The sequence below is a fragment of the Panicum virgatum genome, chromosome 6K (assembly GCF_016808335.1).
Source record: "Panicum virgatum strain AP13 chromosome 6K, P.virgatum_v5, whole genome shotgun sequence".
NCBI lineage: Eukaryota > Viridiplantae > Streptophyta > Magnoliopsida > Poales > Poaceae > Panicum > Panicum virgatum.
In genome coordinates this window covers 9,068,434-9,140,522 of record NC_053141.1, presented here as the reverse complement: position 1 = coordinate 9,140,522, position 72,089 = coordinate 9,068,434, and the positions used below count along the sequence as shown (strand labels likewise).

At 45.9% G+C, this 72,089-nt stretch overlaps 3 protein-coding genes across 3 annotated transcripts; 2 read left to right on the top strand and 1 right to left on the bottom strand.

Moving 5' to 3' along the window:
- The first annotated feature begins 1,391 nt into the window (after positions 1-1,391).
- On the top strand, positions 1,392-5,851 carry LOC120713204 (zinc finger BED domain-containing protein RICESLEEPER 2-like). Its single transcript, XM_039999209.1, has 6 exons — positions 1,392-1,763; positions 2,563-2,673; positions 2,795-2,890; positions 3,021-3,178; positions 3,681-3,751; positions 3,842-5,851. Exons 1-6 carry the CDS (start codon positions 1,392-1,394, stop codon positions 5,845-5,847), a joined length of 2,814 nt encoding a protein of 937 aa, XP_039855143.1. The 3' UTR covers positions 5,848-5,851.
- A 2,990-nt stretch (positions 5,852-8,841) lies between these two features.
- LOC120713203 (probable indole-3-pyruvate monooxygenase YUCCA5) lies at positions 8,842-10,682 on the bottom strand. Its single transcript, XM_039999208.1, has 2 exons — positions 10,536-10,682; positions 8,842-10,399 (listed from the first exon to the last, which is right to left on the bottom strand). The coding sequence occupies exons 1-2, from the start codon at positions 10,680-10,682 to the stop codon at positions 8,870-8,872; spliced, it is 1,677 nt and encodes a 558-aa protein (XP_039855142.1). The 3' UTR covers positions 8,842-8,869.
- Positions 10,683-62,752: 52,070 nt separating this feature from the next.
- Positions 62,753-70,432, top strand: LOC120711611 (ubiquitin-60S ribosomal protein L40-like). The gene is made up of 3 exons (XM_039997202.1): positions 62,753-63,183; positions 66,628-66,891; positions 69,811-70,432. Exons 2-3 carry the CDS (start codon positions 66,628-66,630, stop codon positions 70,057-70,059), a joined length of 513 nt encoding a protein of 170 aa, XP_039853136.1. The 5' UTR covers positions 62,753-63,183; the 3' UTR covers positions 70,060-70,432.
- The last annotated feature ends 1,657 nt before the right edge of the window (positions 70,433-72,089 follow it).

Here is a 72,089-nt window from a genome sequence, read left to right as displayed (position 1 = left end):
ATTATGTTGATTGCACCACCATATTTGTTATAGTTGGTTCATGCAAATATTAGATTAGAGTTAATTTAAATATATATAGAATTTGGGGCTAAAATAATGAAAGTAAGGAATTACTTTAGTTGCTTTTCTGTAAAATAACCACCAGCCAAAAGCCTTGCGTGTCTAGGTATGTGGGCTAAGTTATACCCACGGGTCGGGTAAGTCTTGCTGAGTATTAGTTGCTCAGGGTTTGTTGCCACCATATTTTATTTCAGGGCACCCTGACGTCAATTTCTGCCCCTGCTGCGTCAAATTTATCCGCAGAGATGCAGAGGGGTGGGAAGTGGTGGATAGAGACCCTTGGATTAGGGATTTGGCGGGTTGCACACTTAAGGGCAGGGTGTGCAGCCCCCAGTTTTGTTTCGACCGGTCTGACCGGTCAGTGGACCGGTCTGACCGGTGGTTGCTTAGGCCAGGTAGCACCGGTCTGACCGGTGAGATGTACCGGTCTGGCCGGTGGTCTTAGAACTGAACCAGTGAATTAATGTAGTTGTATGTTTTCTTTTTCATTTGAGCTCGGCTACGCTATGAAAAATTTGTAAATTATGTAATTTATGTAAATTACGTGAGCTTGCGTTTTGAACTAAATTTGTAAAACTCTCGTTATCGGTTGTCATCCTTGTATATTTTCAAGTATTTTGTCATGCTTCTACCATCTGCGCCCGCCTTCGCGTGGGACTTCCGGTGTTGTTTCGATCGGGCCGTGGGTTGAGAAATGATCGCCAAATTAAACCATTAAGCTAATGTGCCCGATGTGTTCAAATGACGGCCATTACGCTTAATTTGGAATTTTAATTTGGCGGTTCCATCACAATGTAGGTGTGGCTACTCGTGCTTCGGTGCGGGAAGAGTACGGGCTTGCATAGTTGCATTGCCCGCCGATCGCAACGGGAACCGGTCAACCGTATGGAGGAGTTCCGTACGGTCGATTTTCCGACCGTTCGTTTTTTCCTATTTTAGTAAATTTTTTGTCGTTTTCTGATTTCAAGAAATTTTTTCAAGAAAAAAATTTGAGAAAAAAAACAGAAAATTTTGACGAGAAAAAAATTTAAGATGGAAAATCAAAGAAAAAAATTGGAGAGCAGAAAACTTTTTGAAAAACAATTAGGAAACAGAGAACCTTCAAGAGAAAAAAATCGAAAAACAATTGTACGAACAAATTAAAAAAATTTCAATCGAAAAAATTTTACATAAAAAAATTAAAAAATCTCACGAAACAAATTTTACATTCAGAAAATAAATAACTCGAATACAAAATGTTTTGAATAAAAAAATAAAAAAGGGAAAAAATAAAAAATAAAAAAAACTCAGGTAAAATACTTGTATCAGAAAAAAAAGACAAAAAACTAGTGATGGCGACGGCGGATCCGCCGCGCGCCACCGGAGCGGCGCGGATCCGCCGTCGCCAGCCGCCGCGCGCCGCTCCCCCGCTACCGCCACCGCAGATCCGGCGTCGCCGGCTCGCCTCGCGTCGCTCCCCAGCTGCCGCCGCCGCGGATCCGCCGTCACTTCCTCCGCCGCGCGCCGTTCGCACGCCCCGTCGCCGCGTCCCCGCCCGGGCACGCCGCTCCACTGCAGAGCCGCCGTACCGCCGGCCCGCGGCGCCGCTCCCCCACTCTGCCACCGCGGCCCCGCCCGGGAGCACCGCTCCGGCGCGGATTCGACGCCGCTTCAGAGCCGGCCGTCGTGCCGCCGGAGGGAGTCAGGAGGGGCGGCGCGCGGAGGTTGGGGAGGCCGCGGCGGGGGCTGCCGGGCCCAGGCGGCGTGCGGCGGGGACGGCCGAGCCCAGGCGGCGGGCGGCGGGGAGGAGAAGTGAAGAGAAGAAAAAAGGAAGAGGAGAAGGAGCAGCGAGTGATTGGGAAAAAAAAGAAACAGGGAAGGAGTCGTCGGATCACTTTTGTGGTAGGCGAGTTTGTGGAGTCGACCGTGAGTTTAGAAACTCACGGTTGACTGTAGAATCAGCTTCGTGGATCACAACGCGCGTACACGTTTATAGGATAGGAGGCGGCTGCTCCGTCAGAAGCGTACTCGGAATCTGGTGTGTGCTGCGTTCAGGACTAAATCTTATGTTTCATGTCAGTCTGCCAAGGGTCCGGGTCGACCCACTTGTGAAGTCGATCCTCTCCTCATTTTAGCCCATGGGCCGAAGCGGTTCGACCCTAACCAGAAGAGGGACGGTAGGGTTGAGATCCGATCGATCCCAATCGACCCTAGGGTCGACCCGACGGCGCCCTCCTCCCGCGACAGCGCCGCCCCTCCTCCTCCCTCACGAGTCACGACAACAGCGCTCCGCCGGCCGTCACAGGGGGCGGCGGCACGGCCTGCAGGCGGCCCGCGGCGGGGGCGCCAGGGGGCAGCGCACGTTGGGCGCAGCTGCCACGCGGAGGCGGCCACGCGTGCAGGGTCCCGCAGCGCGGCGAGCTCCGCCCTGAGATCCCGAGGCGGGTGTGTGCAGAGTCCCGCGGTCGGGTGAGAGGAGGGGAGGGGGCCGTGCGTGCCCCTGCCTTGTGGATCCACCAATAGCCGTCGCCCGCCGCCGACCTCAGCTTCCTCTTGCCCTCGCTCTCGCCGGAGAAGCCCAGGACCAGGGGCTCCCCGTCCCCGTCCCACTCCCGCCTCTCCAAGCGCGTCAAGGTGGGTGGCCCCCGGCTCCCCGTTCCGCGCCACTCCGATCCCCCTCGTCGCTTACCAATTACCATGAGCTTGTCAGATGCGATGTGGTTTCAATTTCACCTGCTGCTGCCTGCGTGTTCAGATGCAGACGCATGGCTGCGTGCAGCTGGCGGAGGAGGCGGACAAGGAGCACAAGAAGGTGGCCGACAAGATCGCCGAGCGCGCCGAGGTGGTGAAGGTACCTCCGATCTCGTCCGTTTCATCTGCTGTTTTGTCGTAGTTGTAATTGATAGTTGATACTGATGTCATCATCGGTCACTTGTTGGTCCCAATAATTCTGAATTTCTGATGTTTTCTGTGAATCGCAGAACTCGTACAAGAAGTTCGTGGCTGAGGTGCAGGCATCTACATCTACACCATTGGTATTGCCTCCGGACCATTCAGCCCTGACTCCATCACCTCGCCGCCACAACGAGAATCCTCAAAGCTTGGATCCCACCCCTCTGCCATCGCAAGATGATCCATGGTGAGATATCCTTTGATTCGTATGCTCTTTCTTTTCCTATAGCCATCTTCTGCTCGTTGTTCTTTTCCTATAGCCATTTCTGAAGCTCCTCAGTGAATGTTGTGAAGTGGGTTGACCTTGTTTTGCTGCGTGCTATATTTGTAATGGCCTGTTCTCCCTTGAAATCAGTAGTTCCATTCCTGAATACAGTTTGCTATTCGTGTTCAAATCATCTGAAAGTGAATAGTGGCTATTCCAAATAGGATTTGTTTCAACAATATTTCTGTGAATGACAGTTCAGATGGCTTATTCATTTTTTTCAAGTTTATTTTCCCTACTTTCTGTGACCTGCATGCTTCCTACTTCCTAGAATCCTGCATGCTTTGTTTGCGTACTTGTTGCTGATATCTTTTTAGTGCTGAAATTGCTCCATGATTTTAGTACTGCAATTGTATATTTTCCCATTTTTTGTGCTGCTCTTTTTTTATTGCACTAACGATGTTTTATTGCTACTATCCCACAGCGAAATCCCTACTCTTGCGACCGAATATCGTGTGGTCGACAGAAGCCCAACTGGCACAAGCACTAATGATGGTGAGTACTATGTGCTTAAATATAAACTGCTTGCACAACGGGCTTGTGAATTTGTGATAGACATGAACATGTTGTGTCTTTTATTGATAGGTTTCGATGAACATATTGACATGTGTGATGTTGAGGCTGACAATAGCCATGGCCAGTCTGAGGGGATCAATCCATCAATCCAAGCAGCAATTGATAGGGCAACCAAAAATTTCAGATCCGCTTGCTGGAAAGAATTTGAACCAATAATTGAAGATGTGGTGGTTGTGCAAGGCAGGTGCAAACATTGTGATACTCTGATGGCTGCCAAACGTGGTGCAGGCACAAGTTCTCTTCTAACCCACTTGAGAAGATGTAAGAAACGGAGCAGGGCTCTCAGAATAGTGCAGGACTTGAGTTCTACATTGAGGTCTCCTTGTGGCACTAGTTTGAAGGATTGGAGCTATGACCCAGATGTATCACGGAGTTTGCTTATGCGGATGATATCATTACATGAGATTCCCTTCCTCTTTACAGAATATGATGGATTTAGAAGTTTTGTGGCAAGTCTCAACCCATTGTTCAAAGTGCCATGCAGAACTACAGTTAGGAATGGTTGCATTAAAGCCTTTCATGAGAAGAAGGTTGCACTCAAAGAAACATTGAAGAATGCAGGATGTAGGTTCTCGTTGACTACGGATATGTGGACAAGCAACCAAACACTTGGGTACATTGTTGTAACTTGTCACTTCATTGATATGGACTGGAGGTTGCAAAAAAGGATAATCAAGTTTATCGATGTGAAAACACCCCACACTGGAAATGAGCTTCTGAACAATATTCAAAACTGCATTCAAGATTGGTCAATAGAAGATAAATTATTTGCAATAACACTTGACAATGCTGCAGCAAATGGTACAATGATGGACTTGTTGAAGCATAATCTGGTGGACAAGAAATTGATACCAGCAGAAGGGAAGTTGCTTCACCACCGGTGTGCGGGGCATGTCATCAATCTCATTGTCAAGGATGGGCTCAAAGTTGTGGAATCTGTTGTTGAAAACATTCGTGAAAGTGTAAAGTATATTCGTTCTTCACAATCGCGTAAACAAATGTTCAAGGAAATAATTGCAGCAGAACGGATTACATGCAAGAAGAAGCCTGGTCTTGACATTACCACAAGATGGAACTCAACGCTGTTGATGCTGAAAACAGCTCTGAAGTACAAAGTTGCTTTTGAGAAGTTAAAAAGTGAGGATCAAAAGTACACATATGCTCCATCCGAAGAGGAATGGGAGAAGGCTGAGGTTCTCTGTAGGCTGCTGAAGGTCTTTAAGGATGCAACAAATGTCATATCTGGTACCAAATATCCCACCTCCAATCTCTATTTCCATCTGATGTGGAAAATCAAGTTAGCTTTGCAACAAGAGTACTCAGGTAAAATTGCTGAAATTGTCACAGTGTTAGAAGCAATGAGGTCAAAATTCAACAAATACTGGAATAAGTCATATATAGTGTTTTGTGTACCCGTTGTGTTTGATCCTAGGTTTAAGCTAAAATTCATTGACTTCCTTTTCAAGGAATCATTTCCAAAGAAAGCCAAGCAAAGATTTGAAAGGGTTGAGAGTCTAGTCCGTCAGTTGTTTCAATCATATTCTTCTCAAGGAAAGGAGTCCAATGCAGCTGAACAAGGTGCTGCGCAAAGTGCTGAGCAGGCAGTGCCTTCCATGAAGAATGATCCATGGGCTGTTTGGGATCAACAGCTTAGTAGTGATCTTCAATCCCATATGACCACGGAGCTTGATAGGTATTTGGAGGAGAACCCAATACCACGTTCTCAAGAATTTGACATTTTAAAGTGGTGGATGGGTAATGCAACCAAGTATCCAATTCTAGCCTGCATAGCAAGGGATCTGCTAGCCATCCCAGCTTCTTCTGTAGCTGCGGAATCTGCTTTTAGCACTAGTGAACGAATAATCAGTGACTTCCGTAGCAGCTTGACGCCTGAGGCTGTTGAAGCACTGATTTGCACCCAGGACTGGTACCGGGCAGAAGGTAAATCAACAGAGTTTTCTATGGCGTCCATCAATGACTTCATAATGGGCGAGATGGTAACTGAACTGCAATAAGGTAAGCTGTGCATTGCTTTAGAGTGGGAGAGATCCACTTCAAAATTATTTATATCAATGTGGAATGTGTAAACCTATGTCGTGTTAGACATGAATTAGTAACCTTTTCCTTTTTCAACCTCTCTGAACTGCAATAATGTATTAGATTGTTCGTTCATCTCAAGAGCATGAGCAGTGCAAGTAATCTGATTTTGTTGACTTCTTTTTTTTTTAACCTTTGTGCAGTTGCTTGGTAACCATGGCTGGCTTGAGAAGCGAGTTCCTGGGAAGGCTTTCTTTGAGGCCGTCGCTTAAGTTGCCCAGACTCTACAGCAGGAATGCCATTCCAGATGTTTTGTTTTTAGTCTATCTTAATCTGCTTTGTGGAACTTCAATTCCAAGTGTTTGTGTGGAATTAAACTTACCTATCTTGTTAAACATCGTTATGTATGGGATTCCAAGTGTCATGTAGTTTTATTGTTCCCGTAACGGTGTGGTAGTATTGTCATCCTTGTTAAAAAAACCAAATTACCAGCTAAAAGCAAAAACATACACGTGTGTGGTTGGTTCGACCCTAGGTGCCCCGTGGGGCAGTTGGGCTTTAATAACGTGAGGGGCGGTTCGATCTGTGAACCTCTTTCTACTCAGACGGAGCAGAGGGTTGCCAACAGGGGCGCTCCGATCCGGACCCCTTGCAGGGTGAGTTTCATGCTTGTTGCATTATTCAGAATTTGGACCTTTTAGTTATTTCATGGCATGATACGGGGTGAAAAAACGGTAATTCAATATGCAGAACAGGTTGCGTTGAATGTGCCTTCCAAAGTAATGCAGAGCCTTGAGCCTCGCATAGCCGCGGGACCACCCCCTGCTCCCGCGCTCTTACCTTTTGTTTCGCGGCCTGGCGTAAATCCAATTCTACAGCAGGGGCGGAGCTATATACATCACAATGGGTGCCCACGCATCCACACCAGAATAAAAATTTAGTGTTAATCATCATTTTTTACTATGTAAATAATAGAGCTCGCAGCAAATCCATGAACAGAGCGCACCCCCTCAATTCAGTTTTAGCTTCGCCCCTTGTGTACGCGAGATTATTATATAAATACTAACAACTAAAGATCGCTTTGTATGGGTTCTATTCTGGTAGACTATGGAGTACTTTTGTCCAAATACACGTGCCATTGGAAGAAGAGATGAGGAGAGAGGGAATCTGATAGTGGGACCCATGGGAGGGGGACGCTGGTCGTGCGCGTATCGACCGCTCCGTCTCGAGGCCATCATTAGTTTTATGTTATCTCAGTGGTAAAACCGCCCTTACTAATCCTTTGCCAGCAACTGCAAGGCTATTCATTACGTTTAGCTTTTTCCTCATTAAAAGATCCTCTAATAGGTGCAAACTCCAGCCCTACTAATGGATGTAAAAACTTTTTGACTAATGGTAGTTAGTGTATGTATCATCATCTCAAGCTGGCAAGCGCTCAAAACTGCAGCAGCACGCTTGATATATTAGCAGCTGGACGACCAATTGGTTGGGTAGGCTTTGCTTTTAATATTATATAAATAGTAACGACTAAAATTTGTTTTATATGGGTTCTATTCTTGTGGACTATGTAGTGCTTTTGTCCAAATACGCGTGCCATTAGACGAAGAGAGAAGAGAGGGAATCTGATAGTGGCGCCGTAGAAACAAACGTGATGGCCGGAAGGTCTGCATGGCAATAAATTGCCAGATGGTGAAAGCAAATTAAGAATAAACAGTTCGAGCACATGCAATTCGGGCACAATAACCAGCTGTCTTTGTGGGGTTCCTGAGAATTCAGACCATATCTTCTTTGATTGCCATATGGCCCGTTTTGTTTGGATCTCTTTTAAGGAAGCTTTGGGTTGGGAGAGGGTCCCAAACTCAATGCAGGAACTCTTAGAGAGCTGGTTACCTTTGAACTCTCCTCAATATAAATTCAAACTCTTTGGTTTTGCTATCATTTTTTGGGGGCTTTGGACCGTCAGGAACAAGATGGCGATCGAAAAAGTTTTTGTAAGGGACCCGACTAATATACTTTACAAAATCTTAACATACATGCAGAAGTGGCGGGTGTTGCTAAAAGCTGGGGAGCGGGAACGACTTGATGGTCTGGCAGACAAGCTGCGCGTGTGGATCCAATACTTCGTCAAGAAGAGGGGGGAGGACGATGGCGTCTTCGGGGATTAGCGCTTTCTCTGTTCTGCACCTTTTTTTTCTAGCTTTTCTCGGTGGGGAGATGCAGGCTTTTGCTAAAGCCGGTTCTTGTAGCTTCGTTTACTCGTTTTGTTCCGAACTCTAGACTTTCCATCAGTGTGTCTGCTAGTCGCCTTTTGAGCTACGTTGTAAGCTGGAATCCCCAGCCGTCAGAGTTGCGTCTGTATCAAAACCTTTATGGCTTTCTATAAAAGCCGGGTAAAACCTCTCGAAAAAAAAGCATATGCAATTAGGAGGGGTAATGGTCAACATACTAGCTGCTTGGAGCTCACACTTTGTTTAGTTGTGCACACAACAATCTTTTTGACCAATAATCGTAGCATATTTGGATACTCTCACTAAAGTTTAGTCTCTATCATATCACATCGAATGTTCAGACACTAATTATGAGTATTAAATATAAGCTAATTATAAATATAATTGCATAACTAGATGCAAATTTACAAGACGAATCCATTAAATCCAGCCCCTTGGCAAGCTGCCTCCTAATCCTTTCCCTGCAAGGCGGTACCACTTTTCATTAAAAGGTGCCGAGATCTCCAAATCTGATGACAATCAGCAAGAATCCATTGGATTTTTCCAATGCGATTCTATTTTCCGGAGGGCTCGTAAGGGAAATTCACATAGGAAAACTAATCCTATGAATCGCTTCAAGATTCGTCCAATCCTCACAAAAAGGTCTACTGTTTGCTCCAAACACGAATGAAATGAAAACAAAACAGAAAGGCTATTACAGTATAAAAGCTACGCTCTTTCCGTTCCTACTATCTCGACAGGGACATCCCTGCCGATGGGAGGCTATCAGAATTCAGAAGACGACGTGGACACCCCTCCTCTCGCGGTGGCCGGCGGGCTCGGTCCCCTCCCTCTCCCTCCATGCGCCGGCGATTTCCTCCGCGACGCGCACGGCGTCCTTGGACGCGCCGCCGAAACTGCGGCGCGAGAAGCCAACGGCGTAGAGCCCGCACTGTCCGTCCCAGCCGCAGGGGAAGGCGGTCGCGGGGTACCCGCTGATCCGGCCTCCTTGCCACTCGGCTTGCGGCAAGTTGCTGCGCCGCCCGGTGGCGAGCACGACGGCGTCGATGTCGAGGGCTCGCCCGTCCACCAACTCGACCTTGCCGCCGCAGAAGCGGGCGACGGCGGGGACCACGGCGATGTCGCCGGCGCGGATGCCTTCGAGCGCGCCGCAGTCGAACACCGGGGTGCGGACGCAGGTGCCGGTGCGCTCCAGCGGCCCGGCGGCGGGGCGGCGGAGGCCAAGCTTGGCGAGGTCGCCGAGGGCGAGCCGAGCTGCGACGGCCAGCATCTTGTCCGCGGCCCAGAGCGGGATCCACCACCGATCGAGGAGCATGCTGGCGAGCTCCAGCGTGGGTGTCCCGAACACCTCGAGGGGCAGGACGTGCACGGCGTCCCGCGCCACCACGGCGGGGCGGGCGCCGTACGTGCCGCAGAGGTCGCGCGCGACATCCATGGCGCTGTTCCCGCTGCCGACGACGAGCACGCGCTTCCCGCGGTAGGCCTCGCCGGACTTGCAGTCGCCGACGTGGGTGACCTCGCCGGCGAAGCCGCCCAGGCCCGGGATCTTCGGGACGACGCGCTCGGCGTTCTCCCCGGTGGCGACGACGAGGCAGCGGGCGATGTACTCCGTGTCGCCGACGGCGGGGTCTGCGGCGCGCACGCTCACGCGCCGCAGACCGGAGGTGTTGTCGTAGTGGGCCGACACCACGGTGGTGTTGAACACCGGCCTGATCTCGAACTTGGCGGCGTAGCCCTCGAGGTACTTGATGTACTGGAGGCCGGTGATGTACTCCGGGTAGTCGTCGGGGAACTCCATGAGCGGAAGCTCGCAGAACCTCTTGGGTAGGTGCTCGTTGGTACGCTCATGCCAGAGCGGGGCGATGCGGTCGCCACGCTCGAGGACGACGGCGGGGACGCTCTTGTCGCGCAGGCACGCGGCCGCGGCGAGCCCCGAGGGCCCGGCGCCGACGATGACGCACACCTGCCCCGCGTTGCCGGCGGGCTCCAGGCGCGCGCCGTTCTCGCCCAGGTTGTCCTGCCCCACGGGCAACCCCGGGAGGCCGGTAAGGCGGACGCGTACCTGGCGTCCTCGTTCCGCTTCCATCTGCAGCTGGCTGACGGTGACGTGGACGAGGCCGAGCTTGGCCGCGGCGGCCTGCGCGGCGGCGTTGCCCTTGGCGCTGGTAACGAGGAGGCGCGCGTTGGCGGCGGAGAGCTGCAGCTCGAACCCCTCCTGCGTGTCGCCCGGGCTGACCATCTCCACCTCGGCGCCCGCCCTGCGCAACGCCATGCGCAACAACCGCCTGAACATGAAATCTGACTGCGGGGGATAAAAAAAAAACATGTCGAGATCCACATTCCACAACAACAACGACGAAGTAATCTGCAGAGATGTCTAGATCCATGGCACCAACACGAAGTAATCTGCTGGTAATCGGTGGGTGCTCTGTGCTTACCTGGTAGGTGTCATCAGTGACGAGCGCGGCAACGTCCCCTGGGCGGAGGACGTCGGCGAGCTGCGCTGCGACGGCACGGTAGAGCGCGCCGATGTTGCCCATGACGACGACGGGCGTGCCCATGGGCGTGGGCGCCTCCGATGCCATGGGGACAATTAAGATCACAAGAGCGGAGCGCGCGCTGGATGAGACTATGAGCTGCCAGGGGCCGAGCGGAGCCGCAAAGTGTGTGTGTCGGGGGTGTGTGTGTGTGTTGGGGGGGGAGGGGAGGTTTTATAGAGGCCGGGCGGTGGTGGGCTGAGGGCCAACAAGTCGGCCGCGCCTCTGCGTTGGACGTCCTTGGACGGGAAAATGGGGTGCAGGAGCGGGCTGCAGCCCCTCCTGGCCGTTGGCCCGATGCCCATAGGAGTCCGAAATCTGGCCCAATTTAGTCTGACTCCAGCACGATCCGGGTCCGATTATTATTAGGCCCCGGGCGGCACGAGCACTATAGCCGGGCCGTGCCTGGGCCTCACTGTCAGCCCATGGACGCGTCCAGCCACGGCTCGAAAAAAGACGGCCCGATCGGCCCGATGGGTAGCACGATAGGCCTGCTTAAATACTATGTTATCCATTATCAAATTCTATTTAAATATTTTCGGGCCGTCGAACTGCCGGCCAAACGAGCCGGCCCGGCCCGATTAAATCAATTTCGGGCCGTGCCTGGGCCGGCACTTCAGCCCATAGGCAGGCACGACACGGCTGTTAATATTTTCGTGCTTAAGCGAGTCGTTCCTAAACGAACCGTGCTTAGATGGGCCCGTGCCGGGCCGGGCCGGGCCGCCCGTTTGGCCACCTATACCCTCCTGGATTGCTGCCACTTGGTTCTTCGTGGGATCTATGGGACAACGTGGGAGAGCCATCTTGGCTCGGCTTAGGATGGTGGTTTTCTATATTTGCGCTCTTGTTGGCTCAGGCTCGCTCGGCTCAGAGCTAGTATTATAATAAACTACTAACTGACTTATATCTATATGGATGAGAGAGGAACTAGAGAAGTGGATGGGCGCCCGCTGCAGCCGACGCGGAAAGGATGCGTGCGCGCCTATTGGGTGAGCAGCTCTCAGGGCATTTAATAGCGGTGGGCCTTGCCACCATGCCGTGCGCTCTACCGCCAGCAGCGGGCGGTAGCGGGCGAATTTATTAGATTTGCTCTCAGACGCGCTGCTCGCCTCCTCGTTCCCCTTGTCAGAACTCGCTCGGCTTATTAGGAATTATAGGATGTCGATGTCTGATTTCTTGCGAATATAATCCGCACACATTCATAAGCTGGCTGTGATTGTCAGTCAGGTTTTTTGAAATTACTCCATCTACCAATTCAAAAATCTGCAATGTAGTAACAATGATGTTTCCATGCATGCAATCAAAATGGATTAAAGCATTAAGAAGTTCCGGAGTCCGGCTCTAGCACTGCAAAATGAACAACTGTGTTTTAAGAATCAGTTGCATTTGCATTGGTGCACGGTCCTCCCCGGCGTCGGCCTCCATGGCGGGGCGCTAGCCCTGACCACGATGATGGCTACGGCGGCTAGGGCACGAGGCTGGCGCAGCTCGGTCTCAAGTCTGGCGGCGGTGTCATTTCGGCACGCCCAGACCTGACGCGTGTGTATCTGTTGGGTCAAGGCTTGGACTCGTTGCACGCGTGGCTCGGCTCCCAATCCTAGCAGGCACAACGTAAGCTCGAGCCGGCTGACTGCAGGAGGAATTAGGCACTCCCACGGTGTCCCGTCGGATCACAAGAAGAGCTGTCTGTGATTGCTGTCCTTCTTTCATCGATCCTGCGCGCACGAAGGCTGGGAGGAGCAGTAGAGAAGCTCTTGTCCAAAAAATTAAGCCGCTAGGCTGCGGGTACCAGTTAATTAGTTATTCTTTTTCTACGGCCTACAATTTTGAACAGTGAGATGATAGAAAAAAATTTCAATGCGAAATATGGTACTGATCTTAATAACAACATCTTGTTTTAAGGCACGCTGAGATCCACAAGGATCAACGGGGCAATAATACCCCTGAAAGCAAAGTAAGACTAGCATACGAACACTATGAACTTATAATTGAAACATATATATTCCATAGTTTACACAGCATAAGGGTGAGTTTTTGCTCCTGTAATCACAGACTCTGACAAAAAAAAAATGCAAGAGCCTTTTACTATAAAGTAAAAAAAATATGTACCATTCGATACTAATAATGATTGCAAACAGCCACTTGATTGTGGCGCCAAATGTGCTCTTGGTTATCTCCTTTTACTTAACCAGTATTGTGGAGGCACATGCGCACTTGGTTGTCTCCTTTTATTTAATCAGTCTTGTGGAGCCACATGCGAACGGGTAGTGGAGAAATCCGCCCTCATGGACAGTGTCTAGTGTCAAAAGGTCAAAAGAGAAAAGCCAGAAAGAATTTCAAAACTGTTCATCGCCCATGACGAAAGAGGAAGCTAAAAAAGAAGCTCGGAAGGTCAGAACAGAGCAATTGTGAGGAGCCATGCTTGGAATTAATTCTTTTCGGCACATTGCGCTACATTATTTTCATCAGTTTCACGTTCAAACAAAATAAAATAAATCTATCAGTTGCACTGTCCCAAATACATTCGTAAGACAAGCAATCCATATTGTCAAGCCAGGTTCACGATCCAAGCAAATTTAAAACGTTGACAAAGCCCTTTCCTTCTTTATTCTTTCGTGTTTACACCCATCAAGGAGTCCACTTCGCCGGCCTCCCGGTGGAGTCCATCCAAACAACGACCCATCCGACGCGGCCTTCTCCGCCGCCAACAACGACCCGTCCAACGTGGCACGACACGACCGGGGTCGTGCCGCGCCATCCGACTTCAGTTCAGCGTGCAGTCCACCATCAATAATTCCACAGCAATTAGCTTTGACCTGCCATTCCCTTTGATCCTGAGTTAACTCTAATGACGATCGAGCAATAGCTTTGTCTTCACACTATACAGCTTCTGTTCCAGCAAAGTTCGGCCTCTACTCTGTTTCAGCAAAGGATAATCCATTCAGCCTATTGCCTGGCTCGCAATATTGATTGTTTGTCTTATGAATGTATTTGGGACAATGCAACTGACAGATTTTTTTTTGCGGCCATGAAACTGATAAAAGCTCTGCGCAGTGTGCCAAAAATAATTTCAAGCAAGCACGACTCCGCACAATTGCTTTGTTCTGACCTTCCGAGTGTCTCTTTTAGTTTCCTCTTTGGTCATGGGCAAACGACCATCAGTACGACCCTTTGGAAATTCTTTCCGAGTGTCTTTCTTTTTTGCCTTTTTGACACATCACATGCACCTGAAAACCAATTCCACACCTTGCCACCAATTTCACATGACATGATCGCTGCGGCGGATCCTTGACGCCGGCTGAGCCTGCAGATGCCTTTACGGCTGCGAATTTGCATTTTGTTTTTGTCTCCTTCATTCCTGCAGACCCCACCAATTGGTACGGTCGTCCAGCTGCTAAAATATAACAATCCTAGTTTTGGGCGCGTGATGCCAGATTACTTATCATTTGTCAAAAAGCTTGATGCGTGCACAACTAAACAAAAGTGTGTGAGCTCCGAGCAGCTAGTATGTTGACCATCACCCTGCGCTAATTGTATAGTATGCCGGAAAAGTTGATGCTTGATTAGCTTTCACCGTCTGTACCCATCCCGTTGTCTTACATCCTGCAGTAGTCTTGCACTGTCCATGACCTTGACCTTGATAGGGGGTTTTAACGAGGGAAAAGCTAAACGTAATGAAAAGAGATATCGATCGCCTTGCATACCACTGCACTGAGATAAACAAAACAGACTCCACACCCGGCCGTTCTGCATAATTAACTTACTGAAAATCGCTCTCTTTCTCCTTGAGAGGAAAAGGATCTTTCTCTTTTCGCCCTGTATCTTCTCATGAAATAACCAAAAGGTCCAGATTCTGAATCCAACCAGCACGAAACATACGATTTAGTCCTGAATAATGCAGCAGGCTAGACATAATTAACCAAAAGACCCCAAGGTCTTCTATGCTGAAGATCAAGATTTTACGGTGTGGCAAAACAGATCAGAGAAACTAGGCGGCACCCAAAACACACGTGGTTCGCATCGAATATTAGGAGGGATGCCAAAATTGAGCACTAGTAGAGTCCATGACATCCGTACTATCTCCTATGCACTTTTGGTCCATTTCTGGGCCCTGTTTGGTTGTGTAGCACAACTACGACACACGATTTTCGAGAAAAGAATCTTCAATGCATGGAGTATTAAACGAAGTTTATTTGCAAAACCTTTTCACGGATGTGTGTAATTTTTCGAGATTAATCTAATGACGGTAATTAATCGATGATTGGATACAGTGATGCTACAGTAACCATCCTCTAATCGTGCGGTCAGAGGCCTCATTAGATTCGTCTCGCGAAGTAGCGCAGGGTTCTGGAGTTAGTTTTGTAAATTGCCTTTATTTAGTATTCCTAATTATTAGTTAAAATTTTTATGCTACTCATACTACCGCAAACCAAACAGGGCCCTGAATCCGCCCCCACGGCCCCAGGCCCACGGAGGCGACGGTGGCGCAGCTATTCGTTGAGTGCCCCTAAAAAAACTATTCATTGAGTCCTCCACAGTTCACGTGTCGTTTTTCGTTGAGTCCTCGTGGCGCGGCGTGCGCGCCAGCTCGATTCGAGGCTTGCTCTGGCCTTCCTGAGCAGGGGCGCCGCGGCGTGCGGCGCGGTGGGCGAGTTATTGTTGCATGCACGTTGCAACAGGTAGAAAAAAAAAAGAAAAATCAGCACCGTGACCACCGTCTTATTAAAAAAATTGTACAAATATAATTAAATTTAAGTCATTTTTATAGAACTTGTATTGCTAAATCAAGTCACAACAATAAATGTGATATTTTACATAATTTTTTTAATAAGACGAGTGCTCAAAGTTAGATTGAAAAAGTCAAACGACTAATAATTTAAAACAAGGGAGTAGATTAGTATTTAGTGCCAGCCCGAATCACATGAGGGATGACGACAAAAGGACCAGCATTCCTACACACATGCATGATGGATACATAAAACGATAAAAAGGATGTTCTTTTTTGTTTTGACAACATGTTCCAGTAACAAGCACTCACATTAGATCTTAGAAAAGTATCGAAAGGAACAATTGTAGCACTTACTCCTAAGAGATGAACCTTAAACATGTCAGGTCGGCCATTAAGTGCCAATTCAACGCCGAGGATCCGAGGCTAATTTATCGAGGCTGCGACTGTCAACCACAGGCCACATCATGTGCCTAGTTTGATCATGCTTTCGGATCAACCGCGCTGACAATAATCGACCACGCACAATCTAACCATGCATTTAAAGCATTTCCTCACGGGCCTCCTAGTGTAGGCCCAGTCACTGCCACGGAACCGTAAAAAGGCCCAGAACAGGTAGCCCGCGGGCCGTAGTGCAGCTGTTTATAGTTCCTCTTTGAGTTTTATTTTTATTTTTATATTATTTATTTTTCGATTTATCAAAAATATATATCAATTTTTTTTTGCAAAATTGTCACCAAGCCGCCGGTTCATTTGGCGGTAAGTACCTACCGCCGGACCAACCGGCGGTAAGGCCCCCCATTAATCCGGCCCGGCTCCTCAAGCGCCGCCGCCCACGCTCGCTCTCCCGCGCTGGCCGCCGCCCGCGCTCGCCCACCCGCGCTCGCTGCCCCGCGCCGCCACCCGCCAAGCGCCGCGGGCCGCCCGCTTCGCCGCCTGGTCAGGCCCCCGCGCGCCGTGGGTTGGCCGGCCGGCGCTCCCCCGGCCGAGCGGTCGCCACCCTTCGCTCGCGCGTCCGGCCGTGCGCGCTGTCAGGTATATTTTACGATTTAGTTTTGTTAAAAATAATTAGTAGTTTAGTATTAGTAATATTAGTGATTTAGATATAGTTTTAGATGTAGAAATAGTTGTAATAAATATTAGTGATCTAGAAATAATTATTTTTAATATAAAATCGTAGAATAGGAAATTGAAAATATTAGTTTACATACGAATATAATTTCATATATAAATTTAATGAGTTCAAACAGACATATTAGTTTCATAAAAATATTATTAATTGATATTATATTACAAAGAAAACCTACGAATATATGTCAGTAACAGAAATTGTAGAGAAACAATTAAGATATATGTAAAAATAGGAGAAATATTTATTAGCGTTGATTAAATTCTAAGGATGAGTAATTATTGTCATAAATATTGGCAGGCATGTCAGATGAGGAGAAGTTAGATATGGTCCTGAAGGGGTAGATTTGTCAGAGTTTAGCTTGATCATAAAAAAAGTACCCCGAGCTAGAGAGAGGACTTGGATTTCAATATCCAATTGGCTATTTAAAGCTTTCGGTCTTAGTCGAGATGAACATGAGATCTCTGTCATGGCAGTGGTCAGTCGAAAGGAACTAGTATTTTGGGAGCTATTGCCGCTTGAAGGGACGCAAAACTGGAGGAACTATGTCAATATAAGTAGTAGCCGAGGCTTACCGCTTGTGTTGTTTGTTCAAGCATTCGAGAAGATTAGTTTTAGAACTGAAGCGGGCGGGGATCATGAAGGGCAGGGAGATATAGTATCGGAAGAAACCGAGACGATGCATGAACCTCATGAAGAAGGTGGTGAACTCGAGATTTTAGAAGATCATAGACATGCTGCACACGAACCTCGTCAAGCAACAGGTCAGGCTGATGAAGGGGAAAACATTCCAGAGATAGTTGAAGAGTTTCAGAGGGAGGGTGAACAACAGCACAATGCAATGAATGATGACTCCTCGGATGATGATGATGATGATGATGATGACGACGAAGATTATCATGTCCCACACAACTGGTCCGGGTATGATTTTTCAAAATTAAGTGTAAATGAAGGTGAAGCGGTCTCTTGGGAGTACAGGCAAAATGAGGTATGCATCGGTTCGGTATATGCCAATAGTGACAACATGAAGGAAGCTATAAAACATTGGTCATCTCTCTCTTTGCAAAGACAGTTCAAAGTTGTCAAAAGCAGTCCGAGAACATATGACGTGCGTTGTGTGAGAAGCGAATGTCCTTTCAGGGTGTATGCTTCTATGAGCAAGTGGCAGGATTTCTGGGAGGTCAAAAAAATTGTGGAGCACACATGCCTACTTGAGCAATTAGAACCACAGCACTGCAACCTCAATGCAGGTTTCATAGCTAACTACATGTACCCTTTGATCGTGGACAATCCTAGTTATGAACCTAAGTCAATTATTTGTGCTATTGAGGAGGAGTTTAAATATAAAATTAGCTACAGCAAAGCTTACAGAGCGAAACAGAAAGCGCTGCAGATGAGGTGGGGGACGTATGAAGCTTCGTATCATAATATGCCGGCATTGCTGCACACCATATGTCTTAGAAATCCTGATAGCTACTACGACTTGAAAATGTATCCATGTGCCTAGAAGTCTGGAAAGCAGGTACTCCAACGGTCGTTTTTGGCCTTGGGCGCTTGCATTGAGGCGTTTCCGCACTGCCGGCCAGTCATTTGCCTAGATGGGATATTTTTGACAGGAAGGTATAAAGGCACAATCCTCACAGCTGTTGCAGCTGATGGTAACAGACAATTGTTGCTTTTGGCAATTGCCTTTGTGGAGAAAGAATCAGGGGATACTTGGTATTGGTTTTTGCAGAGGGTGAAGCAGATGATTGTCAAAGATGTAGAGAACGTGTGTTTGATTCATGATCGGCACAAGGGTATATTACAAGCAATCGATGACATACAGAATGGTTCTACTGAGCGTAGTAGGACTGCACTTTGGCCGGACCTAAAGAGTAGGTGGTGCATGAGACATATGGGGGCAAACTTTCATAGCCAGTTCATGAACAAAACCCTTATGAAGTTGTTCAAGCGGTTATGCAGCCAGAATCAGGAAAGGAAATTCAACTTCCTATGGAAAAGATTGGATGAGCTAACAAAAAAGCAAACTGCGGAGCTAGCGACGAGATCTGTCAATACAGAGGAGGACGACCAGGTCTCACTTGAAGACGTGGGCTTGGACGGTCCGAATGTCAGGCGCAAAAGGAAAAGGGCAATTAAGACATTCTCGGAGTGGATTGAGCACGAACCAAAAGAGAAATGTGCTTTACTATTTGATGAATGAGGTGCTAGGTACAGTTTAATGACTACGAACCTAGCCGAGGTATACAATTGGGTGCTGCGTGGTGTAAGACCATTGCCACTTGTTGGGATCGTGGAGTTCTTCTTGTATCGCACTTGCGAGTACTTTAGGGACTGTTACGCTGTGGCACAGAAAGATATGGTCGATAATCGCAAAATTTACGGATACAAGGTTACGGAGTATATGGAGGCAGCTTTCAAAAAGGCCCGTTTACATCGGGTGACTCCAGTTGGCTCTATGGAATGTCGATACGAGGTGATGTGTAGGGACAAAGGCCGAATGGGGGGCCGGCGTGAGAAGCATGTGCAGGAGTGTGTTCTCCGTCCTGATGCTTGTATTTGCTCATGTCATAAGCCAAAGCTGCTGCACCTGCCGTGCACACATGTCATTGCTGCATGTTTTGAAGCTGGTGGACTACAGCCTCGTATGTATGTCTCAAATTACTTCATGAAGGAAACTATTTGGATGACTTGGAGGCACGAAATTTATGGGTTCCGCATCCTGGGAGACTTCATAACTGATCCTGGACACAATGCAACTTACATTCCGGATCCAGATCCAGAAATGTTTCAAGGGGTGGGCCGACGCAAGAAGAAACGCATTAGAAATAACATGGATCGATCGGAGGCTGGTCGAGACGTCCGCCTCTGCGCGAAGTGCCCTGAGACGGGTCATACGTACAAGGATTGTACGGCATTGAGTTATGGTGGCCGCACAGATGGAGCGGACCCATCAGAAGCTGCTCCAAATCCGGCAACGCAGGCAACGGGTCGTCGTGGCCGCCGTCCTAACAACGATGGCCTTATGTGATCGATGACGATTGTCATCTGTGTTATTTGCTATTGAATCATGTTCGATGTTAAATTATGTAATATTAAGAACTAATATATCGTAAACTGATTTCGTCTTGGTGTACGAATATTTGTTGTAATGCGTGGCGCAAACGTATGTTAAACTTTGTTGCTGTAATTGGAAATTGAAGTTATATGATATGTAATTTGTTGTGCATCATTTATTAGTTTATTACATTATGTTTTATTTAGTATTTTATTAAGTATTTGTTGTATTACTTAATGTTATTATGCTTAATATTGTTATTTATGTTCTGAAATTTTTTCTAATAAATCTTATTTTACAGGTATGGCGCACGAGGAAGGAGCCACCCCTGAGTTGCTCGATGCTCTCATCGACAAGCGCCACCGGTCGTACATGTCTGCGGTCCGTGGCATAAGCTTAGGGACGTTTCGGCCTCGTGTGCCCATGTCGACGATGCCGATACACCGTCGCTGGGTTCCTAGGTACGGGTTACATTTGTCACATATTTTAATTGTTTCCGTAACCGTTTGTTCTAACTTGATGTTTCATTTTCGCGATGCAGGCTACGCGCTTCAGGTCTTCTCCCGATTGTGCGACTTGTGGAGGGAGATATGGCTGACCCTACACGTCGACCTAGGGACAGGGCTCCACGGTTTCAGTTCGACATGTCCCTCCTCGCGGCACTTCTCGACCGTTGGCGTCCGGAGATGCACACGTTTCACCTCCCGGTCGGTGAGATGACCCCTACTCTTCAGGACGTGGCGATGCTTCCAGGCTTGCCGTGTGTTGGACGAGCCGTGGGTGCAGAGGACGTGGGACTCTCGTGGCGCGACGACCTTTTGGCTCAGTTCGCCGGGATTCAGCGCAACGAGCTAGCGTTGCTGTACCGGACCTTGCCTGCGAACCACGCACACGGACCGACAAAGAGGTGGCTCCTACAGTTCAGTGTGAGTACATAAATGTTGAATCTTTCCGTACTTATATTCCTACGTATTTGCATTGACGACTCGTACCATTTTGAAGGCGGGATACATGAGGGCAGACACAGACGACTTTAGGGTTGCCAGGCACTTCGAGGCCTACTTACTGTGGCTGTTCGGCTGGGTCATGTTCTGCAGCTCCCAGGGTGACTCGTGCCCCCAAACAGCTCATTCCTTTGGCGAGGTCGATAGCTGATGCTCCACTTCACGAGGTCCCACAGTTCAGCTGGGGTTCTGCCGTTTTGGCTGCGACTTACAGGGGTCTTTGCACGGGTGTGACGAAGGTCTCAGCAGAGGAGCCCATTTTTGTTGGGTGTCCTCTACTGTTACAGCTCTGGTCGTACGAGCGCTTTCCCGTCGGTAGGCCAGAGATGGACTTCGAGCCGTACGTCCAGCTGTCCGCAGACCACGACGACGTCGACAGACCTACGATGGGTTCGTTGTGGTGCCTTAGGAGGGTACGTTATATCATTTGTTTTACTTATTGTTACATGCCTTCACAACTGTACGATTTAGCGGTTAACATATTCGGGTCTGCACCCGCGGCACAATCAGGTCCACCGCCACCGCCACCTGACACGATGGCGACACCTTCGGGTTCTGCAGTTCGGCCCATGTACGTGCCACGGCCGGCACATTTGTACTCTAACCTCGTGTCACTTACAATACCGTATCATGTAAAACTTTACTCATTAACTTGTACTTCTTATTCTTATAGCACCCGGCTCGTCGTTGTTTCCGTCGATAGATCCGTACGGCGCCGGATCTTCGTCTCTTTGTCGTCCAATACACGATTTAGGTACGTCTAAGACGAGTTGTTAATTTGCGATAACAAGTACATACTTAATTGAACATTGATGGATGGAGGTTTGTGAATCAGAGTACCGGCAGGTGGGAGGGACAGACGACGATGAGGAGATTCAGGAGGTGGACGACCTCGCGTAGATGGAGTGGGTGAACACGTTCTTCTCTTCTGCACCGACGCAGGAGGTTATCGGCACTTCACAGCTGGGGGTGCCCCACTCGCGACGCAGGACTACAGTCAGGTGGAGAAGACGCCTATTCCTGAGCAGGGTCGTCGGTCCACTCGCGAGACCATCCCGCCGGATCCACTGACGTACTCGCAACACCACACTAGGGCGGCCCAGGCTGCAGAGTGACGTGGCAAGAGGAGAGGGGGCAAGCGCGGACGCATCTAGTTTACAGGCTGTAGCTTGTTAATTACTTTGTTCCGTCATACTATGTTATGTAGGCCTGTGCAGACTATGATGGGATGTGTCCATTACGTATCATTATGATGAGTAGGCCGGTGCAGTGTTTCGAGCGATGGAATGTGTCCGTGCAGTGAAATTATGACGATTAGGCCGGTGCCGTACAGTGTTCCGGGCGATGGGATGTGTCGGGGCAGTGCAATAATCACGAGTAGGTCGATGCAGTGACAGTACGACGATTAGGTTCGTGCGATAATACGCTCGATGCGATACCAGTGAGCGCTGTGGAGCGTGCAAGTGCTGAAGTCATGAGCAGTGAGATGTCATGTCGTTGTTTAAAGTGGGAGGAGTGAGCGGTGTTGAGCGTGCGAGGGTACAAATCAAGAGCAACGAGAGGTCGTGTCCGTGTTTAAAGTGGTAGGAGTGAGCGCTGTGGAGCGTGCGAGTACTGTAGGCTCTTCAGGTGCATTTACACTCCACACTCCGGGTATCAGACATTTGTGCGCCTATAAATACTCCGAAGTTTGTGAACTCCCAGCAGCACTCAAACACCAAAGCTCATTATATACCCAATGTCTGGAGGTGGGTCTAGCGGGAAGAATTACTACGGTTTTCGAAAAGGAAAAGGGGGAAGAAAGGGAGACCCCATAATATGGGATGGGCCTCTTGGACCTAATTCCTTTCCGGAACCAGTGTTTGAGTTTCCGCCACAGCACAAGAGTGAATTTACCAATGAAACTCCTCTTCGACAATACGATAACCGTAGAGAACCGTGGCCAAAATGCAGACATGGTGAGGACTGCTTAGTGCAGATGTGCACCGATGGGATGGATGGCGGTCGGCGTTTCTTCAAATGCCCACACGCATGGGTAATACTCGGTTGTTTTATTTCTTTATCTTGATTCAGACACCTTACATGAAATTTGTTTTGCAGTCTTCAAATGCTCCAGAAAAGTGTGGTTTTACCAGGTGGGTCGATCCTGCACCAATTGATTCAGTTCAGGAGTTCATCGAGCACCTCCAGATAAAGATCTTTGATTTGGAGTGCAAGGTGAACCATTACGAGGAAGTGAGCGAGGGTGACAAAGACGATGAAGATGATGATACCAGCAATGATGCCGCTTCACAGGATGAACCATGCACTATTTCTTACTGCAACTGCCCTTGTCACAAGAAGAAGGGCCCTGCCCCTCCGGCACCACCGTCTGCACCACCTGCAATGGGTGGATACTGCGGAGAAGGCTCAACGCAGTTTGCTACTTGGGGGTACAGCTATTAGGACTACCTAGTGCTAGTGACATGCTGCATCGTTGTATTTGTTGTGTTTTTTTAAATTACCTCAGGTTTGTTAGCTTAGTTCACAATCTGTTTACTGTAGTTGCAACAGGTTCTGCCATGCCACTGCATGTTTGCTGTGTGTTTCATTAATGTTGTATTATGATGTAATTCCTATGGTTTACATTGTGATAATTAGGCCGGTGCCGTGTAGTGTTCCGGGCGATGGGATGTGTCGGGGCAGTGCAATAATCACGAGTAGGTCGATGCAGTGACAGTACGACGATTAGGTTCGTGCGATAATATGCTCGATGCGATACCAGTGAGCGCTGTGGAGCGTGCAAGTGCTGAAGTCATGAGCAGTGAGACGTCGTGTCGTTGTTTAAAGTGGGATGAGTGAGCGGTGTTGAGCGTGCGAGGGTACAAATCAAGAACGAGAGGTCGTGTCCGTGTTTAAAGTGGTAGCAGTGAGCGCTGTGGAGCGTGCGAGTATTGAAGGTAGGAGCAGTTAGAGGTCCTGTTGTTGTTTAAAGTGGAATGAGTGCGCGCTGTGGAGCGTGCGAGTGCAGAAGCATGGACGACTGTGGAGCTGTGAGAGGTAATATCTATGTTCAAAGTACTTGGACGATGCAGGCAGTCCTGAGTGTATAAAAGATCACCTTGTGGTTGCCGAGAGCAGAGACTTGCAATTCAGGTTCCACTTTTTTAATTAGCCCAAACAAACAGCTATGAGCTCCTCATTCTCCCGTGTAGCTTTCCGTCGGGAAATGGAGGCTAATTTAGGACCCTCTCCTAATGATCCCAATAGATGTATTACAGATTGTAAGGTATGGCCGAAAGGTGTAGAGCCACCCGATTGCTATTGCCAAATGCGTTGTATTCCGAACATATCTCGTGATTATGAGACCTTTGGCCAGAGGTATTGGTGTTGCAAGAATATCGAGAAAGTCCAAAAAAGAGGTGCAACATCACAGGTATAGATTAATTTGAAAATATGCTTTTGTTATTTTTAATAATTTTGAATCGTTTCTTGTTTGCAAAAGTACGCTGGTGATGACACGCATACTCATTGGTGTCATTTCTATGAGTGGATTGACACGTGGATCACTCTTCGTGATCAGCAATATATGGAGTGGTTGAAGAAGGTGAATGAAAATTTACGCAAATGCGAGCGTGCAAAAGCAGACATGGCGGGACGTGATAAGGGTACTGCCCGTGAATGATTGATGTTGTACTGCTCCGTCTGAATAAATAATGTAACGTTTGTTCGAATTACTTAAGGCATGTTAGATTTAGTCTTGGACCTCGTTACCGTAGCTTTCAATAGGTCCTGACATGCCATGTCATGTGTTGTGTGCGTTGAATTGTGTACACCACTATTTTATTTGTGTTCAATGTATGAACGGTGATTGTTTTGTTTGCTTTTATTGTGTGTACTGGCCGATATATGCCCATGGAGTTGTAATCATGTCGGTCTGAAAAGTTTATTTGTATAACAATGCTTCTGAAAAATTTAGTTGTAGCTCATGTTTTATGAAATGGGTACTTGTAGTAGAAAGTACACAATACATATTAATTAGATATTGAAATTACAAAAACAATTGCACTGGCATGTACATGGAACACGCTAACGTCGTGTTCCATCTAGACCTAACATGCCTTAGGGAACAGGAAATTCGAACATTACATGATAGTCATCTACTGAGTGCACCGAGGATACTTCCCCTTTCTAATAGCCTCGGGCCCCGCCTCCTTCGCACGGCGGGCCCTCTCTCGCTTCCTCTCCCTATCAGCTTCACGCTCCTCCGCCTGCCGACGTTCCACATCTAGGAACCTCTTCTGGATCTCTTCTTTATCTTTCTTGCGCTTCTCCTCCATTTTTCCTCTTGCAGCATTCGCTGCCACCTTTCCGCAGCCCATCTTGCTTCGCGCTCAACGTGTTCCTTAGTTTCGGTCGATTGCTCCATGTCCAGCCACTGTATGAAATCACAAAGAGGTGGTGGACTCTATTTCCAAGCCGAGTTAGAATTAACTTACTGAACTCCGAAGGCGCAAACTAGATAGTGCGAGGTGATACCTTCGCTTTGTTCTTGCCATAGCGCTTTGGTGGATCGTACTCGTAGTTCTCACACATGAAGAACCTCCTGCCGAAGTCATCGCCCAAAACTTTGGACTCCACCAGCTTGCACAACGAACCGCAGAAGCACATTGGAACCTGCACTCCTTGAGGCACAGGTTCTCTAATCTTGTTCCACGGAATGTAGTTAGAACCAGAGAAAGATATGGTGGTAGTGCGGGGATGGCTAGTGACTTCATATGAGATGGGCCGATGTCCTATTTATAGATGGAGCTATTTGGTCTATAGGCATGGTTCACGCATGTCTAGCGCCGTTTCAAACGGCGGATGATCCTCCCACATTTTTAATTATAGTGGGGTGCAGAAGAATCTGATGCAAGGTGACAGGACATCGAAATCGTAATTGAAACTCATGAATATCTCATAAAAATATATTTTCACATTCTATTAGAGTTAAATCTAATTAGTATTAATTTTTTAAAAAATATTTCCCTAACCTCCGCTATCTCTATTATTTTCTGAAATATCTCTAAACGTAAAGAAAATTATTACAGTACCAACAGCCTATAAAATAATTAAACAATTAATTACAGCTCTGAGAGCATATAAAATATTTAAAAAAATTATGGGAATACCTACCGCTGTTTCAAACGGCGATAGTACACTGGGCGTCTATAGTCCGGCTACTGCCGGCTATAGCCGCGCTGTAGCCCGGCGGTAGCACCTACCGCCAGTTCATTCGGCGGTAGGTAGCTACCGCCGGATGAAACGGCGGTATGTTTGATGGGCCATGGGCCAAGGAACTTACCGCCGGTTCATCCGGCGGTAGCTTCCTTCCGCCGGATGAACGGGCGGCTGGATGACATATTTACAAATTAAAAATTACGACATATATTTTTTACAAATCGAAAAAAATAATATAAAAATAAAAAAAATCGTTCCTCTTTAGTTGTGGCCGACGACTGCCGGACGGCCGGCCGGCCCGGTACACTTCGTCGGCGTCCCGGCCGAGTCCCGCGCGCTATCTACTACTATCGGAATTATGGTGTGGCTGGGCTGCCGCTCATTGATTACCGGGCCGGAATGGGTGGTTCGGTGGTTATTGGGTCAGGTCAGGGGGGCTGAGCGCGTGATCTTGGTTGCAGTGGCATGGCGGACAGCACGTGATGGGGGTCGAGACACGTCGGCGAGACGTTAGTTGTCTGCTGTGCTGGATAACGAACTCATAATTTTTCTTTTTTTAAAAAAAAAAGAAGAGGAAGAAGAACATGCGAGCACCATTACTCACCGATCAGCGATACTAGCTCTTGGCTCCAGAGACTTGCGTTGATTGAGCTCAGGGCCTGCTGGAGGATAGCGACGGAGTTTAGCAGCAAAGCGGAGTGAACTTTTGGTGGGGTCTTGGCGCAAACAAAAAACCTTCCGGCGGGGGAAGGCGGCCGGGAAGGGAACGGCCGCCAACAACGACCCGTCCGGCGTCTTTTTTATTTTTGTATTTTCCAAAAAAAATTTACAGAAATATATTTTTAGTTTTAGGTTTTACAGTTCTATACCCCTACCGTCCGGCAGGTGGGCGGTAGGGACCTATATGTAAATAAAAAAAATTTGTGCAGTGGTCCATGGAGGGAGCCTGCCGCCCGGCAGGGGGGCGGCAGGCTCCGTACACTAATATAAAACTCCGCCTCTTCCCCCTGCGCCCTCATTTTCTGCCCACGAGATCCAGAGAGGGGAGAGGGAGGGTGAGTGAGGTAATTCCACCGGCGAAGTCCTGCCAGATTTTGGATCCGAACCGCAGGTAACCAATATTTCTCAACTTCGTCATTCCAGATATTTTTTATATTTAATTTTATGATTAGTATTTTTTATTATTGTAAGCACTTAGGGTTCGGATTAGTGGTTATAATTGAAGGCATAGTATATTTTTTATTAAAATTAAGTCTTTGCATGGCCAGATATGTCGAGCAAAGTGGCATTTCAAGTTCATTACGGTGACTTCTATAGAATCACAAGATGTTCAATGTGAATTCAAAGACCCATTTGCTTACGGTTCATACCTTGATTTCCTGGGAAGCTAATGGGGATTTCTGGGAGTTGACGCATATAAGTAGTACGGAAGAATGGCAACATTACATGCACACAGCTCTTGAAAGTGGGTGGCCTCTCGCAATGGTAATTCAGATTCACCAGAAGACCGGTGATTTAGGTGAAGGGTCAACACACACAACATCTGACTGCAATGAAGAGATGGAAGAGGATAAAGAAGAAGAGAACGTGCAAGCTCCAGAACCAGAACCAGAACCACAAGGTTTAGCAGATGAAGGCGAGCGGATACCTGGAATTGTGGAGGACATGGAGAAAGAAGACCAGGATGCACAAATAATAGAGCAATGTGGGGACTCATCGGACGATGAGGACGATGAGCGCTTCCCAGTGCTAGGTGAATGGCGTAAAGAGGGTTTTGGTAATCCAGTGGTACAAGATATTAGATGTCCGGAGTTTGAATACAGAGTGAATGAGGTCATACAAGGGGCAAAGTATCGTACCATTGAGGATGTGAAGGATGCTGTGAAGCTCTAGGCTGTATCTCTGAGGAAGGAATTCAGAGTACTGAAGTCTAGCAGCAAAGAATACGAGGTGAGGTGTGTAGATAGAGACTGTACATGGCGAGTGCATGCGTACAAGGGAAAGTTTAAGACACACTGAGAATGTTCAATTGTTAAACCACATACTTGTAGATTGACAGGTGTAATGGGACATCATCGTAATATCACATCAACTTTCGTGGCTAAGAAGATGTATGGGGTGATTCTTGACAAAATGGATGATGAGCCTGCATTGATAATTAGGGACATTAAACAGAATTTCCAGTATGTGATCAGCTATGCAAAGGCTTGGCGGACTAAACAAAAAGTATTTGAGATGAGGTTTGGCACTTATGAAGCATCATATGACAACCTACCTCGTATGCTTGAAGCAATTGTGCAAAGAAATCCTGGAAGTGCTTTTGATACATACAGTGTACCGAGCTTGTCAGGGGGGCCAAGCATTCTGCTGCGAGCTTTCTTCTGCATTGGAGCATGTGTGAGGGCATTCATTTACTGCCTTCCTGTTCTGTGTATTGACGGTACTTTCCTGACAGGGAAATATAAGGGAACAATATTGACGGCAATCGGAATTGATTGTAACAAGCAGATAGTTCCCATCGGCTTTGCCTTTGTTGAGAATGAGAACACAGAAAGCTGGTACTGGTTTCTTGAACGTCTGAAGATTCACGTTGTTGCTGGAAGGCCTAATGTTTGCCTTATCAGTGAAAGGCATGCAGGTCTACTTGCAGCTATAAGGCAACTCCAAGAAGGTAGTCAATTTTCACCTCCTATATGGCCAGATGTTGTCAATAGGTGGTGTGTGAGGCATATGGCTGCTAAATTTTATGAGCGGTTCAAGAATAAGGATCTGATGAATTTGTTCAAGCGATTGTGCACTCAGAATCAGCAGAGGAAGTTTGATGCTTTGTGGGGTATAATTGATGACATGAGTGCTGAATTGCTTAAGAGCCAGACCTCATCATCTAGCAGGAGACGTTCTACAGATTCATTAGTTGGACATGCTAAGCCATTTTCACAGTGGATTGATGGTGCGCCTAAAGAGAAGTGGTCACTTCTGTATGACACAGATGGGAGACGTTATGAGATCGAGACGACCAACCATGCTGAATGTTACAATATGGTAATGCGTCGTGTTCGTGGATTTCATCTTGTTGGCATTGTTGAGTTCATCATGTATGGATGCATAAGGTATTTTTGGGAGCGATACGCATCAGCCGCTCCCTTACTTAATGATCCAGGAGTGCATTTTTTGCAGAAGGGTCAATGAGTACATGGAGAAAAAAATTGAAAAGGCTAGATTTCACTCAGTCATATCGATGGGCACAAAGGAGCAAAGATTTGAGGTATCATGCAGGGACAGGACCGGACAGGGTGTCCGCAGACAAAGGGTAATTCAAGAAGTTTTGATAACCATTGACGGGAGGGTGTTCTGCCGATGTCAGAAGTCAAAGGTGCATCACTTACCATGCTCCCATGTCATCGCGGCTTGTTCTGTATCTGGGTTAGATGCTGCGTCATAGGTTTCTCAATATTTCACAAAAGAAGCCGCAGCACAGACTTGGTGTCATGAGATATACGGCATCGGTATTCTAGGCTCATTCACTCAAAAAAATCCCCATCCAATTCTCATCCCTGATGCAGCTACGAAGCGGGCATAGGCCGACGGTAGACACGTCGTATCCGGAACGGAATGGACAAGGCCGAGGCTGCAAAGAAGAAAAAACATTGCAACTTGTGTGGAGCGGACGGTCACACTTATAAGAAGTGCCCACAGCTTTCAGTACCCAATGCTGCTGCCGAGGCTGGACCTTCCGGGAATCCGACGGATGGATCGGCTCCACCTACAAGAATTCGCCGCATCTAGTTGTGCATTTATTTGTGTGTACGAAATTAAGTATATTGTGTATGTACCATGCCTAAATGTCTTGTTTAATTAGTTGGCAGTGCGTATTTCTATAGAATTTGATTGTAATGAACGTAACATTTAATGTAATATCTTACGTGGTATCTTGTTTAAAGTTCTATTTATATTTCGTTCATTGTATCAAATTGGTTAGCCCCAAATGCTTGGACACATGGTTTGTCGCCACCTATATCACAAGCCACCACATAATGTGACACATAGAAGATAGCTAAATGAGTACACATCCATGATACTGAAGAATCCAAATTATTTCAAAACAATTTGCTTCACAATCTAGACCGATGAACAATATATGTTACACATTATTTCATGAAATCATCTAGGTAGTCACGCACAGGGGGAGGAACATCATCTCTTGGTGGCCATGGTTTGGGGGGCATGAAGTCATCTAAGTCGTGATCCCAGTTAACAGAACTTGGTGCTAGAGGTGGTGCAGTTTGACTTGACGAACCTCTTGACTTTCCCTTTCTCTCTTTTATGGTTCTACTTTCATGTACAGGGGGAGGAACATCAGGTGTTCGATGCCATAATTTGGGGGGGGGCATGAAGTCATCCATATCGTCATCCCAGTTAACACAACTAGGTGCTCGAGGTGGTGCAGCACGACTTGACGAACCTCCGGTCACGTGTTCTTGCGGAGGCCTGAGAACTATGACCCGAAGATCTTTTCCACCTCCTTCGTCTAGTTTGCGTCTTAACTCCACCGAAGATACATACCAATTTTTTGAAATTTGGTATCGATTTGTTAATCAACTCCGTGTCCCCGGGTAATCCTAGCATATAATTACACAATAATTTTACTATTTCGTAAATATGGATTACAAATAACGGACGTGATTAGAACTGAATAAGAGTTACGTTAATGTGCATCTTATACACCTCTAGCCGCATCCATATCTTACAAGTAGTTTGTAAGAATCCAATAACATGTTGATGATTCGCTAGTTCACATACCCTCATATATATCTTCCTACGTTCTAGCAGGTATTCCTTTAAATCTTGCATTGTAATACCTCGAAACAATGTCAAATATTTAAACTCAACTAATTTGGACAACACCATCTCTATCGTACCATCCGCTAATGGATCCAACTTCTTACTGATTACAAGACGTGTTATGATCTAAAGAAATATACTGGATTTTTCTTCGGTCCATGAAAATCCAACAGAATCGGAGGCAGACATTGCCTTATGCTGCAATAACAGTAAGGTATTGTCATTCTAAGTTTACTATTCTATATTTCACTATCCAAAAACTAAATCTATTCTAATTCATGATTATTTTAGAAACAAGTCTATGACAAAGTTGAGAAATATTGGTTACCTGCGGTTCGGATCCAAAATCCGGCGGGGCTTCGCCGGTGGAATTACCTCACTCACCCTCCCTCTCCCCTCTCTGGATCTCGTGGGCAGAAAATGAGGGCGCAGGGGAAAGAGGCGGAGTTTTATATTAGTGGAGGGAGCCTGCCGCCCACCTGCCGGGCGGTAGGGGTATAGAACTGTTAAACCTAAAACCAAAAATATATTTCTGTAATTTTTTTTTGAAAAATGCAAAAATAAAAAAGACACTCCGACGCGGGCCTCCTGCACACCTCCAGCACGACGGGCCGGCGGCCCAAGGGGCTCCCGCGTTCGTCCAGAACATCCGCTCCCTCCCTGCCTGTACAGCAGCCTGACGGTGGTGCTCCCGTTCATCCACGTGCCCTGCCTCCGGCGCCTCCGCGACGCTCCCCCGGCGCTTCTCACCGTCCAACTTCAGTTCGGCGCGTGCAGCCCACCATCAATGATTCTAGCAGTTAGCTTTGATCCGCCATTGCCTTCGACCCGGAGTTAACTGTAATGACGAGCAATCGTTTTATCTGCACTCTGCACCTCCTTCAGGCTGCGGTTACAGTTTCGATCTGCCTTTTCTAATTGCGGGAAAACTGTGCTTCTCTATCTCGACAATATGCAGCTTTTGTTTCAGCAAAGTTCAGCTTCAGACTGTACTCTGTTCAAGTCCTCATAAAGTAACTATACCAGTATAAAAGGGTAATCCATCCAGCCTATTGCTGACTTGCATGTGCAGGCTGGATTATTCAGTTTAACTGCACCACACAGGTTAGTTCAATGTGGATCGGTGCCTGATCCTCGCTATGCGCATCGTTCGCTACCCTAGCACGGCGTGCAACCGTCAGAGTAGTTCAAGATTAGGAAAGAACCGCTAGTGGAGAACGGGCCTTTTGTCCCGGTTCTTAACTCCCATTATTAGTCAACTGGGATGGAATGTCCGCGACTAAAGGTCCCAGTCTTTAGTCCCAAGTCTAAAGGGCATGTGACTTTGAATGTGATGTCTTTCTTGTAAACAAATCTGTGAAGGATCCTTTAATTCCGGTTAGAGCCACTAACCGGGACTAAAGGCCCTTTTGGTCTGAGTTGGAGCTACCAACCGAGATCAAAGAGTCAAGAACTGGTGTTGATAGTGCATATAGGGTAGAGAAAGTATACACAGGTACTAATAAGTACTGACAGTTATAGGTCGGCTATGAAAACCACTGAAGAACCAAAACTTGGAGGGGTTAGTTATTTGTCTCCAGAAAGGCTACCTGCACATAAAGTATTTTATCTGTTGATTATAGTTGTATAAAGATTAGTTTTGACTTTCGAGTGTCTTTCTGAACTTTGTCAAGTCACTTTTGCCGATAACTGTGCTTTGTTCCAGATTTTTTTTTCAAACCTGCGCGAAAATAGAGATCTATTGATGGCCATTTTGGAAAAGATGCTGTCACTATTTTTTTTAAAAAACACACAGGAGAGCTGCGCTTCTTTGATGGCCATTTTGGAAAAGATGCTATCACTATTTTTTTTAAAACGCAGGAGAGCTGCGCTTCTTTATATTTAGATAGAAGAAACGGTTCCGAGTTACACTCCGCGTCACGACTTCGTGTGTTGGCCCATCTTTTGTTAACATAATAAAAGTCCGGATCAAGGAACACGACACAAAACGAATATTCACTTACTAAACAACCTTAGCTTGCTTCGTCGAAGGATGATCAAATTATAGATATATAGCTTACATTTGTACCCCCAGCATCATATACTTATTAAAATTTCAGAACCCCAGCACCACCTTCTGCATGGCCAGCCATGGCATTACATACAGGTCTAAGCACGCGCGCACGTCTATTGTACAATATTCCCTCTATTTCAAAAATAAGTCATTCTATGATCAAAATTTGTCCCATAAAATAAGCCATTTTACCATGTGTAGAAAGTGCATGTGCATGCAAGAATCAATTAGTGCAAAATATAAGTAATAAATAGAGGTAAACACATAATCATTTTATATTCTTATTAAATTGTCCAAAATTCCTAGCATAACTTGTTTTTTGGAGCGGAGGAAGTATCTGATTTGATTTTCACAAAACCTAGATCTGAGTGGCACTTGCGATCTCCACTTCTTACGCTGCTTCATAATCCAGCCCCCGAACCACGGGAGGTTTTAAGGAACTGCTAGAGTATATTTTATTCCTAATACAGTTTATCGGAAAAAAGAGACTACTGGAGATACTAAACTCTAAACACACATGCATGTCTGTACAATATCCCAATTGATTTCCACGACTTATACCTAGAGTAAGTGGCATCACGGTGCGATCTCCATCCCACTTATTACACTTCGTATCTGCAGGTGCTGCAGCTAGCTACTCGTCCAGCCCGAACCGCTGCAGGTTGCGGTCGCACAGGCCGTCGCCGTCGGCAATGGCGGCCGCCATGGAGCCCACCATCCACACCACCGCCCCAGTGCTGTAGAGCACGGCCCCGACCACGTCCCTGGAGGTGTCGCGGTGGCCCTGCGGCCCCGCGTCCGGGTTGGTGGCGGCCACCAGCACGCCGGCGGCGAAGAGCGCTGCGCCCACGAGCGTGACGGCGATGTAGGGCGCAGCGCGCAGCCACGTAAAGGGCTGCTTCTCCTTGAGCCGCGGGTCCGCCGCGTACGGCCACGCGTCGACGGTGGCCGCCGCGCCGCCGCCGCTCTCCAGGTCTAGTGCCGCCGCCAGCTGTGCCGGCACGGCGGCGGCGCTGCCCGCGTCCATGGCTGCTGCTGCTGCGATGGTCTCGTGCACGTACGTGGCTACTCTCGTGCTTCGGTGCGGGAAGAGCGCGGACTTGCTTTTTGGCCGTCGATCACAACGCGTACACGTTTATAGGAGCGCGGTTGCTCCGTCAGAAAGCGTACTCGGAATCTTGAGTGCGCTAGCATACAAGACTCGACCGAGTCCGTCTCGGCTATGGAAAAGTTGAGGAACAGAATTCGACAGTTTGGATTGGGGAAAAGTCCAATTTTTACCTTCCAACTATCGCAAAAATTTGATTTTCAACCTTCAACTACAAAACCGGACAACATAGGCCATCCAACTGTCAAAACCGGGCAAATTTGACCCTTGGTGTGGTTTTGATGATGGTTTGTATTTTCTAAAAAAATTAAATAAATCTAATTAGATCTAAAAAATCAAAACTAATTCACTTTAAATTAGAAAAATATGAAACTAGTATCAAAAATTTTCTAAAAAATGTAACCTATCTATTATTGCTCCATTTGAATCTTAGTTATTAAAAATAATAGGCATAACTGCAACCAACCGAATATTATGAACATAAAAAAATTAGATCTAAATAGCTCACAAGTCATGTGACAATAGATAGATTACATTTTTAGAAAACTTTTGATACCAATTTCATAATTTTTTTACTTAAAATAAATTACTTATAAATTTTTTAGTGTAACATTGAATATTTTTAATTCTCACAAAATAGAAAACCGCCTTCAAAACCACCCCAGGGGCCAAATTTACCCAGTTTTGACAATTGGATGGCCTATATTGTCCGGTTTCGTAGTTGAAGGTTGAAAATCGGACTTTTGCAATAGTTGGAGGATGCAAACTGGACTTTTTCCTTTGGATTGGAGGTGCCGCGCTGCACGTCCGCGTACGGAGGCGGAGCGCGGGGCTTGCCGGCTGCCGCGCCGCCCACAGGCGCCCCCGGCCCGCAGAGGTTGTGGTTTGTTGCAAGTTGAAATAATTTGGTTTGTGCAGCAAAAGCACTAACATTCTTTGTTTGCAACAGGCCCCCTGTAGTTGCTGCTGAGCTTCTTCCGAGGACCAATCAACTTGAAATCAGTGGCACAATGGCTAGCACATTGCTCTCACAAAGATCAACTTACGCCGCTTACATGGTCTTCAAGGTCGTCAAGGTTGGATCGACCTTGCTCGATCGTGTCCAGGAATCAGTAGTTAGCATTGGAGAATACCGAGATACTAACGTAATCTGCTTCGGCGATGTTTATGGTTGTGAACCCCCTCGTAAGAGGAGAGATGGGTGGATGGAAGTCAAACTGGGTGAATTCAGCACTGAAGATGGTGACGACAGTCAGCTACACATACAGGTCATTTTAAACACAGGCAATCAGCTAATGAAGGGCCTTATTATGCTTGGCATTGAAATTAGAGTAGCCAAATGGCGTGCGAGCTGGGATGCTAGCGATCATGAGAAGTCTTAGCGTTTAGCTTACTACTAGAAACTGTTGTGTGGCAAACTTTTTGTGTTTGTTTGACCAGTGTTAATAATTTTTTTTGTCTGTATGTGCTTATGAAAACTGAGAAATTTGAAACCTTGAAGTTGACTGTGTAGTCAGACGATCAAGATATTATGAATGCCTTTGAAATTTTCACTTTCCTGGGATGTCACTATTTAGGTGTTTGGTTCATGGTGACTTGTAATAATAGCATATATGCCTGTGCATTGCTACGGGAAAGAAAATAAATCTCGCATACTTCTACTCCACACAATAGTGTCTGTTTCCAGCATATCCTTTGCCAATAAAATTCAGGTGGTATCAATCTCTCGTCAGCTTGTTTAGCTCTAGATGATTTAGCTCGGCACTACTCAGCTCATTATATTTTTCTAACGAGCTGAGCTGAACTTAATAAGCTAGTTGGCCCTGCGAGCTCAAGGAGCCAATGATACAGGGAAAAAAGAAAATCACGAATAAATGGATACGAGGGCCGGACACGTATCTGCACAGGCGTTGCCCGAGCCCGACCAGTCGCCCGCCCGCAGGAGAGCCGCCGCTAGCCGGCAAGGAGGAGGGCCGGCTGCAATCTCAGTTGAGTTTTCCCTTTCTGGTTCTCGTTGTTGTAACAAACATGGCACTATTTATGCCATTTCGAGTGATTTTAGTGATTATATGACAACACAATTAATGAGACTAATGGTTTTGTTGAGTGAAAATTTCTAGATCCCAGGGATGAAGTAAAAATGTTATACAAAACAAAACACGAAGAAAGAACTCAAAGAAACGCTGGATTGGAAGAGTTCTACTGAAATCAGTAGCACCGGTTTAACCGATGCCCAAGCATCGGTGCAATCCGATGGTTGTCGGAAGATCCGACGCCCTATGCATCGGCGCAATTTGGTGTGCCAACTGATCCAAGTGAGGAAATCTCAGTAGCACCGGTTGAACCGACGAGGCCAAGTCAAGCATCGGTGCAATCAACATACTATTGTCCAGAGACGATGTCAAGCGCGCAGGAGCCACGCCTTCAGCACCGGTTGAACCGATGGTGCATCGGAGCATAGCATCGGTGTATTGACGTCAGCAGAAGAAGGAGGACCAACAGCTAGTTCAGATGCTGTGAGTGACCGGTTTAACCGACACACAGCCATCTGTTAAACTGATGGTTCTGCAGACAGTGCGTCAGAACCTCAATGGCTACTTCAGGTTTGAGAGTGATCGGATGAACCAACGCCACCCTATGCAGAGGCATCGGCTCATCCGATGATTTGCTGATTTCAGCTATTCGTTGGAGCAACGGCTTCAAGACTTGATGGCCTATATATACGCCTCACCCCGGCCATTTTGAAGTTGCTGGAGACTAGAGAGACCCCATACACATTGAAGAACACCTCCAAGCCAACCCAAAGTGCATATTGATCATATCTTTAGGTTTTAGTACTAGCTTTGTAAGTGTAAGTGCTAGATTAGCTCTTGAGTGAGTGAACAAGTAAGGTTGTGATCCTTGTGGCTGGTTCTAGAGTGAACCAAACTTGTACTTCGGTGCGCCGGCCTCCTTGGAGCATTGGTGGCTCGCCAGCACGTCAACGACCCTCCGTCTTGGTGTGGAGCGGCGTCGACAATATTGTACGGGGGACGAAAACCCCTCCTTCGTGGGCAATCTCCCTTGGAAATCGGGATCAAGGTGACCATGATTGTGTTCACGGAAGAGACTTGATTGCCGGGAAGCGATACTCTTCGTGAGTGCTTCAACAACGTGGATGTAGGGGCGCGTTTGTGTCACATGAGATAAATCTTCGTGTCAAGAGTTTGCGTCCTCTCATCCCTCCTTTAAGCTTCCGTATTTCATATTGCATTATTTATGCCTTTACTTTCATAGAGTGGTATCTTGATAGGATTGGCCATAGGATGTTAAACTCTTTTGGGATGAGGGTTTCACACTAAGGTGAACCGTAGTTGCATATCTAGATAATTTGATTTAGTTTAAGTTTTGTGCAAACTAGTTGGAGCCATAGGTTAAGGTTTTAAGAGTGGCTAATTCACCCCCTCTCCCTCTTAGCCTAGAGCACCCGATCACTTTCAATTGGTATCAGAGCCGGGACTCACTTCTCTAAAAAAAGTCAATTCCATTGGCAAATTTGTGTTTACCGGCTCATTAGATCGGTAGGCTTCACCGCCTAGTGAGTCAGCTCCTAGGGAGAAAGGATGGATCCTTTTATACCTGCTCTACGGTTCGACGGCACGGGCTTCCAACGATGGAAGGTTTTAATGCAAGACCATCTCCAAGCGACAGGACTAAACGTTTGGAGAGTTGTGAGTGAAGACATAAAAAATAATGGTCACCAAGAGAAGCAATATGATGTCACCGCAAAATGCATAATCTTGTATTCTCTTAGTGATAATGTGTTCAATCGTGTTTATTCTTGTGAAAATGCTAAAGAGCTATGGAAGACTATCATTGAGAACCATGAGGGCACGGATGATGTTTCCAATGAAAGATATCATGTTCTCATTGATAAGCTTAATAATTTTAAGCAACTTGATGATGAGAATGCCGAATCTATGTACTCACGATTGAATACTCTTGTGAATGAGATCAATTGCCTAGGTGTGAAGCAAATTGAAGATTTGGAACTCATTCGCAAGATCCTTCGCTCACTCCGAAGGCCGGACTATGATTTGGTAACCACAATTATATATGAGAAAGATCTGACCACTTTGACACCAAATCAAGTTCTCAATAAGGTGATTGCCCATGAGCTACATAATGACATCAAGACAAAGGCGCCATCTTTTTCACCAACACATAGCGTACTTGTATGCAAGCAACTCAAGAAGTTGAAGAAGATGGCCATCAAAGGTAACTTAAGTGATGAGGAAGAAGAGGATGCAAGAAACTCCTCAAATGATGATAAAGAGCCAATGCACCTCAACCTCTACAAGCAAGTAAAGAAGATGAACAAATGCTTGAAGAACATCAACTGAATGGGGTATATGGTCTTCCTCAAGGATGGGCCTCACCATCAACTTATAAAGGTTGAGAAGAAGTTCAAAAAGAACAAGCAAAAGAAGGATAAGAAACACAAGCATGAATCATTTGTCATATTTGGTGAATGGGTAAGCTGTGGTGAAGAATCAAGCACGAGTTTAAGTGATGAATCAAACAAGAAATTCACCACCTGCATGGGATCATCATCCAACACTTGTTTCATGGCAAAAGGTATGGAAAGCGATGTAAGTGATGATGATTCCAAATCTCCTTCAATTTATGAACTTCTTGACTTGGTTCATGAGCACCAAAAAGTCATTAAAAAGCAATCAAAGAAAATAAAAAACATTAATGCTCTCAATGATCTAAATGCTTCTCTTGCTACAAATTTTGAAAATTTGATGTGCAAATTCAAATTGCTTAGCAAGGAGCACGAAGAGCTCAAATTAAAATTTGAGAGCATTAATGATACTAATGACCTTTTGGAAATGAAGCAAATTATCCCATGTGCAATTCCAATATCTAGGATAGATGCTTCAACTTCTTGCATTGATTTAATTGATGAATCTTGCTCTAACTCTTGCAATGAGAAATGCAATGAGAATATTATTGTAGAATCATGTGATGATCTCATTGCCAAAGAGAATGATGAGCTCAAGCGAGAAGTAGAAAGCCTCATGAAGGACTTGTATAGATTGAAGGGCAAAGGCATAGAGAGCAATGTCCAACCTTCTCAAGATAACCATGAAGATATGGTGAAGAAGCTTGAGAAGGGGTCCACCGTGACTTGCTCCAAGTGCCATAAAGAATGCCACAAGTCCAACAAGTGCCCTCAACCAAAAAAGAAGCTTCCGGATGAGAAGAACAAAAAGAAGCTCACAATCAAGAGTTCTCTCATCTACACCAAGCCCAACCGGAGAAACAAAAGCAATAACACCTTCTATGTGGTCAAGAAGAAGACCAATGACAAGGTGGTTGCTCACAAGATTGGGAAGAAGGAAAGGAGTTGGAACCGTCCCATTTGGGTGCCGAAGGAAATCATCACCAACATGAAGGGGTCTTAAATGGTGTGGGTTCCAAAGGAGACTTGTAGTCCAAGAACGGCTTCGGGGGATTTGGAGGCTTAGCCTATAAGTTGAAGTGAAAATTGAAGCCAAAACAAGCTAAGCTCATAGCTTGGACATTTGTTGTCCAAGTTCCCTATAAAATAATGGTAGTTAGATTTCAATTCAAGCATCATGTAGCAATCCAATCAAGTGATGATTTAAGCTCCTTTAAACTTCGTGTCGAGAGTTTGCTTCCTCTCATCACTCCTTTAAGCTTCCGCATTTCATATTGCATTCTTTGTGTCTTTACTTTCATAGAGTAATATCTTGATGGGATTAGCCATAGGATGCTAAACTCTTTTGGGATGAGGATTTCACACTAAGATGAACCGTAGTTGCATATTTAGATAGCTTGATTTAGTTTAAGTTTTGTGCAAACTAGTTGGAGCCATAAGTTAAGGTTTTAAGAGTGCCTAATTCACCCCTTCCTCCTCTTAAGCTAGAGCACCCGATCACTTTCAGTTGTACTCTCTGATTTCGTCCCTGTTCCCGATGGCCCGATCTAGAGCGTCGCAGACACCACACACACAGCAGCCGGCCGGCGCCCGCATGAGCGCCGCAGGTTGCCGGTGACGAGCCGCTGGCAAGGAGCGTCGTCCGCCCACGCACGACGAGCCACCACCTCCAGCACAGCACTCTTCGGCAATCTCCGCTGAGTTATCGGTCGGAGCTGCATTTGGGCCCACATGTCATCGATAGGTGACGGACCAAAGTCAACAGTACTGAAGAAACGATCTTTATAAGTAGGTATATATATATAGTAAGGCACACTAAATAATTCAAAATAAGTCACCTTCCAACCAAACACTATGTGGGTCTGTTTGGTTACTTGGCAAACTTGGCTTAAGCCGCCTGCCTGGCTAGCTTCTATAGCCAGGCCAGGCTTGTTTGATTGTTTCTATATTCGGATAACCAATCAGACCCATTGTAGATAGGCTGCATTAGTGGAGTCTGGTGGCCCGTGTTTGGTTGGTTGTGCAAGAGGTTGGTTGGTTGTGCAAGAGCTGATAGAGTCACCCGTGGCCAGCAGTGGTATGCTTACCCCAGTGTGCTTATCACTTGTGACTTTTGTTTTTAGTTTTTCTAAGCACGTATAATTTAGATGGATATGAATGAAAAAGAAAACATTGTAGATTGCAGGAGAAAAGAAGATGATGTTAATGAAGACAAGGTTCACGTCCCAATTTCTAACCTTAAAAATTATTAGTTTTCCATTAACTATTTTTATTACACCAAGCGGTTTATCACAAAGGCGACACTTGCATCATAGTACTAAAGCTCGCTAGAATATATTATCAGTCCGGAGAGCTTAAGAAATTAAGCGAGCAGCCAATGCGCCCCATCTTTTAAAGGTGAAATACCCAAATTCTGTCCTTAAACTATCTTTTCCGACTCAATTTCGTACTTCAACTATCAAAACGTCCAATTTAGTCCCTGAACTATCTATTTTGGTCCACTTTCGTCCTTGTGCTGAGGTGGCGTGCCACGGTGGACTACCTCGTCAGCACACAGTGAGATTATGCTTTCAACTCACGGTGAAATATCCATTTTACCCTATACTTCTTCACAAGACATTGGCCCTCTCCCAGCTAGCTAGCCCCTTTTGGTCCCTCGCCACCGCCGCCTCCAGCGAGCATGGCGAGTCAGCTCGCTGCTCCCCTCCTAAGCTGCTCGCCGCCTAGGGTCTACTAGCTAGGAGAGGGACGGCCGTTGTCTTGGAAAAAAGAATAGGGGTAAAATGGACATTTCACCGTGAGTTGGAAGTGTAAACAGTCACCGTGGCACACCACCTCAGCACAAAGACGAAAACAGATCAAAATAGATAGTCCAGGGACTAAATTGGACGTTTTGGTAGTTGAGAAACGAAATTGAGCCAGTCGCGATAATTCAGGGACAAATTTAGTTATTTTGCCTCTTTTAAACCTGTCACAGCTCTATGAAATGGTTGGTGCATTCAATCGTCGCTGCTCCTCATATCATCAACTCTGCAGAAAGAAAATGACTATTAAAGAGGGCAATGCAAATAGTTAGTTAGAGCATAATTATATATGACAGAAAGGTGCTTGCCACTAAACTGAATCTACAAGCAGAAAGTAATGAATCTACAGAAAAAAGGCAATAGTGTTCAGAAATCTGAGAGAGCACACTAGTGCAAGCAAATGAATAATAATAATAAAAGCTGACGAGAATAATATGCGATGAACAGCAACAGACGGCAAGAGGAAAAGAGCTCTAATTAGCATTTAGAGCAGGTGATCCATCAGCGTAAGTAGATCAACGTTTCTTTAGAAAAAGGTAGATCTACTCCTGCTAACCACATCAATTGTCAGTCTCCACCACAAGAACATGAGCTTCAGAAGACCTGATAAAGAACACGAGCTTCACAAGACCTACGAAAACTCTATTTTGTGCCCGGCTATCGTGGAAGACTGAATCTGTGTCCACCAATTATATATCGAGATCTGTGCTATCCTGTCCCATATGAGTGTATTACTATGTATTACCAGTTGAGCCTGGCTTGAACAGGCAACAAAACAAGCTCAGGGTGGCTTAGTAGATTCCCCCTGCGCCGCGTCTCCTCTCCAAACTAAGGCAGCGGCTGCTGCTCTTGCTCTCTTCCTCCTCGGGCGGCGTTGAGCTCGGACCTCTGACTACTTCGCTCGAGTGAGTCCCTCAGAGGAGAGAGAGCGCGCAAGCCAAAACACACTCGTCTCTTGGTTCTCTCTGTCGCGATGAGAGAGCGAGAGAGATGGGCAGGCAGCCATGCTACGAGAAGGTCGGTCTCAAAAAGGGGCTTAGAGCAACCACAATGTTTGCCATAAAGTAGTCCATAAGTTTAAAATATTTACTATTAGGTAGCTGAAACATTACGAGACTAGTCCATAAGATAGTCCATAGCAAAAGGTATCTATAAATTTATGGACTACCCATAAAAATTAAAAAATATTTTTTTTACTCCTCTCTTCCTCTCACGGTTTTGCACAGGATTGTAAAGAAAGATAATTTTTTATCTCATATGGGGCCACCTTATAGACTACTTATTGATTGAAATATAATGGAAATAGCTACAACTATAGCCCACTAACACAAAAACTACTCATATGGACTACTTGGTCATTATACATTGTGGTTGCTCTTGCAAACAGGTCTGAACACACACATGTCTGTAAAATATCTCATTTAATTTTCACAAAACGTAGATCTGAATCTGAGTGGCACTATGGCAGCTCGCACGGCCCGCTGCCGCAGCCGCAGCTAATTAATCATCGTCATCATCCAGCCCGAACCGTGGAGGGTTGCACTCGGACCAGCCCTCAGCATGCAGCGATGGAGGCCCCGAACATGCCCACGAGCGCGAGCACCAGCCCGGTGCCGTAGACCGCGGTCCCGACCACGTCCCTGGTGCTCGCGCGGTGGCCCTCCGGCTGCGGCAGCCCCGCGTCCGGGCCGGTGCGGATCACGAGCACGCCGGCGGCGAGGAGCGCGGCGCCCACGAGCACGAGGGCGAGGAAGGGCGCCGCGCGCAGCCACGTGAGGGGCTGCTTCTCGTTGAGCCGCGGGTCCGCCGGGTACGGCCACGTGTCGACGGTGGCCGCGCCGCCGCCACTCTTCAGGTCTGCCGCTGCCGCTAGTTCCGGCACGGCGGCGTTGCCGGCCGCCTCCATGGCTGCGATGGTCTTCGTGTAGGTGGCTACTCGTTGCTTCGGTGCGGGAAGAGCGCGGGCTTGCATTGGCCGTCGATCGCAACGCGTACTCGTTTATAGGAGAGCGCGGTTGCTGTGTCAGAAGCATACTCGGAATCTGGTGTGCGCTAGCATACAAGACCGATCGAGTCCGTGTTGGTCTCGGCTATGGAAAAGTTGAGGAACAGAATTCGACTGTTTGGACTTTGGAGGTGCCGCGCTGCACGTCCGCGTACGGAGGCGGAGCGCGGGGCCTGCCGGCTGCCGCGCCGCCCACGGGCGTCCCCGGCCCGCAGAGGCGCCAGGCGGGCCGCTCCGACGGCGTCGCCGGAGCACGCGCTTGCCACCATTGCCTGGCTGGAGCCGGCCAGCTCGTGGCATCCGCGGCGCTGAACGATCCTTGCTACTGGGATCGGACGGTGTTGCTCTGAGTTGGACGGGAACCTGCTTCTGGACGTAGTTCGAGGATCGAACGGGGGTGGGGCCGGGCTGACCCGATCAACTCTGCCCAGGACGCATCGTTGACAGGGAACCCCTATAGCTAAGCTGTTCGGCGCGTTTGCCAAATGCACGACGGCTTTCCTTCCATTCGGTTTTGGGCGATATTCCTGTGGCCCATCCTCGCTGCCGGCGAGCTCGGTGGTTGCCTACTTGCGCGAGCACGGTGAAAACGTATTCCCGCTTTTGAAGTCTTCTCTTTGATAAAGCGAGCGATAATAAGCGGTTTGCGCTTCCTGAAGAATCGATAATTCAAAAATTTTGTCAAAATTTTAACACCATCATAATAAACATTTTGGCAATTAATAGCATATCTCCTTTTTTTCCCAGCATCTTTCTCTCCTCTACCTCCTCATCCAACACTGCTTGCCTGGGGTATTGATCGCGCTTGGTTACGACCTTTTTTAATTCATTTATTTTCGATGTAACTAACAGAGTTAAGATTAAGGTCAAACAGAGTCTTCAAATATAAAAAGTAGGGCCAAAAACACAAACGGAACAAAAACAAGGATAAAATTATAATTGAAGTTCAAAGTAGGCAAGAACACAATAATCCTTTAGACTTAATAGATTCGGCTCACACGAATTGGCCTCAATTTGTGCAATTAGTTTTGTAATTCGTCTATATATAATACTCCTAATTAGCAACCACCCCCTCAGCAGTTCAGCTCCGACATATCCCAACGACCATGAACAGCGTGGGCATGGAGTACTCCGGCTCTCTAGCGCGCCGCACCGGCTCTGAATGGGGTGGCGTATATACCTCGGTGCCGACTCAGAACCGGCAACATGGCAACCAATACGAGCACGGTAAGCCACACCATTGGTGCCACGATGTGGATACGGTGGACCGGACAAGCTACACATGCCTGCAAAACTACGTGGTGCATACCTACTGCACGTACATTTGGATCTCCGGGACCTACCCAACGGAACCCCCATTAATATGTGTTAGCCACGTTGGCCGACCGGGCCCACACTCATACACATGGACGACCAGGTCCTTGATGTAGCATTGGCCCGATCTTCCGGAAGGTATGATAGATTCAATTGGTAGAGAACTCGGTGTTGGCGATTCGGGCTTCTCATCGGACATGATCTGAGCCCCTGCAGTTGTTACACCGCTTCTCCATTGATTATCAACTAAGCATAACTCGATTGTCCTCGCCAAGAAGACTTTTTATGCAAGCGAATCGAAGAATACAAATAAAAAAGATAAACATGCAATCTAAAATTGCATATGTATATGAAGCAAAGATGAATTTAGGTTTCAAGCTCTGAACACAAAAAGACTAATTGCCACTGTGGGAACCTGGGAATTTGTCCCTGACATGGCTCACTGATAAATCCGCATCAATCTAAAAAAATAAATTCGCACAAGCTTGCACCTTGAACTACGAATGATATGGATGGCCTGTTGGCTATTTATAAATCTGGAATGATATGAATGTGCTTCTCAAAAATGATTTCTATGTCATATTTTCAATTTAGACTAAAAGGTTGGTACAAACATCAATATGCATTAGAATTTGAAATGGATACGGAAGGTTAACTTTGTTCTAGAACAGGGGCGGAGCCCAGTAGAGGCGAACCTGGGCTCCGGCCCCCTTGCCTCGGCGAGTCCATGAAGCTCAGCTGATGGATTAGCGTGACGTGTAAATTGAATTAGCTCATCAATGCTTTCTCCTGCGAGCCTGAGGTGTCACGCCGACGAGTCCATGAAGCTCATGGATGCTTTTTGAAATCGGCTCCCCCTACAAATAGCTTCACCCTCCGCCACTGTTCTAGAACAATTTAGAATGAAAGAATTTGAAATGCTACAAACTGTGCTAACTTTCTTCCAGAAATTAATTAAATGGATGGGCAACAACATTAACCGAAGGAATAAGTCTAGATATCATTTGGATGGGGGCATGTACGTACGTGCAGCAAATTAAAGTAGGACACGAAGCTACAGAAATAAGTAAGTATAGAGCATGGATTTCCATGGGCTCAGGCTACTCGATAGAGATACAGATTTGCACTAGATCTGAAACAACTCATTCTGAGAAACAAGCCTAACATGCAACTATTCTAGGCATGGCAACAAAAGAGAGGCTCCTCGTCGAATAATCTACACGCACTGCTTGCACAGACCCAGACCGAGCAAGTGCTTTTGACGAGCCAGGTTGCAACGATAGAACCAGCCACACCTCAGCCCACCATAGACAAATACGTGACATGATGGGATTTGGACCGTAGATGCAGCAAAGTATCAAAGTTCACGTATCGAGTTAAGCAGATTATACGACTTTATGACCAATTTGCACGCGCATGCCTACTTCACTACCGGAGACCACGAGTTCGCCGTGTGCCCGAGGCACACGGCGAAGACTTCACCGACAGTGGTCGACGGCAAAGCGCCGACGGCAGCCACGGGGACAGCAAATACCTTGTTTGCCGTGTGTCAAAAGTCGGGCACACGGCAAACCTTTTCGCCGTGTGTATATATAGGCACACGGTGAAAAAAAGCGAGCAGACGCCGTCACGGCCAGCTGACGGCGTCGGCAGCTGTTCGCCGTGTGCCTGCACCGTGGACACACGGTGAACATCCAGCCTTCGCCGTGTGCCCGGACGTGTGCCTTGTTCTTGGCACACGGCGAACTATGGTCAGTTCGCCGTGTGCACGGCCTAGGCACATGGCGAACTTGGTGTTCAGGGTTGGTCAAATGGTCACTTTGTCGTGTGCCTAGTCCCTGGCACACGGCAAAGTGACCAAACAAATCCTTTTTATTGTTTTTCACGTATAAAGGACCTCATATCACAACATATATATCACAGACATTATATATCACATATATATATATCACAACAAACGTCACAGGCAGTATATATCACAATATATATATCACAACTAGCCACAAATAACTTCAAACACATCCAGAAGTCCAATGCAAAGTCTTGCAAGTTCACAACATATCCAGAAGTTCACAAGTCCATAAATATTGAAAAAACAAGTTTATGGCTGTGGTGGGTCGTCGAACAGTGGTGGGCCGCCGAACTGAGGTGGGAACAACTGCTGTGGGAGCGTCGGTGAGATGCCCGGTGACAAGTCTGGCGTATTCGATGCCGCCGATAGATTCTGCAAAAAATGTAAGACAGTAAATTGCAGGTGAGACAAAAACCAAGTTCTCAAGTTATAATCTAAGCAAGTCTAAATATGTAGGTCCCCTAAATCGTTAAGTGAGTAATATAAGTCACAATCTCTAAGTCTAAAGTTCTCTAAGTATCTAATACTTTAAAAGAAACTAAAGGGTTTTCAAGATACTTACCGAAGGAGTAGTAGGAGCAGGAACCACAGAGAAGGCTGGGATGGGATTACCCATTTGGACAGAAAGACTTCGAATGTAGTTGTACATCTGGGCCATCTCGGCCGCCTGCTTCTGCTCGTTCTCTTGTCGTAATCTCCTCTCTTCTTCCAATGCCGCCTTGTATGCCGCCTTTTGCGCTAGCATTTGGTTCTACAATATTTCATGACAATGTTACAATGCAAATCAAATATATGTACAAAACGAACGAACTATGAATAAATAAGAAATAACCTAAATTTCCTACACTTGGAGCTGCGACGCGGACAGGGTGGCTGTGCTCCTCGCTTGAATCTGGGAGAGGGTGGGAGTGCTGGCCGTGTCTACAAGACCGTCGCCAATATAGTAGCGCCCATGTTTCTTGCCTCCTCCCGCCATCATAATGACTTCTCCATCAAGGGGCTGGGTCCTCGGATCCCAGTATGGCCCATGGACCTGTCTTCCCATCTCTGTGTACGCCTGGATACGACTGTGGACGGACGGGTTGTTGTACGCCAAGGGCGAGTCGTCAGGGTTGTAGGTGACGTTGGATGTCGCCTTGCCCTTGCGGGCCAGAGCCCATCCCACGAACGGGGTGCACTCCTGGCCTTGATGTGATGACGACTGCGAAAAAGGAAGAAGTTGATTACCAATTATGCTGAATTGAACGTTAGATTAGAGAAATGAGTCTGTGTAGTGTGTACCCATCTAGCCATGTACTCGTCGTTGTTGAGGCTGCCTTGATGGTGCGCTGGACCTAGCATCAGCAATCGCCGCTGACGGCCAGCGTCGTGCTTCTCCTGCCACTCCGGGTCGAACCACTTGTCCACTATGCGCTCCCAGCACACGGTATCATTACGACACCACCACACAGGAATCTACACGTGATCAAATGCATGACAAGTAAGAAAAGAGACATTTAATGATGTTTTTAATCTTATAATAAATTTAAACTTACCTGTAAGTATTGCTCTCGGGTCAGCTTCAACTCTCTCGCCTCAGGCTTCCCGATCTTCTACTTTAGGAAAAGTGCACAAAAGTTGATGATGCACTGGACTTGCGCCTCATAATGCATGTCCTTGACGAGTTTAACGCATCGATTGTTAGCCACAATCGCCGCCCGCTCCTCGTATCCCTCATCACACCTGTAAAAATCCTGCATATAAAGACGATGGATCATGTCATCATTGAAAAAAATGTTGAATGAATGTGATGTATTCACCATTTTTTGGCGGAAAAAACTTACCCAGAGCTCGCCCTTTACCCGCTCCGCCTTGTTCTCAAAGGCTCTACCACTCCGATCCAACTGATCGTTGTTGGCGGTGATGTAGTGGTCCCACGTCCAGGCCGGCTCGTATCATCCTTGATAGTGGACCAGGCCTGGGAAGTGCTCCCTGCACAAAAGACCCAGGATGCCGTTGACCTTGCGTTTGTGAACACCGCCACTGAGGACAGCCCAACTCCTGCAACCATTGATTAAGAGAAAATATTAGTTTGTACTGTAATTTTCGAGTTAGGAAATGAAAAAGGTAGTAATAACATGTCAAATTACTTACATATCCCCCACACGGTCGAATCAGCGGGCGCAAGGCAACAGGTATCGGCCTATCTGGGAGTCGCTAGGGACCTCGCAACCAGACAGCTGGCGTAGAGGTATCCTCGGCCGTATCCTCCTCCTCAGCACTAGACAACTCCCCCCTCCTCCTGCGCGTCTGCCTGCCACTCCTCCTCCTCCCGCTCCTGCTCATGCTCCTGGGCAGGCTCCACCTCGTCCTCCTCCTCGTCCTCCTCAGACGGCGGTACAGGCGAAGGCTACCGACACCTCCTGCCTCCACCCTTCCCTCGACCCCTCTTGGGTCCACCCTTCCCTCGACCCTTGCCTCGCCCCAACCCGGAACTCCTATCGGAGCCCTCACCAGCATCCGAGTATGGCATCATTCTTCTGTACAGTGAGGCGACCGATCGTTGAAGTCCGCCGCCCAGCATCTTTCTTCAATCACCTGCAATTAAAAATAGTAAACCAATCAGCACATATATACAAAATGATCTTATAAAGAGAAAGAAAAAAATGCGACATAATTAAAAAGTAACATTAATAAATCAATTAGTATGGATCATACATGTATTAGAAATAATCATCTTCATCGGGATTAGCTGGATCATACGTCTCACCATCACTATGACGCAAGTCGAGAAGTTCAAGCCCGTGCTCTAAAGGTGGAATTTCATCCTCATTGTCATCGCCTAATTGTAATCGCTCAAGTAATTCTAGGTCCTTCGCATTACGAACCTCCACATCAGCGTCCTCGTCATCAACCATTTCATCATCGTGTACTTCCATTTTGATCACTCCGGTTAAGTCTATCTCAAAATGCCCTTCAAGCCCATCTTCTTGAAAGAACTCCCCGTCATATGTGTTTGGGTCTATGTTGTAATCCTCATTATTTGGAATAGGTACTTTATCGTGTGGTGATACCTTGTACACCACGTCCCAACCCGTAAGGCGATCGTCGATTTTGCACGGATATGAGAGATAATAAACTTGCGTGGCTTGTTGAGCCACAATATAGACATCGTCTCCTGGATACACTGATGACTGGCGAATTTCGACTAGGCCGAGATGAGGAGTCCGTCGCACTTCGTTAGGATCAAACCAATGTCATTTGAATATGACAGGCTTAAGAGGTTTGCAACCATGAAATGTGAGTTCATAGATTTCTTCAATTATGCCATAATACTCGACCCCATCAAGAGCTGTCATACAAACTCTAGAATTTATGGTTCTTCGATTGGGCCGACTCTGCTCGTGGCTTTTTGTGTGAAAGCGATATCCATTGACATCATAACCGGAGTATGACAAGACCCTATAGGCACAACCATTGGCAACTTGTCTCAACTCGGGACACATAGATGCATCATTTTGGGCCTGCAGGTAGAAGCATGATAGTTTGTTATATTATTCGCACGGACAAGAAACTTCAAATGTCTAACAAGTACGAGGATTTGTTATACCTTGTGCTTGAACCAAGAAATGAAATTGGGGGCTCTTTGTCCCACACCGGACTTAAGAAGGGTGTCAACTTCGTGCGGGGTTGGAACTCTTCGGCGACGCCGGAATTGTTGAGTAAATTCCCTATATAAACGAGAGGTAAAGGGGGTTGGATGCAGAATAGTTAATACTTGAGGAAATAGTTTGTTGAGAACTTACTATATGTACGGCTCGACTTCCACTAGGTTGGTCAACACATACATCATGATAGTGCGCAACTCTTCATTGAGCAAGGTCTTAGGAGTTGCATCACTTGCACTTCCAAGTTGCCCTTTGAATAGGCTGAGGTTCGTTTCATTTTCGGCTTCATTGTAATGAGTGGGTGGATTGTGCACGCTTGGAAGGGTTTCACCATAGTATTTTGTTATGTAGTTGGAGACCTCATCCAGAATGTATGCTTCTGCAATGGAAGCTTCTATTTTGCATTTATTTTTGCATTTGGTTCGAAGGATCTTTTGTTGTCTCTCAATCGAGTAGCACCAACGTCCCTGAACAGGCCCCCCCATCCGTGCCTCATACGGGAGGTGCAAAATCATATGTTGCATCGGATTGAAGAAGCCGGGTGGAAAGATTTTCTCCAACTTACAAAGCAACACAGGGGCCAATTTTTCCATTTGTTCAACCACAGCCCGAGACAACTCCTTAGCACATAGCTGGCGGAAGAAATTGCTTAACTCCGCCAGCACTTGCCAGACATGGTCAGGGAGATAGCCTCAAACCATCACCGGAAGAAGCCGCTCAATCCATATGTGGTAGTCATGACTCTTCAGCCCATTAATTCGTATAGTAGATAGGTTCACCCCACTCCTTAGATTCGTTGCATACCCATCGGGGAACATTAAAGTCTGGAACCATTCTAGTACTTCTTTCCTTTGGTGCTTCTTCAGGATGAATTCAGCTGTAGGCTTTTTCCATTTCTTACCATCTTTGGGTGGCGGAATATTCAATTTTGGTCTATCGCATAAACTAGCTTGATCCACTCGGGCCTTAACATTGTCATTTGTTTTATCAAGAATGTCCATGATTGTACCCCAGAGTGCCTCAGCAATATTTTTTTCTGAGTGCATCATATCAATATTATGAGGAAGAAGAAGATCATCCGTGTAGGGGAGCCTCCACAGGCCCGACTTCATAGTCCAGGCATGTTCTTCGCCGTAACCCACAAAACCACCACCTTATTTAACCCTCTGCGATTGTAACCACTCACGGACCGCGACATCTGACATCATCTGTGGTGGAGGTTCATCAACCACGACACCTTTCGTAAAGTTCTTGATGTCACGTCGGAATGGATGGTCAATAGGGAGGAATTGTCGGTGCTTGTCGAACGAAGAATACTTTCCACCCTTCGCCAACTAGATGAACCTCATAGCTGTCTTGCATACTGGGCAAGGGAACTTCCCGTGCACACACCAGCCGCAGAATATCGCATATGCTAGCAAGTCATGCAGGGAGTACATGTACCACACTCGCATTTTGAAGTTTGTCTTTGTAACTCGGTCATATGTCCATACACCTTCCTCCCAAGCATGGAGCAAATCATCAATAAGAGGCTCCATATACACACTCATATTATCCCCCGGATATCCAGAAATTATCAACGACAAGAATATGTTCTGCCGTTGAAAGATAACTCCAGGTGGGAGGTTGAGGGGGATAACAAACACGGGCCAACAACTGTACGGGGCCGCCATCATTCCATAAGGATTGAATCCATCTGTTGCCAACGCAACACATACATTTCGAGCCTCCAGAGCTTTCATTGTGTGACGCCTGTCAAAATGTTTCCATGCTTCACCATCGGATGGATGTATCATCTTCTTAGGACGGTAGCGTTTGCCGTTTTTGTGCCATCTCATCTGTTATACTGAATCCTCGGTCATGAACAGACATTGGATTCTCGGTATGAATGGAAGGTACCGTACGATTTTCACGGGGATTTTGAGCTGTTTCTTTTGACCATCACCAGAATCTACCTCCAGCCACTGAGATGATTTACATTTTGTACAGTAATTTGCGTCTGCATGTTCTTTCCTAAACAACATGCATCCCTTCGGACAAGCATGTATCTTCTCATATGGCATCTTAAGACTACGAAGAAGTTTTTGTGCCTCGTACATGCTCTTTGGAAGAATGTGTCCTTCCGGAAGCAGACTACCAAAAACCGTCAATATTTTGTCGAAGCCATCTCGACTAATGCCACACTCAGACTTTAGGGCCAGTACGCGTGCAATAGCATCGAACTGAGAAACATTGGTATGCTGGTGAAGTGGTTTCTGTGCCGCAGACAACATGTCGTAATACTGCTTTGCCGTAGGCTCTGGCGGTTCCTCTCTAGGTCCTTCTTCGAAGTGTGCTTCATGAAAATCAGCTAACATGTCTGCGCAACCGACATCAGCATCATAATCATTGATGCGTTGTCTGACTACCTCTTCTCTCGCATGATGGGCTTCACCATGGCAGATCCACCGGGTATAGTTTTCCACAAACCCATTTGTGATAATATGTTTACCCATAGTGAGTTGTGATTGATGTATCCTATTTTGACACTTGGTGCATGGACACGGCATTCTACTCTGTCCTCTATCAAATGACTTTTCCAAAAAGTCACTGACCTTTAGGGCAAACTCAATATACTCTTGTTCGCTCTGCCAGCCCTTGTACATCCACTCACGGTCATCCATCCTTTAACATACGAGCGAGAAATTTAAAAATCGATTTCATATACACGATATCTAACAAACTCTAATAGGTGAAGATAGGTCCTAATCCCACCCGTGGATGCGTAGATATGGCTGGTTTCCATGATCCACTCCTAGCCAAGACAGAATTTCGGCAGCACCTCCCCGCTGCTCTCCAAATACACGTCCTGTCAAGGAGATTGTGTATCCGGATAACAACAGGGAGGTGATACCGAAACTCTAGCACGGATCGGAGTTGACCATGAAAACTAACCATATCTACGCACCCTTGGGCTGTCCAAATGACGTGGACAATTCGAAACACATACAGTTCTATATATGCAAAGAGCTGCATATTTTGAACCGTATCTCTTTCGAACGGGAGTCGCCTAGGTTACGTGAAGCACAAACAAGATAAGTAAATGAAAGTCTGTGATGACTCACCTAACTGTCCTGCAAAGTGACGAGTCAAGAACGGTGCCACAACCTCTCCTAAAAAAACAACTACATAGTATCAATAATTGAACATTTCAGTTTCAAATTCTATAAAAATAAAACAGCACAGTGGTCGACAACCAACAAACATGCCTCAGATATGTTCCCATTTATTTGATCTTGAACTTGAAGCATAAGAAACCTAAAATAAATTCATGACCGCCATTAAACCTTGTGACACATCCAGCCTAATCTTAACATCATCGCATCCGAGTTGTTGCTTGGGCATTGATGTGTCACATGGTTTCATGACAATCATGATAAGCATATCCATAGAACAGAAATAACACACTTCGACTAACACTCATGCTCAAGCGCAAGGTCAATATATATAGCATATATTATCATAGGCAATACAATTTTCTATCCAAAATACTCTCCAGCGGTGGCGAGAGCGGCAAAGTGAGATACAACTACCTACCAACCTAAAATAAAATTACAAATTACTCCAATAAATCATTAATTTCTATCATAGAAAATATCACAAATTTGTAACTAATTTCTAATTTAAATGAACAAAGAGAGAGGGGTTGAGAATGCACTCACAGATGGCACCGACGGCCAGCCGGGATGGGGCAGGGCAGCGGCACGGCCGGGACGGGGCAAGGCAGTAGGGGCCGTGCCGGGAAGGGGCTGTGGCAGGGGGGGCCGCGCCGGGGAGAGGCGCACCGGGGCGGGGCGGCGCCGCACCGGGGGGGGGGGGGGCGCCGGGGCGGAGCGTCGGTGCGGGGGCATTGGAGCGGCGACGTCTGGCCAAGGACGGTGCGTCGGGGCGGGCCGCGGCGGCGCGTCGGGGCGGGGCGTCACGTCGGGCCGGGGGAGTCACGTCGGGGCAGCGCGCGTCGGGACGGGCCAGGGCAGTAGGGGGCCGGGGCGGGGCTGCGGCGGTTCGTCGGGGTGGGGCCGCGGTGGCGCGTCAGGGCGGGGGCGGGGCGGGGCTAGGGCGGTGCGTCGGGGCGGGGCCGCGGTGGCGCGTCGGGGTGGGGGCGGGGCGGGGGCGGCGGGGCGACACCGATGAGAGTGAGAGAGAGTGAGAGTGAGAGAGAGTGAGTGAGAGAGGCGCGCAGCGGTCTGAAAATGCTAAGTGAAGGAGACTTCGTCGTGTGCCAGATCTATGGCACACGGCGAAGTTAAGACTTCGACGTGTGCCAGATCCAGGGCACACGGCGAAGTAATGAGTTCGCCGTGTGCCAGATACCAGACACACGGCGAACACGGCATTTCTATATTTCATGTGAACGAAACTTGTATTCTTTTAAATTTTTCAATGTCATTTTCGAAATTTATTTTGAAATTGAAAATAAGACCTTAAAGTTCACTAAAGAACATGAATATAATTTTTTCACTCATGTTAAATCATTATTTCATGTACTAATAGTTCAAATTCAATTTATATCAATTAAAGTTGTATAAGTGCAGTTAATACGTTAAAATTATCAAACAAATCCAAAAAATGCAAAAAATTAACATGAAGTCATTTATGTTCTCTATTGCCTATATAAAAAGTGTAGAAACCAAATTCAAATTTGAACGTGTTTGCCCCTACAAACTTAACCGCGTCTTTCTCTGTTACCCAAATTTTCTTCGGGAAAGTTTGAGTTTATAAGCAGCGTACGTGACAAACACTTGCGGAACTCCCTCAATTTTTTACCATAGATTCTATGTATGATAGCACAAGAAATCGACAAATCTCATAATTTTCAGACTTCGTTTGAATTTTTTAAAATTTTATAACTATTAGGTTCTACGTTCACGAGAACTTTTTGTGAACACCATTTTCGAAATGACAATGTCAACTACGACATGAGCTCTTATTGTGCACTCAGAAACACGAATATCATTTTTCCAAGAATTTTCTTCTATTATTTTATGTACTTGCAGTTCAAAATTTGACTCATCCGAAAAATTCATTTAACAGATACACAATTTTTATATATAGTGAAAATTACGACAAAAATACCAAACTTTAATACAGAGTACCAAGCAATATTAATGTCTCTGCAGTGTAGAAAAAGTTTCGAGTTTGAAAATTCAAAATTTTCAAACTGTTTGTCGTGTGCCAAGAAAAAGCACACGGCGAAGTGTCTTGTTTGTCGTGTGCCAAGCTTTAGCACACGGCGAAGTGGCCTGTTTGCCGTGTGCCCCATGCGGTACACGGCAAAGTTGAGCGCCGTCTACCTCCGTCGCCCCTCCGTCCACCTCCGTTCACCACCTCCGCACGTGAGTGGCACGTGCACGAGATTTGCCGTGTGTTTTGACGATGGCACACGGCAAAGTTGAGTGCCCGTCAACCTCCGTCGCCCTTCCATCCTCCTCCGTTCGCCAGTCCGCACGTGAGTGCACTACAAAAAATCTGTTGATTCATGACGTTTAAATTTCGTCATAGATCACTAAAAAACTGTCATAAAGAAGTATTTATGATGATCTCAAATAGCGTCATGTATTGAGCGTCACAGATCACACCTCGTGACGTTTCTTAAATTCTCGTCATAGATTGGTTGATCCATGACGTTTCGAAAACGTCATAGAATTCTCCCAGGCCCCCAAAGCCCAACCCAAGCCCATTTTTTATGACGAAAATAAACATCACAAATAGTATTATTTTCGTCACAAATTCAATTGCCACATCACACATTGATGACATGGAGATTGACGTGGTTGTTGACTTGGCGATGACGTGGATAGCAATGTTGACGTGTAAATTGACGTGGTCAATGACATAGCTGCTGACATGGCAATTACATGAAAAATGGTGCTGACATGGCAGATGACGTGGCAATCGACATGGCAGGTGTCGTGGCAAGCAAGAGACGTCAGCACACAGCCCATATGTGGATGGGCCCAAATCAAAGTGGGCCACTAAGTTGAGCCTATTTTTAGCTCAAAATTAATTACACAGCCTATAATGAGACAAAAGTTTCATAAGATTATACATATCTCGTCGCAATATCACATCGCATATAGTAACATAAGTTCCATCTCATCCAGATTAAACATCTCATCACAGGCAACAACATTAAAGAAAGAGATACAATACAATATATCAACAAAAAAGCCAAAGTAGCATAGCAGGAGGTTATCATCATGGATGTCACTTCACGCAGCATAATCCCACTGAGCCTGCAAAACAGTTAGTAGTTACCATCAGAAATGTTAAGTTTGCACAGAACAAAAGGAAATTTCACAACAATAAAATTGATAATTAGATTTTTTTCAGAAAACATGAATGTTCAGGTAGTTAACTGAAATTGAAGTGTTCTAGAAAGAAGCTAAATATTATGAGTGTTGGGGCAAGCACATTTGGCTAGCAATGATTTCTTTTCTGGGAGGCTTATCTTCTATTCTAACTGCCAGTTGTTTCCCTTTGAATCGCCTGCAGAAATTAATGTCAATGCATAGTTAACTTTTGAGAATTGAGGGAATAAAAAAAGAATGGCTGCTCAAAAGAAAGATGGTAGTTACAAATATACATGTGTCTTCAAAGTGAATTGAAGAGAAACATTTTTATTTGAAGCTTCAAATATGCTAGATAAAATAAGCAGCTCTGTTGATAAGCTTCAACATTTTAATAGATGGGAAGCATCAAATAAAGTACTCAAACTGATTAATAAATTGACATGTGACAAAAAAGTTATTAAATTAGATTTATTATTTCTTCATTCAAGCAAAAGAATCGTGCTGCAGTACCACTAACCAAAGCTCTAGGCAAAGATTAAATTAACACTTGGCATTAAGATAGGTATGGTTAAGAAGCAACACGGCTAGCCTCACATATTTACTTGTATTTTGAAAACAAGATAGCATGTAATTCTGAACAGCTAACATTAGGTTTTATTTAAACTACTAGGAACATGTACAGAATGATTAAAGTTTTTTCATTACTTTACCATACAACCACCTACGAGTCCAAGCAAACCATAGAATAAGGGTGAGGAATGCGGAGATGGAGATACGCGATTCTGCACAAACAAGAAAATAAATATGAGCTCTGAGCCTATTAGCTGTTAGCTATAGCTGCAGGTGCTATATCACTGAGTAGTACTACAGCTCGTGTTTGCTACGAACAAAAATATCACCGAGTAGTACTACACCTTGCCTTGGATTACCGAACTAGCCAATCAAATAGTGGAAAGATAAAGAAATCAGGATTCATTTAAACTAGAACTCTCAAACTAGCAAATCAAATCTTGGGGGAAAATAAAGAAACCATGATTCAGATCTAAACTAGGACTCATACTACAAAAGAATCCACTTTACAGATTGTACTTCAAAAGGAGAGATCTAATCTGTAATCAAATCGAGTACCAGGTCCTTGTGAGATCTCGTCATCCCCCAAATTGCGAAATACCAGAATCTCAAATCTCAGATGCAACACTAACACAACGGCAAAACAGAGAGTAGTAGCTTCAGATTTACCTTATCACCATTGATTACCTATAGTCACCATTGATTCACAACCAAGAAGCCACTCACGGGAACCAGGTGCCATTCACGGGAAGCAAGCAACGGAGGCGCTTCATCCCTCCGCTTGGTTGAGGGCAATCGGAGGAAGAGGCAGCAACAACGCGGGGAGGAGGCCACGAAAGGAGGAGGCCACACCGTTCATCAAGAGCGGCACGCCCACAGACCGGGCCACCGCGCCGGCCGCGCCGCGCGTCGAGGGCCACGCCGCGCCGGAGGAGGAAGGAGCTCACGCGGGGGGAGAGAGCCACCGGAGAGGGAGATCTCCATATCCGCAGAGCTCGACCTCCACGCCCATACGGCCGGCCCATGCGGAGCTCGCGCAGCGCTCGCCACGAGCAGATCTGAGGTGGGGAGGGGGAAAGGAAGGGAGAGAGGAGGGTCTGAGAGGGAGTGGAGACGCCACCGCTAGGGTTAGCGAACACAGGAGAATCAGGGGCACCTACGGTGTCGACGGCGCGGTGATGCCCACGGAGGAGGGGAGGCGGCGCCAGAGGCTGAGGAGGTGGTGGAGCGAGGTGCAGTGCGTTGGATCTGAGGGACAGAGAGAGGATCAGTGCGGCGGCTGTGGATCTGAGGTGCAGAGACGAGAGGGAGGATGAGGAGCTAGGGTTTTCGGCGGCGTGTCAGATGATGGTGATTTTATAACATGAGGATGTGATCCAAACTATTGATAAGGGATGAATGGATACGATATGTTGGACCTTGTGTGCACACCGAGAAAACGGCCCAGATCCAGGCCAGTTTACTATTTTTTTTAATTTTCATCTAATTAAGGTACCCTTTAAAATAACTTGCAAAATAATTATGTTATAAATACCTAATATTTTTTTACAGGTAACGGACAACATCAGAGTTGTTATGTAGATGGTTCAATAATTTTTTAGTATATTTGCTATTTTCTATCATTTAAATGAATTTCTACAAACTTATCAATAATTACTCCATGCTGAGCTACAATTACATCTGATAAGTTTCGAAAAATTGAGAAAAAATTATATTTAAACTCATATGTTCTATTACAGTCCAAGTCCTATAGATAGATGACAAATTCAATTGTCTTATATAGATAATTCAAACTTCTTTCTCCAAATTACCACATAATAATTGTAATAATATCTAAATTTGGTCAAAAAATTCTAAAATTTCACATGCTAACATATTTTTTGTCTACAATATTACGATAAAAAACTTAAATAGTTTTAGTAAAATTGGACCATGCATGATTCACAAATGGATACATCTCTCAAAGAGCTTCTTATAACTCAAGTTAATCTTTGAGATTAGACTACTTGATAACATTTTTGAATTCGTATGGATCTCAAATTTGGACTGAAGCTTATGTTTACCATAATAATAGAAATTATGAAGTTAAATTAGTTATTGTTATGTAAAAATATGTTTTGCTATTCTATACTTAAATGAAAGAAAACAAGCTATATGAAGAAGATTAAAGAAATCATAATTGACTTACAAAAAAAAATTCAATTACACGAAAGAACATAATTTTAGAAAAATTTAGGAAAAAGAACCATCAAATTTGGAATTCATACAAGGGAGAAATACCAGTTACGAATTTTAATCCTGAATTAAAAAGAAAAATATCAATCATAGTTGTGTTCTTCGCATCGCCCATGTGGCACTAGACTAAAATATTTGTAATGCCCAACAATCACAAACAAAGCATGTAGCACGGTGGTAGTGCTCTGTCTATACCATAGCCAGGTCACAGGTTCGATTCCTCGGGATGGCAAGTTTTGTTTTTATTTTCCAGAAAAACAACAACCATTTGTACTAAATCTCCTAATGCGCTGGCCTAACACAAGTGGACTGCCAGCCCAATGGAAGATGCGCTTCACTCAAAGTCTCGTGTGCATGGTTCGAACCCTCCTCTGCCTCAATTTTTTTGATGGTTTTGTGGGCGAGATGAAATATATAAATAAAATTGGCGTCTAGAAAATGTGCCTCAATTTTTTTGATGGTTTTGTGGGCGAGATGAAATATTTTAATAAAATTGGTTACCCCTGATTACCACATGTAAACACTTGGTGTGATGGTAGTGCGTCTAGAAAATGAGCATGGTGGTTTAAAGATCGAATCCTTGGGCATGCAGTTTTTTTACTTGAATATTTATGCGTCCAAATTTTATTTTGTTCTTTTTTGTCTTCAACACTCCTGTGTCCACATATTTTTGCCTTCAACATTTCAGCGTCCAATTTATAGAAATGATGCCATATGAACATGATTCATAAAATAACACATAGCTTGAATAAGCATCAAATAAGAGAAGCAAAAACTTGAAAAAAATGATGAATGTCAAAATATATAGTCAAAATAACTATGACGATTTCTATGACATTAATATTAAAACATCATATTTTGTGGGTTTAATTATGACGAATTCAATAAAACGTCACTAATTTTTGGGCCTAGGGCCCATACCTTCAAATTCTTGACGAAAATCTGAAAATTGTCATAAATTGTGTGCAATTGTGACGCTGTTTAAAAATGTCATAAAACTTTCGTCATAAATCACCAAATTTCTTGTAGTACATGTCACGTGCACGAGGTTTGCCGTGTGTTTTGAGGACGGCACACAACAAAGATGGTAATATGTTGTGTGTTTGGTTTTTGTCGTGTGTTCTTGGGGCTAGCACACGGAAAAGAGGCAATTTTGCCGTGTGCGTGGGGTTTGCCGTGTGTTTTATTTTGGGCACACGGCAAAATGGTTGTTTGCCGTGTGCCTGTCTTTTAGCACACGGCAAACTATTTGGCACATGATATATTAGCTGTTTCCGGTAGTGCTTGTTGTATTCCGGATGCAATTTACTATTTGATCTTCACAAAACCTAGCAGATCTGATCGAATCTTCACTTCTTACGCTTCGGCTTTCACAGCTCCCACTGCACGGTACACTGCAGCTAATTAATCGTCCAGCCCGAACCGCTGCAGGTCGGTGTCGCCGCACCAGCCCTCGTCGGCGGCGATGCAGGCCGCGACGATGCCCACGATCGCCACCACCAGCCCGGTGCTGTAGAGCACACCCCCAGCCTTGGCCCTGTTGGCCGCGCGTTGGTCCTGCGGCCCCGCGTCCGGGCCGGTGCAGGCCACCAGCACGCCGGCGGCGAAGAGCGCGGCGCCAGCGAGCACGACGGCGAGGTAGGGTGCAAAGCCCCGGGTTCCCTCCGCAGCGCCAATGCACTGTAGCGCCAAAGCCCCGTTTGATTTGCGCTAGGACGCGCTACAAAAGACTCTTGTATGCATGACAGATTAAATGCAGTCTTTTTACAAAATTTTTTCATAGATGGATGTAACTTTACGCGACGAATCTAATGGTGGTAATTAATCGATGATTAGCTATAGTGATGCTACAGTAATTTTCTCTAATCACGCTGTCAAAGGCCTCATTAGATTCTTCGGGGGTCCTAGCGCAGGGGTTGTGGAGTTAGTTTTGTAATTAGCGGTCAAAGTTGCTACAGTCTAGCATAGTACAAACCAAACAGGCCCAAGTAGTCCACCCGCCTGCACACTGTGGTTTCCACTCTCTTTTATTATTCAAAAAATTGTTTGAACAAAAATATAGAACCAAAATGTGTAAACTTACATTATATACAAAATATATGTAAAGATAAATTATTTAAAAAAGTTATAGAACAAATAAATTATATATACCCATTAATTTATATACATTACTTATATTTTTTTAAACACAGTACAGATGCAGACGCTCACAAACACACGCACACTCACCCTTATGAATACACGCACACAACCCTACCCTATGAGCACCTCCGAGAGACTGGGCCGGCAGATCCTCGAGATTGACGAAGTCACCACTGGCGCCTCGCTATCGACGGGCATGTCGCCTACCACTGAAAGAATAGCGCCGATTAAATCCTGGAATAAATTCAGGAAAATACGAGCACCAGTGCCGAGTCGATGACTTGAACCCTGGTGGGCAGGTTCCACCACAAGAAACCTTACCAGCTAAGCTAAGCTCAGTTCGCATATACATTACTTATATAAAACTGTAAAACATAAATTTATGTATAAAAATTATGTTCATAAGTTATGCATGATAGTAAAAGAAAAAAATTTCATCAATGGCTGACACAAAATTATGTGCATAAAATTGCAGAAACTATGTACACATAGATTTCTATTCATAGGTTATGTGAAAAAAGTAAAAAAAAAAGTGCATAAATCGTGTGCACACATTGCATGACAACAAAATTTCCATTCATTAGTTGTTCACAAAAAGTTGCGAAGTAGAAATATTATAGCAGAAAAAGTTAAACGAAAAAAGAAAAAAGAGCATGCAGGCGGCCGGGAATCCACCGGAACCCAAATCCTGGCTGCCGGAGTCACCGCACGTCCATACGAGCATGCTGACTCTTCGCAGCAGCACCGAGAAAGGAAATGCCAACTACTCCACACATGTGGCGTGCAATTAAGCCGCATGATCGGAAATCGAGCATCCGGGCGCGTGTGTAGAATTGGATTTGCGACCCTACAGCTAGCAGTTCGGCGCATTCCAATAGGTTTGGGTTTTGGGCTACATTCTGATTTGTCCCAAACTTTGGTTTGGTAACTGTGCTTTGTCCCAAATTTTGGTTCAAACCTGAGCAAAAGCAGAGATCTGTTGACAGCCATATTTGGCAAAGACGCCGACACTCTAGAACTTTAATTTTGAAGCATTTGTTCCCCATCACATACTGATTAAAAGTTCAGAACACCACCACCTTTTCTGCATGGCCTGACATACTACAGGTCTAAATACACACATGCATCATACATGTTTGTAAAATATCTCATTTGATTTTCACAAAACGTAGATCTGAGTGGCACCAAGAAGGCAGCTCGCACGGTCCGTTGCAAGCCGCAGTTGCAGCTAACTAATCATCCATCCCGAACCGCGTGAGGTTGCACTCGTAGCAGCTCTCGGCGCTTTGACAACCTGAAATCATCTCTGCTGATCGGACCGGATTTATAGCTTTCTAAATAATCTAGTATATAATCTTGAAAAATCGGTCGTGCCGGAGATTCTAGAACTTCAGAGCTAGCTAATTCATGAAGTAACACCGATATTTGGGCCACTCTGTTTTATTTTTCCTGTCACAAGGACTCAAGGTCTGGATGCTCTCATCTCGATTTTAGACTGAAATATCATGATTTCTTAAAAACAAACTAAAATATCATTTACAAAAACGTTTTTATTCAGTTATTATTATTCTACTTATTAGTCTCCTACAACTTCATCGGTATTTTCGGATTGGCCAGCAGCACAAGATCAGATCTGAATTCCAGACAAAATTCCAACATCCATTGGCCGAATGGGGGAATTCGGAAGCCCGCCGACGACGGCGACGGCACGACGCGATGTGTCAACGCCCCGCGAAAGCAACGGCTTTGCAGGCGCCAGTCGCGCTCTCGGCCTCGGCGAGCACCGGGCCCGGGGCGGGCTGAAGGCTGACCCCGGAGTCGCGCAGGCGCGGGTCACCGGAGAGGCGGAGCTTACCACCATGCTCCCGGACGCGGAACGGCGGAAGCAGCGGCAGGTGGTGAGAGGTGATCTCGCCGGCCGCGGGGGATTGGAGCGCGGAGCACCCACCCATTTATACCCCGCTCGTTCCGTGCCCTATCCATCCATCCGCCGCGCAACCTCTTCCCGTTCCGATCCCCTTTCCAACCGAGGAAGGACAATCCCTACCGCACCGCCGGATCCCCCGATTTGCATAGGTAAATAACCGATCCTCCTCTGCTCTCGCCGTAATCCCATCTCACCTGCAGACAGCGCGCGTTCCGGTTAATTGGATTGATCCTCCCTTGCTGTTACCTTCCCGATTGCTCCCCTTAGCGATCTACAATCCGCACCTAGTCTGCGCGGAGACCTAGGCCTAGAGCTGTTTTTTTAGATCTGTAAGATTCGATGCTGGAAGCTGATTCATGTAATAAGTTGTGGTTTATTCCTTACTGTTTTGTCGTCTCAACATTTATCTCCGTTTTAGTTCAGTTCAGTTCTGTTCTGTTCTCTTCCGTTAATCCTTCAATCTTCCTCTCTGATTTAGGATATCAAGCTTGAGATCACAAAGTAGGAAGTCGGTGGGTACTAGTATATCAAGCTTGTGAGAACACAAAGTAGGAAGTAGGAAGTCGGTGCGTAGTAGTCTGATTGTATTCTGTTCGTATCCTAGAACCTACTTTGCTGTCGGAACTGGATTACTGTTGGAACTTGGAAAAAGGATCGGTCTGTTGCTCTAGCATGTTGCTGAATTTCTTGGGTTTGCTGCGGTTGTGCTTATGCTTAGGGATCTGTTGTGCGAATGTTTCAGGAATTTGTTCTGTAGTCCCTCCTGTGCTTTTCCATCTGTGGAATTCGTTGCTAATTTATTTGGAACCTATTAGAAAGCTTGCTGCAACTACCACAAGCTAAATCCTAATTGATGGAAATTTTGCAACCCGTGTGTTCTTTTTTTTTTTGTCAGTTCAGTTTGACTGGACAGGGCCGTACCAAAGTTTTGGTGGCCCTGGTGCAAAGCACAAATGGTGGCCCCATAACTATATTATAAAATGCAAATAATGAAAATATATTCAAACATAATATAACTATACAAGAATCCATGTGTGCTAAAAGATTAAAGAGTGAATTTGCCATACCAAATCTTATTAACTTATATTGAAAAGTGCCATTCGTCTAGTATTCTTCGAAATGAAATCTTCAATTAGTAAAGAGGGTCACGGACTACATCAGTACATCACCAACGTTATGAAATTTGAAGGGCAGGGGCGTCGCCACTAACCTGCTCGGTGCTCGCCAGCACCTCCGGGCTCCGGCTCCGTGTGACCTCGCCGGCCGGCAAAGCAGCAAATTGATGCGCGACAGCAGGGGCGGCAAGACAGGAGGCAACTTGCAGCAGCAGGGGCGGCACGACGGGGGGCAGCAGCGATTGCGGCCGGCGTCGAGGGAAGGCAAATCGTCGCGACGTCTAGGGAGGGAAGACAAATCGTCACGGGCTCGCGGCGTCTGTTGATTTGCTTCGTTTACTGGCCTTGGTCTTTTGGGCTTTAGGTTAATGTAATTAGTATGTTTAGTTGTTTACTAGTGGTTACTGGGCTTAATTTTTGTGGCCCCTCAAGCTGGGCGGCCCGGTGCTGTCGCACCGGTCGCACTGCCCATTCGACGGGCCTGTGACTGGATTTCGTGTGCCTAATGTTTTGTCACTCTATAACAAGGTCACTCACACAAATGTCAGGGCCACCTTTTGCATGGTTAACTGACATGTTCTAGTTTAGATAGACTTACACACATCCCTGTACCAGAAATGTCAGGGGCAAACATCATATGCCTTATTTGGGAGTTCCGAAAATTTGCGTGCATAATTGATCTAGTTAGTTTATCGCTAGCACAATAACTGCTGCTATGATACTTTGGTGTGTTAGATATTTAAGGGGTTCAGGGTGTACATTGTAATAACTGTATGGAGTAGTTGAGAAAGATGGCCTAGTTGCTCTTCAAGTTGTGCTTCCGCTGTCCTACTGATTAACTCATCGGTCTTAGATCATCTTACTCATATCCCTGAACCAAAAATATCAGGGGTGATCTTTGCCTGATCAGTAAGCAACTAAGCATGTAGTTAACTATCTGTATGATCAAGTGTGTTTTGTTGATTTATGTTTTTAATTGATCCAGTTCGCTTATGTCCACTACAACTACTACTGCCATGGTACTTTCCTATCTTGGTGGTTCATCTTGATGTCCTAGATCCTCATCTACTGTCCTGCTTCTACTCTTTGCTTTTCAGTTTTGACTTCCTATTTTTTATAATTTGCACTCGATCCTGCTTTGTGTGCTGTTTGTTTTTATTCTTTAAGTTTGCAAACTGCATATACTACTGCATAATGCTAGATTGGCGGTTATGAACTGAATGGCTGAATCCACATGTGTTGCAGCACATGATTTCCCATGTCACTTTGTTCCTTCCTTCGCGTGTAACGTGAAACAGTTCGCTGTCCGTCCAAGGAAAGTCTGATCAGAGGATCTAGTTGATCTCAAAATATGGTTTTCTTTGCTGTGCACTTTATTGTTTGAAATCTCAATGACGAGGTGTTGGCAATCATATGCCTGGGTGATTGGTTGAACTTTTTCCTGATTGACTTGCATGTTTCAAATTGAGTTGCACATATTCTGAAATTAAACATGTTAGGGGAACAGGGGTGATCTCCCTTGCTTGATTAGTCAGCTTCTTTTTTGAGTTACCAATCTGTATGATGAAGCTTGCTGTTGGCTTAGCATATTAATTTGTCACTAAGCTTTTACCTTATGATGAAGCTTATTGTTGACTTGCATATCATTTTGTCCATAAGCTTTTACATTCGGGCAGCGTGGCATGTGGTATATTGGATGTCGACTAGTGCTCCTACTGCTATTTTGGTATTAGTACGTGTTAAATTTTACTTTATTTTGAGTAATATTGTTTTGGAAAAATGTGATACGGATATTACAGAACTGTGGTATGAATTGAATGACTGGGTCTGCTACACATGCTTTCAGTGTATTTTTGGTTGATTTTCCTGTCTCATACATGTGCTTTACAACATCTAGCCATGAATCAGTGTGCCAAGAACATTATCCAACATTTTTTAGGAATGAAACAATATTATCTGTATCAAATTGTGCTTTTCAACTTTAAAATTGAATATAAATACTTTTAGTTTCAAAAACTTCTGTATGATTAGAAAATGAAACATGTAATTTTGCAATTCTGGAATTGGAAAATTTTTGAAGTAGTTGCACCTGGCTCCAGGTGGGAAAAATCTACTTTTGACTTTATTTTGTTTGTACTTTAAAATAGAAATTCTGGGTTTGGACTTGGATCTCACAATTTTCGCCGTTTCCAATTTCTAACTCCATCTATAGATTTCTCACTCAGAATTTTTTGTACTTCCAACTCACATGTGTGAAATGCAAACTAAAAAAAAAATTGAACCTTCACCTTGTCTTGTCGCTTGAAATGTTCTAGACTGAAGACAACCTATAAAACTATTAGTCGCAGATCTTTAACTGCTCTATGTGCATATGCTTTGCCCGTTTGCAGCACGACACAGGCTGGAAGTACAAATAACCTTTAGCGATATCTGTAAGTTTAGGCATCTCTCACAATAGAATTTCTTTTTGTTCTGCAGATGCAGATCTTTGTGAAGACCCTCAATGGGAAGACCCTCACCTTTGAGGTGGAGTCATGTGACACAATCGACAATGTCAAGGCAAAGATTCAGGATAAGGAGGGAACTCCACTGGGCCAGCAGCGACTTATCTTTGCTGGCAAGCAGCTCGCGGACGGGTGCACGTTTGCTGACTACAACATTCAGAAAGAGTCCACCCTGCATCTTGTCCTTCGTCTCCGCGGCGGCCTGCAGATAGCCAACAACAACAACAACAACCCTGAGGTGGAGTCGTTTATGACCCTCTTGGTCACTAGTCTTTATATCTTGTTTGATTTACCCTTTTGGCAGAGCCGGTCAGTTCTTCTTTTCCTTTTCTTTTTGAATGGGCAGGGGCGCAGCCCCGTCTATATAGACCTAGGAAGTACAGAAGGTTTTAGAATAGCCTCAAGACGACTTTGTTCTCACCTCAGTGTAAGAACAATTAAAAAAAGCCAGTTAGCAGTGCAACATCGTCGTACTCAGTACGGTAACCAGGTGGCACCTTTAGCTTTGTTGAATATGCGAGCTTGCACAGGTGCAGCTGAGACACGGTCGTCTCATTTTCAGGGGTTGCAGTCACAAAATCTCTGAAGTATTTTGATTCAATCGTAGTCACCTGACATTGCCGGGCTGGAGCTTGTGAAGAGAGCTCACTGAATCACTGCCTAGGCGTAGGCTCCATTGGGCATGGATTTGGTTTCCTGAAGGAACATTTCTAGAGATTCTGATTCTCTTTTCTATTTCCGCTGAATCCTTGAAACGTTTGGTAGGGATTTTTCTGTTTTGTTTGGTAGGGATGCTTCAGTTTCTACTTTTCTAGAGAAACAGTTTGGAGAATCCTACCAAAAGAGGAGCCGTAGGGTTTGAGAAGGTTATTGTTACTCGGGAGCCAGCTAGATAGGGGTTAGGACTTAGGACAGTGTTTACATGGCCGAAATCTCAAGGTTTAGCAACATGTACCTTGTTGCGCCGCAAGAGTACCATCGTTAGGACAGTGGAGTTAAATCATAAGAATCAGGCACCCACATATTCCACCCTCAATTAGCGAGATAAACTAAAGGGACGGGTTGAGAGGGTGAGCTCACTAAGGCCTCCTCCAACAAAACCATCTTAGCTAGTTTATAGGAATTCAATTTGTCATTTTTCTTACATCGAAGAGAGAGAGAATAATGTGAGGAGAAATAACGTATTACCTCTTCAAGAGGTAGCTCATACAGAGAGAAGGCGGTCCAGTTTTGATGAGAGGTTGTGGGCTTAAAATATTTGGAGCAACGTGCTTTTTTAGCAAATCATTAGAGAGGTAATTTTTTTGCCATCTTCTCAACGAGATGGATAACTCAATAGAGATGGTCAAGCGCCACTCCAAACAGGCTGGTGGGAGCAAGGTCAAAGTCAATTTCTTGGTCAGACGAGCGTTGACGACAATCCAAACGTGCCCCTACATAGGCAGGAAGTAACAAGTAGGGAGACCGGAGGATAGTGGCTCCGCCGCTAGATTCGCCACCTCCGACCGCCGTTGCCGCCCTCATCCAACTTGGTCAGAGAGCTCACCGTTGCGCATATGTCTCCACCGCCTACTGGATATCTCCTGCGGCCGGCAGTTTTTCGCTGTCCGGCCATCCCGTCCACAATCCGCCATCATTGCCACTGCCGGCCACCGGCTTCCCAAGGCCCTTCCTTTATAGCCGTGGTCTCACCGGTGCAAGTGCAACCTCGCGAACCCTGAACCCGAAACTTCGAACACCCAAACCCTAACCTAGCGCGGCAACAAATGACGGCAAGCGGCGGCGGGAACGCGAGGGAGAAAAAGGTCGTGCTGGGCTGCAACTGCAAATGGGCCGCAACGAGGGCATGTACGACAAATGATGATTTGCGGTGCACGCGATGCAAAACCCTGACGTGGGGTTACTGCTTGGTGCGGCAGTGAAGAGAAAAATAAGGAGCAGTTTAACTGATGACCAAAGGCTGAAGAAACATTGTGGACTGTTGATTTGTTGAATCCAACGGCGCCCGGTGACTGCCAACTGTTTGCACCAATGTTCTCAGGGTGTTGAGGCGTAAAAAGGCCTGGTATGTTATTCCATATACCTAATACCTGCCATCCGAAAGCTCTAGCTTCAGCCAGATATCTCAGCTTTTTATCGTGTTGGCAGTCTGGTAATTTGTAAGCCTTCAGTATCCCCACCGAAGGCACCTACTACGGCCGATAGGCCCAATTGTAATTTGTAAGCACGCCCAACAACGCAATCGGGCACAGAGATCTGCAGAAAGTAGCTGCTCCACACGGAGTACAAATTTCAATGTATTTCCCTCGAACTATACTATATTGTGAATTCAAGACAACATTTTTATTTATTGGATATGAGAAGACCAACATATCGCGCTTCAGTATGCAGTAAATAGCCATGAACTACAGCTACCAGCCAGAAGTTGAACCTAGTGCCCCGATTTTAAAACTACTATGTGAGTGCCATTGCTTGGAGCCGTTTCCAAGTTCAAATTTGTGTTTGGTTGCCGTGGATACTATCCCAATAAATTCGGAACATCTTTTCAAAAAAAATAGTCAAAACATGTCGTGTCTAGCGTATAAAATGTGGGAATGATATTTTTTTATAAAATACTACGTACACTCGTCGTGATGAATACAAAGTGCATAATACTACCTCTGCAAGCACCTCGAGAGAGTAGATCTTAAAATTGACAAAGTCATACCTCATTGCCCATATGCACGTCGCACGAACACACAGTGTATACATAGATGCTCACACGCACACATATTCATCCCTATAAATACCCATATAAGCATCTATGAAAAACTAAAACCATACGCAACAAAAGAAATAATGTAGAAAAATCGCTGCAACAAAAAGGAAAAGGAAAAAAAAGGAGGGAAGAGGAGAGAAACATTGTGGGCTGGCAAAACAGAAGAAGACACAGCTTTGCTTGATGGGCCGAGAAGATAGGAAGCGATACAGAAGCCCAGAAGGGAATTTCCCACAACTGGGCAGCGGACTGGGTTTGCGTTTGCTGGTCTTTTTGCGGTGGATCCGAACAGTAGTTTTGCTCAGTTGTTGGCCTCCGTTTTTGCTCCGAACACTTGTGACTCGGATTCTTTCTGCAGCACCTAAACGATCTTACTAATCTACGCATGCACGCGTGCAGGTTGTTGCTGGACAGGAGGGGATCGGCCTGCTCCGAAGGTTTGGCCAGGGCGAGGTCGCCGGCGCGGGCGCCGAAGGCCTGCGCGGAGAGGGCTTCCGCGTCCTGGGAGTGTCCGTCGCTTCTCTGGCCGTGACAGGGCTCGCCACCGGCGGCGCCGCGACTCCCGCGGCGGGCCTCGGGCTGCTCCTGATGCTGCTGGGCGGCCTCTCCCTCGCCGGCGTCCCGATGCTCCGCCGGCGCGGCATGTGAGCTTAGCCACCGCGCGTCATTCGGAACAGTAGTTGGTGCCAGTGTCGAGGAGAGCCGTCCGTGTCCCGTGCGTGCAGTGGACTTGTTGTCTTCAGTTCAAGCTGCCGTACCCTGCTTTAGCTCACCTGCTCACGGTCAAATAATCCGCGGTAGTTGCAGAAGTAGAAAAATATCGAAACTGGTTTCACTGATAACTGTACTACACTTCATATTGCTCTCCGTTTTCCATTTTGGTGGGCAAAAAATATTTCCATTGGAAAGAGGATAGAGAAGTAGAGAACTTAAAGGCGGGAGGGGTGTTCTTCTCAACCGTGACATAAAGCCGTAGTTCTCTAATATAACTATTTTTTTATATAAGTTATTTTGCTGCAAATGTGCACTCTCGACTCAATTGTTACAAAAACCACTCGGCACTGATCACATGCTTATGCTATTCAACACACATTTTCATTAATTGCATGCCATCAACATGAATTCCCCCCTCCCAAGAAATTAGATACTTTTAGGAGTATAGTCTCAATATGTTTTAGGAATTCAACAAAAATTTTGTTAATGAGCTTAAATGTTGTCGCGTTGAGATTCCTTACCTTTCGGAAATTGAGAAAGGTTTTGCATGTCATGCACAATTAATGGATATAGCCTTTCAAATTAGACCATAGGATGCCGGAGAAGTATTGTGCACACAATCTATTGAGATACGATATTGTGACTAGGGTTCAACGCAATGGGGGCACATGTCCCCTTTTGGATTCTAGATTCTAGTAAACATTAGTCATACCTCGATCAGTTATAAAGTCAAATGGGCCGTACCATATGATTTGATTTTCATATCATACAGATATCACCTGTTCTTATCTTTGAGCTGAGCTAAAGATCTATACATGAAAGCTGAGCGGTGTAGTTTGTCGCTGACACGATAGCAGTCAGCGAGACCACCGGAGAGATGGAAAGAGAATGGGGAACTAGAGACCTTAAAGGCAGTACGAGTGCTCTTGAGCGTGACTTAAGCCATGGTTCCTAATATACCTATAGTTTCTTATATTTGCCAATAAATTTTAAATTCTAGAATTATTTATATGGAGTATGAATATCCCTTGCTAGAATTAGATGGAGTATGTAAAATCGGACCTATTTTGACAACGTAGAAGTATTGGTTTTGGCATGAAAAATATATGTAACGTACATCCCACAAGTAAATGTACGGTCCATATGTGCTAGCATCTACGTTGTATTATTCTTATTGAAAAACACATTCCAAATAAATAACAAAAGCCGAGAGCCAGGAGAACAACAGCCAAAGGCAATCTCCGACTGAGATTTTGCATTGGCCGCTCTAGCGTCAGCCAGAGCCACAAGATGTGATCATATAAATTTATTTGAAATTTACCAGGATATCAAACTTTGGTAATTTCTTTTGACATTAATGCGGGTGAGGGAAACCAGGATATCAATACTTTGGCAATTTGATACGCATGCAAACATTAATAATGTAGCAGGTGGGGACAACCAACAAAAACCAACTTGATTGTTCCTATGATTTGGCCATGCTTAATTTCTGCTATATAAACACTGGCAATGGAGCTTGCCAACGAGCGCATCCAAACAGAAGCAGCAGCTAGCACAGACACTCTCAACTTGACCATGGCAATCGTCAAGAGCAGCAGGAGGACCGTGCACCTGGTAGCTGCTGCCATGGCCGTTCTTGCCGTCATGTGTTCTGCCCTCTGTTCCACCGCCTACGCCGGTTAGTATACATGTAGCTAGCCATTTCAAATTCGTTCTGCGATATCGATCAAGCTATCCAAATGATTTGATTATCAACATGCCAATTTTCAGAACTAGTTCATGATGATGAGATGATATTTGAAAAGATAGGGGTCTACTGTGATTCTGTCCAATGCCACGAAGAATGCAGGTTCAAGTACCATAACGAGAACAATTCCTTTTGCAAGTGGAACTACTACCCTCTTCACGACGAGTGCTGCTGCAGAACGAGTACCCGGCCCTAGCACGTGGGGCATTTCGTCGAA

Coding starts and splice junctions, on each gene's coding strand:
- LOC120713204 (XM_039999209.1), top strand. CDS start 1,392: ATGGCGACGGCGGATCCGCCGCGCGCCACCGGAGCGGCGCGGATCCGC. Junction 2,891..3,020: donor AGCGCGCCGAGGTGGTGAAG/GTACCTCCGATC, acceptor TGTGAATCGCAG/AACTCGTACAAGAAGTTCGT. Junction 3,179..3,680: donor CCATCGCAAGATGATCCATG/GTGAGATATCCT, acceptor ACTATCCCACAG/CGAAATCCCTACTCTTGCGA.
- LOC120713203 (XM_039999208.1), bottom strand. CDS start 10,682: ATGGCATCGGAGGCGCCCACGCCCATGGGCACGCCCGTCGTCGTCATG. Junction 10,400..10,535: donor TCACTGATGACACCTACCAG/GTAAGCACAGAG, acceptor TATCCCCCGCAG/TCAGATTTCATGTTCAGGCG.
- LOC120711611 (XM_039997202.1), top strand. CDS start 66,628: ATGCAGATCTTTGTGAAGACCCTCAATGGGAAGACCCTCACCTTTGAG. Junction 66,892..69,810: donor ACAACAACAACAACCCTGAG/GTGGAGTCGTTT, acceptor GCACGCGTGCAG/GTTGTTGCTGGACAGGAGGG.